Source organism: Rattus norvegicus, chromosome 11 (genome assembly GCF_021556685.1).
Source record: "Rattus norvegicus strain SHRSP/BbbUtx chromosome 11, alternate assembly SHRSP_T2T, whole genome shotgun sequence".
Lineage (NCBI taxonomy): Eukaryota > Metazoa > Chordata > Mammalia > Rodentia > Muridae > Rattus > Rattus norvegicus.
In genome coordinates, this window is record NC_141544.1 from 14,523,058 (window position 1) to 14,595,146 (window position 72,089).

Genomic DNA, 72,089 nt, shown 5'->3' on the forward strand with positions numbered 1-72,089 from the left:
CTGAGTTTTTGATGTTAGCCATTCTCACTGGTGTGAGGTGAAATCTCAGGGTTGTTTTGATTTGCATTTCCCTTATGACTAAAGATGTTGAACATTTCTTTAGGTGTTTCTCAGCCATTCGGCATTCCTCAGCTGTGAATTCTTTGTTTAGCTCTGAACCCCATTTTTTAATAGGGTTATTTGTTTCCCTGCGGTCTAACTTCTTGAGTTCTTTGTATATTTTGGATATAAGGCCTCTATCTGTTATAGGATTGGTAAAGATCTTTTCCCAATCTGTTGGTTGCCGTTTTGTCCTAACCACAGTGTCCTTTGCCTTACAGAAGCTTTGCAGTTTTATGAGATCCCATTTGTCGATTCTTGATCTTAGAGCATAAGCCATTGGTGTTTTGTTCAGGAAATTTTTTCCAGTGCCCATGTGTTCCAGATGCTTCCCTAGTTTTTCTTCTATTAGTTTGAGTGTGTCTGGTTTGATGTGGAGGTCCTTGATCCACTTGGACTTAAGCTTTGTACAGGGTGATAAGCATGGATCGATCTGCATTCTTCTACATGTTGCCCTCCAGTTGAACCAGCACCATTTGCTGAAAATGCTATCTTTTTTCCATTGGATGGTTTTGGCTCCTTTGTCAAAAATCAAGTGACCATAGGTGTGTGGGTTCATTTCTGGGTCTTCAATTCTATTCCATTGGTCTATCTGTCTGTCTCTGTACCAATACCATGCAGTTTTTATCACTATTGCTCTGTAATACTGCTTGAGTTCAGGGATAGTGATTCCCCCTGAAGTCCTCTTATTGTTGAGGATAGCTTTAGCTATCCTGGGTTTTTTGTTATTCCAGATGAATTTGCAAATTGTTCTGTCTAACTCTTTGAAGAATTGGATTGGTATTTTGATGGGAATTGCATTGAATCTGTAGATTGCTTTTGGTAAAATATATTGCCTTTTTTTTATATTTATTAACTTGAGTATTTCTTATTTACATTTCGATTGTTATTCCCTTTCCCGGTTTCCAGGCCAGCATCCCCCTAACCCCTCCCCCTCCCCTTCTGTATGGGTGTTCCCCTCCCCATCCTCCCCCCATTTACCGCCCTTCCCCCAACAACCACGTTCACTGGGATTCAGTCTTGGCAGGACCAAGGGCTTCCCCTTCCACTGGTGCTCTTACTAGGCTATTCATTGCTACCAATGAGGTTCGAGCCCAGGGTCAGTCCATGTGTAGTCTTTGGGTGTGGCTTATTTCCTGGAAGCTCTGGTTGGTTGGCATTGTTGTTCATATGGGGTCTCGAGCCCCTTCAAGCTCTTCCAGTCCTTTCTCTGATTCCTTCAACGGGGGTCCTGTTCTCAGTTCAGTGGTTTGCTGCTGGCATTCGCCTATGTATTTGCTGTATTCTGGCTGTGTCTCTCAGGAGACATCTACATCCGGTTCCTGTCGGCCTGCACTTCTTTGCTTCATCCATCTTATCTAGTTTCGTGGCTGTATATGTATGGGCCACATGTGGGGCAGGCTCTGAATGGGTGTTCCTACTGCCTCTGTTTTAAACTTTGCCTCCCTATTCCCTGCCAAGGGTATTCTTGTTCCCCTTTTAAAGAAGAAGTGAAGCACTCACATTTTGGGCCTTATTTTTATTTATGTCTTATTTACATTTAAAAACAATTAGAATGTATCATAAGCCATATTTTCATTAAGTCTGTGATGATTTATATATGCTTGACCCATGGAGTGGCACTATTAGACAGTGTGGCCCTGTTGGAGTGTGGCCTTTTTGGAGCTGGTTTGTCACTGTGGGTGTGGACTTTAAGACCCTCAACCTAGTTGCCTGGAGGTCAATCTTCCACTAGCAGCCCTAGATGGAGATGTAGACCTCTCAGCTCTGCCTGCACCATGCCTGTCTAGAGGCTGCCATACTCCAACTTGATGATACTGGACTGAACCTCTGAACCTATAATTCACCCCCTATTAAATGTTGTCCTTTATGAGACTTGCATAGGTCATGGTATTTGTTCACAATAGCAAGACCCTAAGACAGCATTCCCAATGGTTAAAACATGAGTCTTTGATGAATAAAACAATCTCTGCCCATAACAATATGTATCTGTTATGTAAAAATAAAGATATATCCAATGTAAGATTTTATTTTCCTAATTTATATAGTAGTCACCTAAGTTTTATGTATTATGTGTTTTATTCAGATATATTTGGCACTTCTTTCTACAAATTATTCATCATTACAAAAATTAATTTTGTCTCCCAACTAAATTAAAATTTTTATTTGGGTCAAAATATTCTGCTATATCTGATGATCTTGAAACAATGCATAAGATGTGTTTTCTATAATCAAATAAATCACAGGATACATGAATAATAGCGCAATTAAGAAAAATAATATTAAATATTTATCATGTTCAAAATAGCATGGAAAGATTTATTTCAAATTTCTTTTTACATTTACTGTGTGAGAGTTGATTAGAGAGTGAGTGTCTGAAGGTCAGAGGACAACTTGGAGACCTGAGTATCAGAATTCAATCCCCAGAACCCACATGGAAAGAATTTCCAGCTTTTGAAGGATGGATAAAGTTTCAGCTGCAAAGGTAAGGAAATGATGCAGCACATGGGTGAAACTGCAGAGAACCACAATAGAGGTAAGGGAATTGGGGACAAATTATAGGTGAAATGAATGTCTTATTTTGGCAAAAATAGAATGAAAATGAAGAAGCCTTGGCAAGAGGATTGGAAATGTAAGCAGGAGATGTGAATTTGAGCAGAAACAGCTCCCGAGAGGACACTTAGTAGAGAACAGAGAGTAATGGCAGTGCTACTAATTTGGCATTATTTTAGAGCAGGATCAATTTGTGACACTGTTATATAAGCAGTTCAACACACACATGATTCGATATGCAATTGAGGAAAAACTCTTCATAGAGACATTTTCGTAAATATAATACTATTTAATTTGTATGTGTAACTATGCTAATGCAATGGACACATACGTTTACAGGGAAACATTTTGTCAATAAAAATTCCTTTAAGGAGCTATACTCTATTTTATATAGTATGGATTTTGCATAGTGTATTTTAAACAAATTTCCTGCAATATTAAATCAGTTTTGCAGCTGCTTAACACTAGGTTTTCCAATCTTTTGTTTGTTTGTTTGTTTGTTTGTTTGTTTGTTTTGGAGCTAAGGATCGAACCCAGGGCCTTGTGCTTGTGCTCTACCACTGAGCTAAATCCCCAACCCAGGTTTTCCAATCTTAATTAGAGATGCAAAGGTGGTGGACTTTGATGTTCAAACAAGCTTTTCTCTTTTAAGATTTATATTTCTCAACAGTATGCAAGTATTTTTTCAGAATTAAGCACAAGATTGTTCTAGTTTGGGTTACTATTGCTGTGATGAAACACCATGGACAAAAGCAGCTTGGGGAGGAAAGGGTTTACTACATTACACTTCCTTATAAGAGTTCACTATCAAAAACTGTGAGGAGGGCAGGAAGTTAAGCAGGATAGGGACCTATAAGTAGGACCTGATATGAACATCATTGAAGAAAGTTGCTGTCTTTGCTCTTGTGCCTTGACCAGCCTGCTTCCTACAGAGCTCAATATCACCAGTCCAGGGAAGTAAGGTCCATACCGGACTTGGTCGTGCCCCATAAATCACTAATTAAGAAAATAAAATGTCTTACAGGCTTCCCTACAGCCCCATCTTATAGAGGTGTTTTGTCAACTGAGGCTCTTTCCTCCCTGATGACACTAACTTGTGTCAAGTTGACATAAAAACATCAGCATGGCATATATTCAAAAGCAGAGTTAGATAATAATGCCATACAAAACCTGAATGATAATGATATCAAATAATGAACTGAAACATTATTACATTTTATGAATGCCTGTTCAGTCTGTATGTGTGAGACCAGGAAGATTCAGATGAAATATAAAAAGCTAAACCACTATATTTCTCATTCATTTTTCATTAGAAAAATGGTAACCATGACAGGACTAAAAGAACAAGTAAAATAATACAGGTTTCACCTTCCTGACTAGAAGATGACTATACATGAAGATCCTCTTGCCCAGTCTATGCTGTCTTTCTAGATCATTAGGTTGTCACAAGGTGGCCATAAAGTAAATACTTTCATAGGAAAATGATCAAAATATTACTCATATTTTCTGTTTAGTATATGTAGATGGCATTTTCCAGCAAAGTAGAAGTTTCATACAAGTGAAATTATTAGATTTTAAAGTCATTGTCATTCTCTATGTTATACACACATAAACATTAGATAATTTTAAATTACATTGCATATGTATGTATGTATGAGTGTGTGTGTGTGTGTGTGTGTGTGTGTGTGAATATATGTATGTATTTATTTGTGTGTACAGCCATGTGAGCACAGCATGTGTGTGGAAGTCAGAGGACAACTTTCAGGAGTTGATTCTTTCCTTCTGTTTTGGGGATTCTCATGATTGACCTAAGGTCATCATGTTGCTCAGAAGAGGCATTTCCATCATTAATCCTTGCCCAATAATACTGATCTCTAAAAAGTACTTCATTCATGCCTCTTGACAATTTTCACTGTGGTTTTAGTTTAATTTGTAAAATTGGGCACTAAAGCTATAAATTTGCCTTTATCAATAGGTGGTTTCCTATTTGAAGTTTTTAAGTAGTTCAATAAGAAAAAAATAACAGTTCAATATTTACTCTATTTGGCCCAATTTTATTGGAACCTCTGTTTACAAAATATATTTAGCTAGAGTAGTGAAGTTCATTGTAGGAGAAGTATAAAATTGAAAAAAATGTGGAAACACACACAAAATAATATCTTCAAAATATTAACTACAAATCAAAATTTAGGATGCATTGTTTAACAATGAAAGTATCTTTCCATATGTTCTACAGAATTTATTATAAAAATTACTACATTATATATAAAATAATTATAAATTATTACTATCTATCATTTTGGTACAATGTTATCCATTATTAAGCGATGTACAGTCAATTTAATGACTACAAAGAATGCCAGAATTGTATATCTTTTATTCTCCCTAAACTTCTAAAATTGTGACTTTTCCCTCTTATAAATTTTCTCTGCTTCAAGTTATTTCTGTATAAACAAATTAGCACTTTTTTGCCAATTTTCTTTTTTTAGTTATTGGAAATACAATTGCTGAGCCAAAGATTATAAATATATCTGGATAAATAATATATTTTCTCAAAGAAAATTCCAAAATGTTGTATCAATTTACAGTACTTGGTCAGGAAATGAAAATAAGATCTAACTGATGCTGCTTCCGCATAATATTCATTTCAGCTGCAAAAAATAAATAATTGCTTTCATGACCCTCAACTTTCTATTTCATGATTCCAAAGGAAACGGAGGCTTTCGTACATATATAAGCCATTTGTTTTATTCCTTTATGAATTTCCTTTTGATATCTTTTGCACACATTTCTGGAAAGACATGTGTTTTCATCTTAAAGAATCATGAGTACTCATAAAGGAGTAATAGTGTAATTTGTCTACCACGTACATTGAATTCCTTTCCAGCTTGAGATTATTTTGATACTCTAAAGTTTCAACTGTATATAGTCATTTCTTCTTTTTTCATTTTGATTAATATCATTTGTTTATGTGCTTAAAAGGAGATTCTAGTTAAATGTTAGTTTTTGACAAAGAAACTTCCATTAAACATTTATTACATTGATTCTGCATTTCTATTGTAATAAAAAGAAATAATAATCAAGCAATAATTGAAATATGGACTCCAGGAAAATCATGTTCAATGCAGAAAGCAGAAAGTATGAGTGATTCCAGGATTATTTCAGGCTTCTGAACTGCAGACACTGCTTATGTAGTGCATGTGACAACATTGAACATTTATGCAAACTCAAATGTTCTGCTATTGCCAATGATTGTCAGGTCAACATCCTTTGTAACCAGGTGAAACCCTAAACTCCTGAGCTCAGTTAGATCCATAGACAAAGAAAGTTCCCATTGAGTTTTTAGAGCCTATGTGTCTTGCTTGTGTCTTGATTTGTATTTTATTCCTTGGTGAAGATGGGAGTCCCAAAATATACAAGATACATACCAATTTGAATGGAAATGCATGTTTAAGGATCAAAGTGACCATTATGTTTTCAGTGGACTCTAGAACAACACATATTAAAGAGAAAAGCCATTCAGCAAGCTGTAGCCATGATCTAGATAGGGGATTTTTGTAGTTTAAGAGAAATCAGTATGAACATAGTGGAGCATGTGTCCTTGTTATATGTTGGAGCCTCTTTTGCATAGATGCCCAGGAGTAACATAGCTGGAACCTCAGGTAGTACTATGTCCAATTTTCCAAGGAACTTACAGACTGATGCTCAGAGTGGTTGTACCAGCTTGCAATCCTACCAACAATGGAGGAGTGTTCTTCTTTCTCCACATTCTCGCCAGCATTGCTATCACCTGAATCTTTGATCTTAGACATTATGATTGGTGTGAGATGGGATCTCAGGGTTGTTTTGATTATGTTCATAGTATCCATATTTATAATAGCCAGAACCAGGAAACAACTCAGATGTCCCACAACAGAGAAATGGATACAGAAAATGTGGTACATTTTCACAATTGAGTACTACTCAGCTATTAAAAACAATGACTTCATGAAATTCTTAGGCAATGGATGGAACTGGAAAATATCATCCTGAGTGAGGTAACCCAGTCACAAACGAACACACATGGTATGCACTCACTGATAAGTGGATATTAGCTCAAATGCTTGGAATACCCAAGATACAATTCACAGACCACATGAAGTTGAAGACCAAAATGGGGATATTTCCATTCTTCTTAGAAGGGGAAACACAATAGTTATGGGAGGTAGAGGGTGAGAGGGGTTTGAGAAGAAGAGAAGGGGGGAAAGGCTGGGCACGACCAGGTATGAAAGGAGATAAGGATGATATACAGAGCTGAAGGGGTTTGCAACCCCATAAGAAGAATGACATCAACCAACCAGAGCCCCCAGAGTTCCCAAGGACAAAAGCACCAGCCAAAGAGTACATGGAGGGACCCATGGCTTCAGCCGCATATGTAGCAGAGAATGGCATTATTTGGTATCAATAGTAGAAGTCCTTGAGTCCTTGATTCTGTAAAGGTTGGATGCTCCACTCTAGGGGAATGCCAGGGAGGTGAGGTAGGTGGGAAGGGGAGCATCCTCATAGAAGCAGGGGTATGGGGCTTAGGAAAGGAGGGACCTGGTAAAGGAGATAACATTTGAAATCTAAATACATAAAATATCCATGAAAAAGATGAAAAAAAAGGAAACGAAAGATATGGGAGGGTAAACACTCCTCATGATAATTCATATGAAAAAGCTCTGGTTTTAACTTCTAAAATGGAATAAAAATACACAAGTTTTCTGTCCTCTCCTCTTAAAAAGAAAGGAATCACAATGCTCTTCATGTAATTGGAATGTGTTTATATTTTTTGTAGAACTAAAAGAATCCAAAATATGATAAAGATATCCTACCATCTCCAGGCTATTTAGTGTATAACTATCAAAGGATAAATTTGTCATTATTTTGATGGAATTGGTTGTAATGGAACAATTTCCATATGGAAAATGAGAAATTTAGGTTTTGAGATGATAAATTTTAAAAAGATCCATCAGCTCTAGATACTTATGGTGACATCTGATCACCAAGGTGATGTTATAGGAAGAGGGGCCTGTGAGGAGTGAATTTAGTATGTGAGGATGGTTATAAATAAAAAAAAAGTCTTTACAAGAATGACCATAGGGAGCCCTTATGGCCTACCTATCATTAGAGGACACAGCTAGAAGGAATGTCTGAGGTCAGAGAGTAGGCTATCACCAGACATTGGTTCTAAGATCTTCATTTCTTTTTGTCTAGAATTCACAGCTGTGAGAAATTATATTATTTCTGAACCACAGAATTTATGCTATTGTGTTACAACATAGTAACAAAACATTTAAATGAACTAAGGACAATAATTTATTGATGTTACGTTTTTGTATGTAAAACATCCCTTCAGGCTCATGTGTTTGACTCCTCTGTCACCAGTCTCATTTGGGGAGGTCCTAGAACCTGCAGTATTATGGTTACCCATGACATAGGTGATCCGGATGTGGTAGCTAGTGACAGAACTTGAAGGCGATATGTGCTTCTTGTCTCTGTTTCCAGATCCAATGAGATGTGGAGTATCTTGTTCCTTGCAACTGTGGACTGATACCCTCTATAACCATGAGCCACAACACTTTCATCCCTCAAACTGTGTTGTTTGGGCATTTATCTGTGTCCTGGGGTATTATGTCATGGCAATGACAATGTAAGTGACTACTGCAGAAAATGAGGTCATAATAAGAAACCTGATAATGTGTATTTTTAAGCCTTGAAAGTCTGAAGAATGTGATTGAAGCCTTGCAATGTTGCGAGGAAACCTTACTGGGCCATTCTAGTGGGTGTTCCACAAGTGGAACGCTCATATCAAAGACTATATTCATAAAGCTTTAGAATACTATAGTAATCCTCTTGTGAATTCAAAAGAGTCCATCCATATTATAGTGTGACCAAGAATTTGGCTAACTTCTGCCTGTGTCTGAAAATATTAGGGTAGGACTGAGTTAAAAAGTGCTGGGTTAATTTCCTTGATGGAGAAACTTTCAAGCAAACTAACATTGAGACTGTGGTATGGTTGTTACTAGCTCTTGTTCATCAAACTTACAGTGAGCACACAGACAGAGTGACGATTGCAGCAGACAGAGGTGAAGGATGCAAGGATGTCAAGGAAAGCCTGGGCTTCCAGGCAAGTGTGGGCAAAGTGCAACGGTCACAGTTACAGAGAACCCCGTTATTAAAGACAAACAGTAGCCTTTGCACAGAAACTGAATGGAATGTGCTCTAAAGACGCACATCTGTATCTATGCATTAAATGCTCTGGGGTGCAAATATGCAAAGCTTTATGCAAATATGAAGGACTTTTATTTACAGCTCTCCATTAGACTAAGCACAAGTCAAAGGCTTCATTTGGAAGAGAATTCCTGAGAAAAGAGTTGAAGGAGTGCACTATTCAAATAAAACATGGAAAAACATTTTTACCACTTGGAAAGTCAAAGACTTTTGCAGCTATGATGGTCAAAGCACATCTTTAAATAGAAGCAGAACCTACCTGGCATCATGCAGGCCATGCTAGGTTTTAGGCCTACAGATAAAACCGAGAGCTGTATCCCCGTTGGAGGAGTTGGAGAAAGGATTGAAGGAGTTTGCAATCCCATTAGAACAACAATATCAATCTCCAGAGCTCCCAGGACTAAACCACCATCCCAAGAGTACACATGGACAGACCCATGGCTCCAGCTGCATATGTAGCAGAGGATGGCCTTGTTAGGCACCAGTGGGAGGAGAAGCTCTTCGTCCTGCTAAAGTTCGACCTTCCAATGTAGGGAAATGTCAGGGCAGGGAGGTGGGAAGGGGTGGGTGGATAGGTGGGAGAACATCCTCATAGAAGAAGGATGGGATAGGGCGTTTATGGACGGGAAACAGGGAAAGGGGATAACATTTGAAATATAAACAAAAAATATCCAATAAAATATTATTTAACTGCAAAAAAGAGCTATGGGTTCATAGGAATATTCAAGGAAAAAAGCCATGTCATCAGACAGAGTGTATGGCCTTCCTGTATGGAATTGCTGATAAAATAATTGACCGAAGCTATAAAGGTAAAGCATAAGTTGTAGTAGAGAACCCATGTAGCTGAAACCTAGGAAAGCTGCAGGCGCCAAAAGGAGCTGGGCCCGAAGAAGAGGGCATTTGGCTGCAGTTGGAAGAGCCCCAGAGCCTGACTTTGAGTCTACATGATGACATCATGAGTCCCTGATGCTGGCTATGAAGCTACAAGGTCACCCTCACTTCTTTTGATTTCGTTTAAACCAGCTGTTTGTCATTCTTCAAACTTTTGCATTGGTTTCTTAACGGCCATGACTCCTTTTCTCAACTAGCACTAGTAAGCCTAATTACATAAAATATTCTCCTATTTTATCCATGTATTTGTACATTATGATGAGCATTGTTAAATAGAAACATGCAAGTGTTCTTTAAAAAAGAAGGCATGGTGACAGCATACATAAAATGAGCCTTTAGTGTGATCCGAACAACTTTGGTATAGTTATCTGTCTTAAATCAACCCCTGTACAAGAATATTATCTCATGTTTTGTCTTTTGGTCTCTAATCCAAAATAATTTGTTCCTCCATTTTCATTTTTCAGTTGCTGTTATTGTGTCTGATTTCTCTAAAATGTTACTTAAGCTCTGAAAGAAATAAAAAGATACAAAACATAAAGCTGTCACATGCTTTATCTGAATAGATTTTCCAACTTAACTCCACCAACATCTATGAAACCTGTTACATGTCGTTACAACAGAACTGATGTATGTACTGTATGTGTGCACTAGATTTCATTCCTCTTGCTTTCCTAATATACAAGTCCTTCAATATATGATGTTGTGCATTACTATTCACTCATTCAGTGATAACTTTCAGCATCAGAGTCATACCATGAATATTCAAGGACATTCTCAGGAATGTAAAATTAAGTAGGTATCAACCTAAAAAGTTGTGTAACTTTCTCTCTTAAAATTTATTTATAATATTCTTTCCTAAATTCATTCCAGTCAAACTCTGCAAGGAGATGTTTACTACAAAATGCATGTAGGGAATTCTGGGAAGAACAGACAGTGCCCCACTTCTAATTTCTCCCTCAATATCCCTACACAATTGTCAAAAAATGTTGCCCTTCGACCTTAAGATCTATGGTTTTATTGTCTGTAAAAGATAATGTGAAAACAGGAAAACCTCAAAGAAAGGGCCATTGTTCTTTGCCTAAAAAAAAAGCACATATGGGCATTATCACTCTAAACAGGAGAAGAGACAGATGTGCAAGAAAGTGTAAACCTGGATAAAGCCAACATGTGGCAGGCATAAAGCAATGATGAGTACAAGCCTATAATTTGTAGGTATGCTAATTTCCACCCTGCAATTTTGTCTTTCAGGGATTAATTATCTAGATTGGTGGATAAAGAGGGTAAAACATAACCATTTACTAGAGTAAAAACAAAACAAAACAAAACAACAACAACAAAAAAAACCGTGGGCAGTTAGGTAGGGGATGGGCCCAATGAAGTCCCTGAAATGATAGAACAGAAATAAAATATTCTACCTGTCCATGGAAAGCAGATGTACCAAGAGCTAAGATCCAGAATACTAGAAAGAAGAAACGTTAAGAACCAGGAAAGAGATTGTGAGGGCCAAGCTGTTCTCTATCAACATACAGGAAGAAATGAGCATTAGCAAAGGAATCTCAGACCCTGGCCATTCACCAGCTAAGTTACCTTGACAATATCAAATTTCACTTGCTGCAGGAAAGATATCTATGAGCTCATATTATTATGAGAGTGGCTAAAATGGTTATACTAAAATGCTCTTCTATTATATACCCACTTGGGAATTTCTGAAGGTATTTTTACAATATTTTACAATTCAATTTTGTGATTACAGTGTAATTATGACATTTTTCCTTATCCTTTTTCCCTCCAACCCCTCACACATATCCCTCACTGCTCTTTTTTCAAATTAGCAGTGTCTTTCTTGTTAATTGGTTTTGCATATATGTATGTATGTATACACATATAATTCCTAAGTACAATCTGCTCAGTGTGTATGATGTCACTTGTATGTAGGCTTTCTGGTTGGTTGTTTGGTATAGGATAATCAATTGGTATGCTTTTTCTTGGAGGGTAGGGGGAGATCTCCTCCACACTTCTCAGATTCCTTTGTTTCCTGGAGTTCTCTGTGCAGGGTTGAAGCCTTTGGGCTTTTCTTTGCTCACTATGACATGTCATCAGTGCCATCATTTTTCTTTCTTTCTATCTATCTATCTATCTATCTATCTATCTATCATCTATCTATCTATCTATCTATCTATCTACCTATCTATTGTGTGTGCGTGTGTGTGTGTGTGAGTATGTGTGTGTATGTGAATGTGGTATCTGCACATGTGTTTGTTTACAGATATGTATGCCTGTACATATGTCTGTGGAGGCCATAGATACTGGATATCCTGCTCTGGCACTCCCCACCATCTTTTAGAAGAGAGTCTTTTATTGAACAGGAAGCTAAGTCATTGACTAGCAAACCATAGCATTCTGCAGTCTCTACCCTACACAGTGCCAAGGTTCCAGGTAATATCTGGTCCCTCCAGCTTTCCCCTGGGTTCTGAGGTGCAAACTCAAAGATGCATGTTTTCACAGCCATTGCTCTTACCTATTCTCAGTCACATCTCTAGAGCTCCTTTTTGAGCTTTCAAAATATATTAGAAGATAAAGTTGATCACTCTACCAAACCAGTTAAAGGGTGAATTCATGATAAAAGGATCTCATGAGAATCCTTTTATCTTTAAGAGATTTGCACGAAAACTAGGGAAACCAATGGTTTTCATCCAAAGCAGCACTTCATTCAAAACAGCAGCCTCTCCTGAACAATAGCCTCAGAGCAGATGCTCACACAGTCAAAACTGTGCTTATTAGAAAAAAACACAATAACACACTGTATTAACTTGATGTTTTCTTTGATTAGCAAGCACTCACATAATATAAAAATTGCTCTGATGGTATTAGCAAAATATGTATATGACATTTTTTTCTCCATGAATAGGAGACAGGAAGTGGGAGAAGATTTAAGTTATTGGTGAAAAAGTAAACATTCAGCAGAGTGTTATTTCAGCTTTAGAACAATAATTTGTCTTATTATAATTTACATTATGTTAGTCCTCTTGTGAATCCAGCCTTTAAAAACAGTTAGCTTAATGATGGAACACATATTTTTTATTTTGATTGTCTATATGAAGGTGGCACACATTCGTCATGATTAAAATGCTTTTTACAGCTGTGTTTAAGAGCATTTGTTTTAATGGCACTCTTAAGAATCCTTCTATATTCCATTGTGTAGATGTACCACTGTACCCATTCCTCTGTTGAAGGGCATCTGGGTTCTTTCCAGCTTCTGGCTGTTATAAACAAGGCTGCAGGGAACAGCTGTAACATCTATTGTACAGATTATAAAATGGACAGGGTGATTTTGATTAAACTTTGATAGTAATGAAAAATCATAGTAAGTTCGGCAAATAGTCCTAGATATGTACCTGTACTTTACCCGGTTACGTTGTGTCTAAATATAATACTCTGGCAAAATCAGGGAGTCAATAACTGTCACAGTGGGTTAAGTCTTTGCTGGTTAATCTCTATGAAGAGCTCTCTCCGCCGCCCCCCGCCCCCCGCCCAACCATCAACGGAAACATGATTCAGAACTATACCATTGCCTCAACGATCTCTCTCGTTCCTATATGGTCACATTGATGACCTAACTCAGAGATGGTACGATTCTAAGACTTGCAGAAAACGAGTTCTGGGATGATCTCTGTTAACCAGCGTCTTCTGGATATTACAGGGTCGCTGTGCTCATGAGCTCAAGGCAGCTGTGGTTGACTGCATGATAACTACGCAAGATAAGTCAATCAGAATCCTAGCGTGCATGGGGGAGGAGATTCCAAAGGCAGCTGAGCAGTTAGACAATTGATAACTGCTGGGAGGAAGAGTCAGTTTTCTTCCGGGGAGTGGTATCTGGTTGGTTTTCCATTGTATACTTACTAGTCACACTCGCAGGGACAGCCTTAATTGGACTCTGAGTTTAATATAAGGGCATGATGTTAGAAGGGGGATGTGTCAGTGGGGATCTGGAAGAGTTGGATATCAAGGTTAACACTTTTCTTTTTCTATAAATGGACACGAAAAATCTGTAGTGCTTTATAAAAAAAAATTCATGTCCCCTTTCTTGTCTGCCTTGCCACTGGGGTGCCTGAACATCCAGGGAAAGCCACTCAGGGGGTCCTTAGTCTATGATTTCCCAGGTGGGATATGCACCAGGCAGGAAGGGAAAGACAGAGTCCTGGGACAGTGGCAGCTTCCAGTTTGGTTTCAAGTGAGCGCCTAGAGTACAAAGGAGCTGGGAGAGAGAAGCCTTTCTCCTGGAGACTGAGGCACTGCTCTTTATAATGAGCCCCCTCTCCCCGCTCAGCCTTAGGTATCCTTGGTGAAAGAGATGGTCCTTGCTTGTCCAAACTGTTTTATTTGATGGCAAATGTGAATGCATATACCTCACTCAGAGAAACCCAGGTATCAATTACCTTTTGTGGGAAGGAATGCCCAGAAAGTGAAGCTCATTGCCTGAGTGCTCGGGGACTGTCTAGATACCTCATTAGCACAGAGAACTTCAGGTTTTTATGCTATGTGACTAATTATCATTGTCCTCTTAGTGGGGTGTCATCATTACCTGTTCCAAATCAGGTAATTTTGGTAGGGAGCTGGCTCCACTCCTGCCCTTCTCAAGTCTGAGATTCCCCTGGGTCTGTGACTGCTCATCCTTACCAGTTTTTTCTGTCTGGTGACATGGTCACTTGCCCAACAGTTCCCAAATCATTGATTGATGGTCTTCCTCAGAGAGCCCACAGAGAGCCAGGTTTCCTGAGTGAGCCAGCTCAAAATTATTCCTACCTCCCAGGAAATAGCTAGTTTTGCTTGATTTACTAAATGGATAAATAGTAAACTCTGGTTTCATTCGGGTAAACATTTTTCTAGTATAAATTATTTCCTAGTTAGGCTGTAAGGCATAATTAATGCCGAAGTACTATTGTTAGCTGAAACTAAAAGGTAAGATTGCAAAGTATTTTACCATTCAGCATAATTTACAGCCTTATTTTAGATCCTCTGTGAAGTATTGTAATGAATCCACTCTTTTTTTTGCAGGTTAAGATCATATGGTATCATTGAACTTGTCTCTACCAGTGTCAGTTGCCAAGATCGTGGGTGAAAAGTGTTCTTAATACTTCCCCAATAAAACTTCATGTCTCTTTTCTTTGTTGTCTTTGTATAATTTTGAAAGCACCTTAAATCAGACAAAGTGATTTGAAAACCAAACTAACACATTTCTTCTTACTACTTTGACATATATATGGAACAAAATAATTGTCATAATTGTTATGCTAACACAATTCTAGATTTAATTTAGTTATCCCTAGGGGTCCTTTCATTTTAACGCCGGATGTTTAGACTCCCTCAGGATAAGCTACTGTGCAATTAACCAATTTCTTAAAATAAATACATGTGGTTTATAGCCTTGATATTTTGAAAATAATTAAATCTTTTTAAATTAATAGGTGTCCATAGTTTGAAATTGGAATATATATATGTATATATATGTATGTATATGTATATATATCAGTACATATGTATCTGTGTATTTTAAGACATGCCTTGTATTTATTTAGTTTCACTTGCCAGCAAGCTGGAATTGGGGTATAAATGTGCTATAATAAAAAGACAAAAACCTGTTAATGTGACATTTCTACTAGGCACACTCAGAGGAGTGCATTCTTATTTGAAAAATAAATGCCTCCAAATATGTGAAACACCCTCATCACGTGTCACACGCTCCTTCTGTACTGTTAGAATATTTTTCCACTAATATTAAAAATGAAGCATCTAGTTTCTTCTCTCTTAAGTTTTAAAGCACAGAATGAAACAGAACCCAAGTCTGATGAGCTTATGCCCCTCTCTGTTTTCTAGGTCTCAACCTTATGTGTCACCTATCTGTGATGTTCCTTACTCTCCTTTTATTTAAGCCTTATTATTTGATGTGAAGACTGAGAAATTAATTCCCTTTGATTGGAGTGAGTTTCAGTGTGGCTTAAATCATTTCTCTATGTGATGCACACAATCACATGTGTGTTCATATTGGTTGTCCTTGCTCACAGGCCACCGTATGTTTTGAGGCAAACTGTCACTGAACATAGAGAACTCTGTTGTAGCCAGATTGGCTGTCCTATGAGATGCAGGCATCCTAATGACACCATCTCCCTAGGCCCCAGATTATAGATCTATACCAGAGAGTCTTATTTTTTATATGGGTACTGGGTATATGAATTCATGGCCTCATGCTTACAAAGCAAGCAGTATACTTACTGAAACATTGTTCAAGTCCATGTACCACATCTTACAAGTTTGGTTTTATCATTAATGAAACACTATTTCTCTTTACTTCTTCATGCTGATTATAATTTTTTCTTTATTATTCTTCCTGAAAAAAAAACATCTACCTCCTTCTCCTCTTCCTTCTCCTCCTCTTCTTTCTCCCCCTTCTCCCCCTTCTCCTCCTCCTCCTCCTCCTCCTCCTTCTCCTCCTCCTCTTCCTCCTCCTCCTCCTCATTTTGTAGGCCAATATTACTTAGGAGTCACTAAGTAGTCTAGAATGATCCCAAACTTGTAATCTTTCTGCCTCCCCTCCCAAAAATTAGGATAGTATCTTTACACTACCATGCCGAACAACACTTCACTTTTATGCAACATAACTACATTAAGCTAAAATTAGCTAGTGAATTTGCTAAAAATGGTACATTTAATGGCATTATATAATGCAAGTGTGCATATATATATATATATATATATATATATATATATATATATATTAATCTATTATCTGTGACTTCCAGGATATGAGCATGAATCTGTCTTAGACTTTTCCATCTGGATCTGGGTATCAGAACAATATGTCCAAGACTGTACATATGAGCAAAGCTCTCTGATACAGTCCAGTCTTGTCAAAATACCAGAAGACAGCAGCACCATGAGTGTTCCCAGAAATGAGCCTCAACACCTGCCCAAATAACTAATCCCTAGTTATTCAACTCCAGAAGCATGAGATGTAAGGAATGCTTGTGTGTCTGTGGGCAATTTGAGAATGATTTATTAACATGGATAGAGAGGAGGTATGACAAACACTCTTTAAAAAGAATCGTACAGTTTTGATTTTCTTTTAACTGTTTTGATGTTCCTATTAGGTAACCTAAAGAATGTTTTATACACTAAATTGAGTTTGAATTTCAGTGTGAATTTCTGTTTGTTTATAACTAGATATATAATTTGTATAAGATACTTAATCAAGGTATTATATGTGCTTGTATATAATGCCAGTCATTGCCATCTATTTTAGAGCACTTTTCCTACCTGTTTATTATAGAGCAAACAATTGAGGAACAAATGGTCAGAGTTAACATATTTCTTTGATAAGCCAGGGAATAAAATTAATTTCATGAATATAATTTCAAAATTGATATTTTATCTATAGGTGTCTAATAACAAAGAGTATCAAGTTTTTAATTGAAAAATACATTTAATACTAGAGACCTGAGAATTATGATGTGAAGAATAAAAATAATTTAAAATTTTAAGCTATTAGAAGTGAGTTATTTTTATGATAAAAATATATCCATAAATTTCATGATCATGGAATAGAGGGTCTTGGTTTTTATGGTCATTTTCAAAAGCTAGTTTTGGTAAAAAGTTAAAGGAGGGGGCCTTCTGTATTAACCAGCTTAACCATTCTGTCTAGTCACAATTTTGTGCTTTTTGTACAAATATTTCCTGAATCCAAGTATCTTCTAAACTTGCACCCTAAGCAACAATTGGATTTATTCCGAGCCATAAAATCATTATTAAATTTAATTCATTTTGACTATAAAATATAAATGGATTTGGGAAAGTGCCTTATAAAATGAAACATAAAGTTATTAGTTAATAGTCACAGGGTTTATTGTCCTCCAAATAAATGTATCTAACAGATTGTTCAAGAAATAAATGAAGTCATGTAGTGCTTTAGCAAATTCTACTAAACTCTTGGGGAATGGGAAAGAATGCATGGTTTATGACTAATCAGACCCATAGGAACTGATGACTTCATGTTGTTCCTATGCTGAGGTTGTACCACACATGTTACTTTAAGACATCTTGTGGCTCCTGTCCTAGCTTGCACTTCATACTAACAGATGTTTAAGGAGTCAATTATTTGTTCCATTTGTTCATGAGTCAGAGGATTTTTGCCTGAACATAATTACACAAGGAGACCACAATTTATAAATGGATTGTATTCCAGAAGTCCATTTGCCAGTCAGTTGTTTGGGATGAAGAATATATATTTTATGTATAAACTAGTTTAAATGTTAGTGTTTCCCAGGAAGACCACAAACAGTTGCTTTAATCCAGTTCTTGGCTGACAGAGTATGTAGCTCGGTCCCGAGTCCCTGGAGAAAGAATTTGGAGAGAGATGCATCACTCCTTACTTGGTCAATTTGTTTGCTTTGAATCTAAGTAAGATAGACATTTCTGTTCCTAGTGTGGCTTTTGGCATCATTTTTTTTCAAAAACACCTTAAATGACAAGTCAAGTCTGACCCGTCCATGACAAACCATATGCTGTTCTAAAATCATGAGCATCTCCTCATCCTAAAACAATGAATAATGTTTTAAAACCCTAATGAAGTTAATAACTATTCCAAGAGTAGAATATTTATTTATGTAAATTCCTGTATTAGGTGGATTTTGTGATTTAAAAAGGGAAAAAATTCCAGATGTTGTAGAGCAATGGCATTCTCTGTTCAAGGCTAACCATGCAGGGTTTCTGTCCCCTGAAATTTTGCCTGAGCCATTTTCTCTAATAAACTTTGCTACTTAACTTTTTTCTTCTTTTTACCTTGTATAAACTAACATATTTTCTAAAATTTCTACCCTTCCATTTCTATTTTACAATCAAAATTATAGGTAGAAGAAAATGATCAAGAATGATTTTATTGATTCATAAATAGCAATTTCTTTGGCTATACTTTCTTTATTCTGAAAAACCAGTAGATAACTAATATTTAATTATTTTGTTTGTTTGCTGTTTAGACTAAGTAGTATATTCCCATAGTCAGTCTAGAACTTGGGCTGAACCCTAGTTAAACCTCAAAAAGTACTTGAGAAACAAACTTTTGAAATTAGCTCATATTTCAACAATGTCATAATAGAGACAAAAAAGTACTTGAGTTAAAAATGTGCCCCTTAGACTTGCCATATATTTGGGAAAAGGAACAACATGGTCCTTTGACCAATTCTCCCCAGGCCATTCTTGTTCCTTTTGATAGACATAAAATTAACTTTAGGTTTTATTTCTTTTCTTTTTTTCTTTTTTTTCCTTTATTAACTTGAGTATTTCTTATTTACATTTCGATTGTTATTCCCTTTCCCGGTTTCCAGGCCAACATCCCCCTAACGCATCACACTCCCCTTCTATACGGGTGTTCCCTTCCAAATCCTCCCCCCATTATTGCCCTCCCCCCAACAATCAAGTTCACTGGGGGTTCAGTCTTAGCAGAACCAAGGGCTTGCTCTTCCACTGGTGCTCTCACAAGGCTGTTCATTGCTACCTATGAGGTGGGAGCCCCGGGTCAATCCATCTATAGTCTTTGGGTAGTGGCTTAGTCCCTGGATGCTCTGGTTGGTTGGCATTGTTGTTCATATGGGGGCTCCAGCCCCTTCAAACTCTTCCAGTCCTTCCTCTGATTCCTTCAACGGGGGTCCCGTTCTCAGTTCAGTGGTTTGCTGCTGGCATTCACCTATGTATTTGCTGTATTCTGGCTGTGTCTCTCAGGAGACATCTACATACAGTTCCTGTCACCCTGCACTTCCTTGCTTCATCCATCTTATCTAATTGTGTGGCTGTATATGTATGGGCCACATGTGGGGCAGGCTCTGAATGGGGGTTCCTTCTGTCTCTGTTTTAATCTTTGCCTCCCTATTCCCTGCCAAGGGTATTATTGTTCCCTTTTAAAGAAGGAGAGAAGCATTCGCATTCTGATTATCCCTCTTGAGTTTCATGTGTTCTGTGCCTCTAGGGCAATTCAAGCATTTAGGCTAATAGCCACTTATCAATGAGTGCATACCATGTGTCTTTTTCTGTGATTGGGTTACCTCTCTCAGGATGATATTTTCCAGTTCCCTCCATTTGCCTATAAATTTCATAAAGTCATTGTTTTTGATAGCTGAATAATATTCCATTGTGTAGATTTACCACATAGCCTGTATCCATTAATCTGTTGAATGGCATCTGGGTTCTTTCCACCTTCTGGCTATTATAAATAAGGCTGCTATGAATATAGTGGAGCATGTGTTTTTGTTATATGTTGGGGCATCTTTTGGGTATATGCCCAAGAGAGGTATAGCTGGGTCCTCAATGTCCAATTTTCTGAGGAACCTCCAGGCTGATTTCCAGAATGGTTGTACCAGTCTGCAATCCCACCAACAATGGAGGAGTGTTACTCTTTCTCCACATCCTTGCCAGCATTTGCTGTCACCTGAGTTTTTGATCTTAGTCAGTCTCACTGGTGTGAGGTGAAATCTCAGGGTTGTTTTGATTTGTAATCACTTATGACTAAAGATGTTGACCATTTCTTTAGGTGTTTCTCAGCCATTCGGCATTCCTCAGCTGTGAATTCTTTGTTTACCTCTGAACTCCATTTTCAATAGGGTTATTTGTCTCCCTGATGTCTAACTTCTTGAGTTCTTTGTATATTTTGGATATAAGGCCTCTATCTGTTGTAGGATTGGTAAAGATCTTTTCCCAATCTGTTGGTTGCCGTTTATTCCTAACCACAGTGTGCTTTGCCTTACAGAAGCTTTGCAGTTTTATGAGATCCCATTTGTCGATTCTTTATCATAGAGCATAAGCCACTGGTGTTTTGTTCAAGAAATTTTCTCCAGTACCCAGGTGTTCGAGATGCTTTCCCACTTTTTCTTCCATTAGTTTGAGTGTATCTGGTTTGATGTGGAGGTCCTTGATCCACTTGGACTTAAGCTTTTTTCAGGGTGATGAGCATGGATCAATCTGCATTCTTCTACATGTTGACCTCCAGTTGAACCAGCACCATTTGCTGAAAATGCTATCTTTTTTCCATTGGATGGTTTTGGCTCCTTTGTCAAAAATCAAGTGACCATAGGTGTGTGGGTTCATTTCTGGGTCTTCGATTCTATTCCATTGGTCTATCTGTCTGTCTCTGTACAAATACCATGCAGTTTTAACACTATTGCACTGTAATACTGCTTGAGTTCAGGGATAGTTATTCCCCCAGAAGTCCTTTTATTGTTGAGTACAGTTTTAGCTCTCCTGGGTTTTTTGTTATTCCAGATGAATTTGCAAATTGTTCTGTCTAACTCTTTGAAGAATTGCATTGGTATTTTGATGAAATTGCATTGAATCTGTAGATTGCTTTTGGAAAAATGGCCATTTTTACTATATTAATCCTGCCAATCCAAGAGCATGGGAGATCTTTCTGTCTTCTGAGGTGTTCTTCAATTTCTTTCTTCAGAGGCTTGCAGTTCTTATTTTACAGATCTTTTACTTGCTTGGCTAAAGTCACTCCGAGGTATTTTATATTTATTTGGGACTATTATGAAGGGTGTCGTTTCCCTAATTTCTTTCTCAGCTGGTTTCTCTTTTGTGTAGAGGAAGGTTACTGATTCATTTGAGTTAATTCTAAACACAGCCAATTTACTTAAGTTGTTTATCAGCTTTAGTAGCTCTCTGGTGGAACTTTTGGGATCACTTAAATATACTATCATATCGTTTGCAAATAATAATATTTTGACTTCTTCTTTTCCAATCTGTATCCGTTTGATCTCCTTTTGTTGCCTGAATGCTCTGGCTAGAACTTCAAGAACTATATTGAATAAGTAGGGAGAGAGTGTGCAGCCTTGTTTAGTCCCTGATTTTAGTGGGATTGCTTCAAGTTTTTCTCCATTTAGTTTAATGTTAGAAACTGGTTTGCTGTATATGGCTTTTACGATGTTTATGTATGGGCCTTGAATTCCTATTCTTTTCAGGATTTTTATTATGAAGGGGTGTTGAATTTTGTCAAATGCTTTCTCAGCATCTAATGAAATGATCATGTGGCTTTGTTCTTTCAGTTTGTTTATATGATGGATTACATTGATGATTTTCCATATATTAAACCATCCCTGCATGCCTGGGATGAAGCCTACTTGATCATGGTAGATGATTGTTTTGATGTGCTCTTGGATTCGGTGTGCCAGAATTTTATTGAGTATTTTTGCATCGATATTCATAAGGGAAATTGGCCCGAATTCTCTTTCTTTGTTGTGTCTTTGTGTGGTTTATGTATAAGGGTAATTTTGGCTTCATAGAAAAAATTCGGTAGTGCTCCATCTGTTTCAATTTTGTGGAATAGTTTGGATAGTATTGGTATGAGATCTTCTATGAAGGTCTGATAGAATTCTGCACTAAACCTGTCTGAACTTGGGCTCCTTTTGTTTGGGAGGCCTTTAATGACTGCTTCTATTTTGTTAGGAGTTATGGGGTTGTTTAAATGGTTTATCTGTTCCTGATTTAACTTTGGTACCTGGTATCTGTCTGGAAATTGTCCATTTCCTGCAGATTTCCAAGTTTTGTTGAATATAGGCTTTTGTAGTAGGATCTGATGATTTTTTGAATTTCCTCTGATTCTGTAGTTATGTGTCCCTTCTTATTTCTGATTTTGTTAATTTGTACACACTCTCTGTGTCCTCTCGGTAGTTTGGGTAAGGGTTTATCTATTTTGTTGATTTTCTCAAGGAACCAACTTTTGGTCCTGTTGATACTTTCTATGGTCCTTTTTGTTGCTACTGGTTGATTTCAGCTCTGAGTTTGATTATTTCCTTCCTTCTACTCCTCCTGTGTGTGTTTGCTACTTTTTGCTCTAGAGCTTTTAGGTGTGCTGTCAAGCTGCTGACATATGCTCTCCTCTGTTTTTATCTGCAGACACTCAGAGCTATGAGTTTTCCTCTTAGCACAGCTTTCATTTTGTCCCATATGTTGGGGTATGTTGGACTTTCATTTTCATTAAATTCTAAGAAGTCTTTAATTTCTTTCTTTATTTCTTCCTTGACCAGGTTATCATTGAGTAGAGCATTGTTCAACTTCCATGTATATGTGGGCTTTCTTCCCTTATTGTTAGTGAACACCAGATTAGCCCATGGTGGTCTGATAGAAGGCATGGGATTATTTCTCTCTTTCTGTATCTGTTGAGGCCTATTTGATGACCAATTATATGGCAATATTGGAGAAAGAAGCACGAGATGCTGAGAAGAATGTATATTCTTTTGCTTTAGGATAGAATGTTATATATATATATATATATATATATATATATATATATATATATATATATATATATATATAAAGTCCATTTGGTTCATGACTTCTCTTAGTCTGTCTATGTTTCTGTTTAATTTCTGTTTCCATGAGCTGCCCATTGCTGTGAGTGGGGTGTTGAAATCTCCTACTATTATTGTGTGAAGTGCAATGTGTATTTTGAGCTTTAGTAAGGTTTCTTTCATGTATATAGGTGCCCTTGTATTTGGAGCATAGATATTTAGGATTGAGAGTTCATCTTGGTGGATTTTTCCTTTGATGAATATGAAGTGTCCTCCCTTATCTTTTTTGATGACTTTTAGTTGAAAATTGATTTTATTCGATATTAGAATGGCTACTCCAGTTTGTTTCTTCTGACCATTTGCTTGGAAAGTTGTTTTCTAGCCTTCCATTCTGAGGTAGTGTCTGTCTTTGTCTCTGAGGTGTGTTTCCTGTAGGCAGCAGAATGCAGGGTCCTCATCGCATATCCAGTTTGTTGATCTATGTCTTTTTATTGGGGAGTTGAGACCATTGATGTTGAGAAGTATTACGGAATAGTGATTAATGCTTCCTGTTATATTCATATTTAGATGTGATGTTATGTTTGTGTGCTTTTCTTCTCTTTGTTTTGCTGCCAAGATGATTAGTTTCTTGCTTTTCCTAGGGTGTAGCTTGCCGCCTTATGTTGGGCTTTACTATTTATTATCCTTTGTAGTGCTGGATTTGTAGAAAGATATTCTATAAATTTGGTTTTCTCATGGAATATCTTGGCTTCTCCATCTATGTTAATTAAGAGTTTAGCACGATACAGTAACCTGGGCTGGCATTTGTGTTCTCTTAGGGTTTGTATGACATCTGTCAACGATCTTCTGGCTTTCATAGTCCCTGGCTAGATTCTGATATATCTGCCTTTATATGTTACTTGACCTTTTTCCCTTACTGCTTTTAATATTCTTTCTTTGTTTTGTGATTTGTTGTTTCTTTTCTGGTCCAATCTATTTGGAGTTCTATAGGCTTCTTTTATGTTATAGGCATCTCTTTCTTTAGGTTATGGAAGTTTTCTTCTATGATTTTGTTGAAGATATTTACTGGTCCTTTGAGCTGGGAGTCTTCACTCTCTTCTATACCTATTATCCTTAGGTTTGATCTTCTCATTGAGTCCTGAATTTCCTGTATGTTTTGGACCAGTAGCTTTTTCCGTTTTACATTATTTTTGACAGTTGTGTCTATGATATCTATGGAATAATCTGCTCCTGAGATTCTCTCTTCTATTTCTTGTATTCTTTTGGTGATGCTTGTATCTATGGCTCCTTGTCTCTTCCTTTCGTTTTCTATATCCAGGGTTGTTTCCCTGTGTTCTTTCTTGATTGCTTCTATTTCCATTTTTAATTCCTTCAACTGTTTGATTGTGTTTTCCTGGAATTCTTTCAGGGATTTTTGTGATTCCTCTCTATAGGCTTCTACTTGTTTATTTATGTTTTCCTGTGTTTCTCTAAGGGAGTTCTTCATGTCTTTCTTGAAGTCCTCCGGCATCATGATCAAATATGATTTTAAATCTACATCTTGCTTTTCTGGTGTGTTTGGATATTCAGTGTTTGCTTTGGTGGGAGAATTGGGGTCCGATGATGCCATGTAGTCTTGGTTTCTGTTGCTTGGATTCCTGTGTTTGCCTCTTGCCATCAGATTATCTCTGGTGTTACTTTGTTCTGTTATTTCTGACAGTGGCTAGACTGTCCCATAGGCCTGTGTGTCAGGAGTGCTGTAGACCTGTTTTCCTGTTTTCTTTCAGCCAGTTATGGGAACATTGTGTTCTGCTTTCAGCATGTAGTCTTTCCTGTCTATTGGTCTTCAGCTGTTCCTGTGTCCTGAGTTCACCAGGCAGCTTGCTTGTAGCAGAAAAGTTGGTCTTACCTCTGGTCCTGTGGCTCAAGTTTGCTCGTGGGGTGTTGCTTTTGAGCTCTCCATGAGAGTGGCAACCAGGAGGGCGTGAGCCACCTTTTCTCGGAACCCCCGTGCACCAGGGTCCCAGATGGTGTTAGGTGTTTTCCTCTGGAGTTAGAAATGTGGGCAGAGTGTAGTCTCTTCTGGCTTCCCAGGCGTGTTTGCCTCTCTGAAGGTTTAGCTCTCCCTCCCATGAGATTTGGGTGCAGAAAACTGTTGATCCGGTCCCTTCAGGTCCCGGGGGTGTCTGGAGCACCTAATTTTTATTTCAAATAAATAAGCCACTACCAAAGGACTATACATGGACTGACCCTGGACTCTGACCTCATAGGTAGCAATGAATATTCTAGTAAAATCACCAGTGGAAGGGGAAGCCCTTGGTCCTGCTAAGACTGAACCCCCAGTGAACTAGATTGTTGGGGGGAGGGCGGCAATGGGGGGAGGATGGGGAGGGGAACAGCCATAAAGAAGGGGAGGGGGAGGGATTAGGGGATGTTTGCCCGGAAACCGGGAAAGGGAATAACACTCGAAATGTATATAAGAAATACTCAAGTTAATAAAAAAAAAGAAAAAAAATAATAACAACTCACTGTTTCTGTGCATAAAGTCGTCTCGGTTTACTTCTGTAACATCAGAAAGTAGTGAAAAGTTAAGAAATGAAAGTACTATTGCTTCCTGGGCAAATCCAATATGAATTTGAGAAAATTTGGCAAGCTAGTAAGGAAGACTAATTTAAATAAGGAGAAATACATGGAGTTGTAGCTCCAAGCTTGCTTCCCACATGTTAGCAAAACAAAAACACATGAAGTATGGTTACAAGTAATCTGAATTCACAAACACCACCTGCCTTCAGGGGAGCATGAAGCTCAATCTAGTGAGCTAATACCACACAGTGGGATTGGGATGCACTCATAATTTGTACAGACAATCGCAGTGAATCTGCTTTTACAATTTGAACAGCTCTATCATTTGCTGAGTATCTGGGTGGCCCTTTCTAATTCACAAAGGAATATTGACATACAAAGCACTGGTATGTGATGTCTGGAGAGAACAGACAACACACAGCAGATGGAGCTGCTTGTGTGTTAGCAGGTATCGATTAACTTACAGCTATGCAAAACCTTACTCTCTATTTGACTCTCTCAAGACTGTTTTATATTATTAGTTCAGAATTAGAAGTCTATGCTACATGTCAATATCTGGTGTATCGTTTTCTAATGGATTATCTGCTCTGTATTTTCAATCATTGTTAAATTAATTCTTTAAATGCTGTTTTTGGCAGCGCATGCTGTTTAAAGAATCCATCAGGATTAAATTCATTGTAACAATCAATAGCTTATTTGTCTCAAAACTTGCATAAAATTGCAATCTTACACAATATATTACCTGTAAACTAAATATTCCAAATTAAAAGCTGATCAGTCCACATATTTTTTATAGTAAACACATAGACATTTGGTATGAAAAGTGGAGTCATTCTGGATTGGTTACTCTAACACAGCATACAAATGGAAATTTCTTACTGAAATATTTCTGCACACTAAATGCAAGTGTTCACGTGTGTGTGTGTGTGTGTGTGTGTGTGTGTGTGTGTGTGTGTGTGTGTAGATATAAACATGTGGAGATCAGAGGTAAGAGACTGACTTTTAGGAATGAGGTCTGCTATCTACTTAATTTCTGTTATGTATTTACTGTGCTCCAGACTTTGCCTCCCCCCCCCAAAAAAAACCCTTAGTCTCACCTCCCATATTGAACTAAGAATATAGAGATTATACAAATGTGCACATCTGGTTTCCTATGTGGCCTCTGGGTAGCAAACTCAGATTATAAAGTTTGCGGCTAGCATGTTTACTCACTGGGACATTTCACCAAACCACTGAGTGCCAGTTTTAAACAAAATTGCGATAATTCTTTGGGTTTTAGAATTTGTAATTCTTTATGCATTCTATGTATTAAGAAGTAATCAAAGTTGTTGATCTGGATATCAATATGATCAGGTAAAAGTATTTATCAACATCTACACTTAATTATTTGTAAAGATATTTCACAGGAAAATTGAGCATACACATATTAATTTCCTAGTAATATCTGAATATTTTGGCAAGATGGCCTAGCATCCTTGTGTGGCTTGTGTTACCACAGTTTAGGTCAGTAGGAATGACTGTGCTGTCTAGTTCATGGATGGCAGCATATGGGAGTTAGTGAGTAAAATAGCCCAAAGTCATAGTAGTCCTCAATGAATTTGTATGGAATGAAATGAGGAACTCCTTTGTCCCTCATGGTTGCTTGTCTATAAAAATTTGTGGTTTGATTTGCAGATCTGACAATATAAAACTTACCTTGAATTCTAAGATGACTTTGTATTGAAACCTCTAACCAAGTACTCCTACACCCCCTACTTCTGTTTTCTGTTTCCTTCAAGCTGTCTGCAAAGCTTACTCCTATTTTGTTTTGTTTTTGGTTTTTTTATTTGGGGGGGGTGGTTGCATATGTTTCTACCACTTCTTAGGCCTTATTTCTGAGGGGGTTTTTTTGTTTGTTTGTTTGTTTTAATCTCACAAAAGATGATTTCCTCATGTATTGACATTGACTTAATTGTGCAGTCTCATAAAACAGCCATTTCTCTTGATAGTTGTGTAAGATGTTAGGCAACCATGATCAACAGAAAGAATGGTGGGAATGGTTAAGACCTTGTTTTGTTGAGTATCCTTTCAGTCTTGAAAAGGAAGAAAAAATGCGATTCTCTTGAGTTTTATATTTTCAGTTATTGTGAGTATAATCATTATTCATGAAATGAAACCACCATATGTTACTGACCCTAAGCTGCATTTGTTTGTTAGTTAGCCAATCTGAAGACATACCCCAGAATGCCTTTGTGTGAATTGACAAATGATAGATTAAAATCTGGTTCCTCAGGCTGTGTGTGGATGGGTCTATGCAGCGTGCATGTGCATTGCTTAGCAAATGGTCAATAGATGCTCTGTGATTGGTTGGTATTTTAGTGCTATGGTTTTTGGATATCTAATAAATTATTGCCACTTGGGGGAATTTGTATATATCATCCTTTCCTTGGTTCACAATAGTGACTAATTATTGAAGAAGTAAAATAAATTGTTAGCATCAAAGAAATTAACTTAAAAGAGTTTCACTATAGACAAAGGAAATGTCAAATGAATAACTAAAGAGAAGTTTACATCGGTTGTTTATTACAGAATGCTGCAAGTCATTATAGGATCTACATAATAAAAGATGCATGTTTTCCTGGGATTTTGGTTCAAATTGTAACATATGTTTCCATACAGAATGTTGAAAATTTTCTGATTGAACAAAGCATTTATGGTGATCACCAAACACGTTTACAGGAGAGAGAAAAAAAAAAAAAGCTTCGAGAACTAATCAAAACAAGATGGCCCTGATTTGCTGTATTGGCTTCTTCCAAATGCCAAGTGGAGTTCGCCCCCTGGACTCTGGGGGGAAGAATGAAAAAAAGTGCCCCATATTTGTAGCTCTAGCAGATCTTGACAGATTGTTGTGTACAACATGATTGATTAGTGGTATGAAAATAGAATAGAGAACCAGGATGATTCTCCCCAACCTGTGGGAAATGGAAGCCCTATTCATCTCATAATTAGGTTTTGTATACAATGAGCTGATTTTTACTTTTTCTGTTTGTTCATCACTTTGATAAATTTCAACTATTCAGCGAAAAAGACAAAAATTAGTCAAAGACAAATCATTAAGTCTTTCCCAATGCAATTTCCCAAGAAATTGCATTTTTCTTTGAGGATATTGTCCTAACATTTTGAAAAAAAAATTACTACTTTTCACTATTAGCAAGATGACATTGGAGAAGTTAAGTTCCTTAAGTTATATTTATCTTATTTGCAAAATGGGATAATGTTCCCTACATGTGAGCATAATTATTTTTAAATTCTCTTTAATAATTAATAAAAGAAGCATTGAAGTACTGTTTGGCTTCCTCTGTTATTTTAAAAAAATTAGATTGTTTTTCTTAGATATGCATTGAATAAATTTGTAAATAAAAAATTATTTAGAAAAATAGTAACAGACTAGAGCTACCTCCTGCACACCAGGCCTCAACTTTGGTTAGAATCCTGGTCAACCCACATGACTAGAGAAGGCACAGGGCCAAAAAGGTTACTTATTCTGGTTGTGTTGCTAACTGTATACTTTGTTACAAAGTGCCTTGTAAACATCCATATTTATACCCATAAATTAGTGTTGTTTTCACCCCTGGTCAGGTAAACATCATTTACTGTGGGATGCACAAATGCAGAGATCATATCTGATCAATGTGCTTACAATAGTAATTGTTGATAGCCAAGCCCTAAATGGGATGTCTGCATCCCATGGCTCAGAGATCATCACAGAAAAGTTGTAGAAAGAATGTGATAGCCAGAGGAAAAGGAGCAGTACTGGTAAGCACTATCAATACGCTTATGAACTTACTTAGAGAGAGAAGTAAATTTAGCTCTGAATGAATGTGTATTATTAACATGAACGTAGCCATGTCAAAGATCCTAATGCCATATACCCATGAAAAATGACAAAGACTTCCCTTCATGAGGCTCAGAGGGTTGGCAAAGCTTTCTCCTGGAACAAGGACACAAATGGTGGGGCTTTACCTAAACCAGTGTATGCAATGAGTAAAGGAAGAGAAACATCCTCCCTGATAAACACAATCTGAGACTGTTCCCCTACACAGGCCTATCACTGAGGTTAGCTAGCCTGCTCCCATTAGTTTTTGATAAATACTATAAAAGCCAAGAGTTCCATGTTGGTGCTGGTACAGCTCCGTCAGACCACATGGCTCATCTAGTTACCAGGTTTTCTAGTCATGCATCTCTGTGTCTGTCTTCTCTCATCGCACCAGTCAGGTCATGCCAACTCTTTGAGCCAGTAAGTACCTATACAAGACTTGTGCAAATTTGAACTTGTCAATATTCTGTCATGTGCAGGACAGTGGCACATGAGATCCCATTTCTCTCTAAGGGTCCATGGGCAGTAATTGTTTCTGGAGGAGAGGGTTGTCATTTTCTTCAATGATGTAGCCACTGATTTCTTGCCTGTACTCTAGAAAATAACCTGCAGCTCATCTGAAATCTTATTGTGTTAATACTGTTCTAGTTTACTGTCTATTGCTGTGATAAAATATTAACAAAATAACAGCTTGGAAAAAGGAAGGGCTTGTTTCCTTTTGTAGCTGACAACCCACTCTCAAGAGAAGACAGGGCATTAGCTCAAGGCAGGAATGTAGAGGTAGAAACTGAAGAAGAGCACATGAAGCAATAATAGCTTTCTGACTGACTCACTGCTTCTCACATATTTCTATAGTATAAGCTCACTGTCACTGCCCACAGGGCGGATGCCCCTCCTATATTAAATAGCAATTAGTGAAATGCCTGAGAGGCAATCCCGCAGGCCAATCTTGTATTGGGAGTAATTCCTTATTTGAAGTTCTCTTTTGCCAGATGTGTACAGTAGGTATACACACACACACACACACACACACACACACACACACACACACACACTCTCACACACACACACACACACACAAAATGTTAAGTTCAATGTACAGCTCACTATGGTTCTTTAGTGAGTGCTGGCATTCCTTATACCAGTTTATATAATTATAAGACTTTTTGCTGAATCAAGTTTTGCTACTGGTTTTTCACATTCACTGAGAGTGGAAGTTTTGCACTGCATCCTCTCTCTCCTTTTGCACACAGTAGCACTGTGTGTTCAAAGCTGATCTCAAACTTACTTTCCATGATACTAGAGTTGCAGTCATGTACCACCCACTTACCTTGCCTTCTTTATTTATGTTGTATGTTATGGCTAAAATGAAATTTACAATTATTTTTCAAACAAATTAACAAACTGATAATTTTTAGTTTTTAAGATTATTTGATCGATTTCTCCAATGCAATTACATTTATATTGTCTTGGGTTGAATAGATAACTGTTAGCATGGCATTCTTTCACTTTTTTATTGATCATAGTGTCCTTAAATCATTATTTTTAATCCCTTTGAACTGCCAGGAGCTACATGATAACATTTATTTTTTTAAAAAAGGATATGTGACTATAGTAAATAACTTAGAAGGATAGGTCCAGCACTGCATACGTGACTATCATTTTTCTTACACTCTTCATATCACCAGCTGTTTTTTTTTCACATGTGTTGATTCTCATTTGTAAAATTTACTTATGGGGGTTTTATTTCCTCCTCATCCATGGAAGGTATATTTCTTTGGGATCCAGTATACCTAACTATACATTTATCAAAAGACAATGAAATGACAGCTCTTCTCTTTAAATAACAATTTAGCAATTTTATACATTTGTATAGTGAATGTGCATACCTTCCAGCCCATTCCTATTACCCTATTATCCTCCACACTCACAGCCTTTCCAAGTAAAACCCTTCTTTCCAAGTCCCCCTTATACTTCAATGTCTTTGAGTGTGTGACTGTGTGTGTGTGAGACTGTGTGTGTGTGTGTGTGTGTGTGTGTATGAGATAGAAGTGGGGTACTTGTGTGTCTGTGTATGTGTGTATATGTGAGAGAGAGGGTATGTGTGAGAGAGGGTATGTGTGAAAAAGTGTACATGTGTGTGAGTGTGTGTGTGGCTTTGTATGTATAAAGAAAGTTTGTGTGTGTGTATGCTGATTGTACTACTACTTTGGATAATTGCATACATAAACAATGCTTCTAATTAGAAATTTGAATAGAAACAATTTTAAGTAAATATTTGGCAAAATGATAATAATTATACCATTGGTACTGAAATACAAACAAATGTTTAAAAATATTAATAAAATTTAACATATGCTGTTAAACTTAAAGGTAATTTTCAACAGTTATTGTATAATGTACTAATAACAAAATTCTCCCTTTCAAATTGTCTATTTATCAAAACTCTTACACAAAGAAAACTAATCTAATTGTTTTTATTCCTCTGGCCAAGACTATGGCTGGATAATTTGTTACAATGAATTTGTGATTAAAAGGAATGAACAGTTTGTTCAATTTAATAACCAAATAGACTATATTGTTGACTACATATCTCAACCCATTCTATCTTGAATGATTTATTAAGTGGCAGTGATAGACAAGGAGGGAAAACAGTTGCAATGTTCAAGACTCATGTGTGGGAGGAATCCTCAGAGTTTCTCTATGTTTCCTCCAATCCTTTCTTATAAATCACACTTTACCTGTACTATATCATCATCATTGTCATCCAAAGACAGCCAGAATCTTCCAAGTATAAGTTACTGCTCAAGAGAACGTTAGTCACACTGAAAACTCTCTTCATATTTCTGAGCTTCTGATAAAATTTAACCAGCTAGCACATGGTTTGAATATTTATTAGACAGTAGAGTGAATGGATATCGATCTTCTATCTTCATTTCTAAATGTAGATAAATAATTACTTGATAGGTGCTTCCTACACTTAAGGAAAATTATTGAGAAAACAATTCTATATGCCCTCAATATGAATTGTGGGAATGATTATGTCTACAATCTTAAAAGGACATTGAAGAACAAATCAAAACAAAGCAACAATGACATAAATCTTTAACTTTTTCAATAAATTACAATCTAGTGATTGTTTAAGAGGAAAATGTTGTTTGATCTTCAAACTTCCATAGTAGTATCTACCCTTGGTGAGCTTTTAAGTTCAATGTAACGATGGTGTGTTCACTGTACTTAGCGGAGAGTGCCATGAACATGTACATTGCTCATTACTATATGCCAATACTTAAGACGTGAGAAATGCCTTTAGATTTTGAACTTCAGACTCAAGACAATGGCTATCTGGATTCTAGCCAATTGTTAAGAAATACAACAAAACATATATGAACAATATTGACATTTTGATTCACCCTGAACATATTTATGATTCATTTAATGAAATATTTGTTTCAACAAATTTTAAATATTCAATAGACCTTGCTATTTAATTTTAATTTGAAAATATGCAGCAGATATCAGTGTAGCCATGGCCTTTATTAAACATATTCATGTTATGAATTCATTGGATAATTTGCAAGAAGCTAATGGAAACACACTGGTTCAAAATAAAACACTATCTTCCTTTTGTCATTCTTATCCTGACAATTCTACACATACTTTAGTGGATTAACAGGCAATAATCAGGACATGTATGGTGACGTATATTTGCAATCCTGTTCCTAGGGAGGTTGTAGAACGAATGAGAGTTCAAGGCCTGCCTTGATCATAAACACCAATAAGAGATAATAACAAAAGTTAGGGCACTAGAAATGAGAGTAGATATGTAAACTAATGAAAAGGGGAAAGAATCTACTAGAATCACCTACACTGTAAAGAGCATAACAATGCACTGGGATAAGCTAGCTGTTTCACTAAATAGCCCTGGAAAACTTAACATATGATAGCTTACTTGATATGAATCATGAGCTCAGATGAAAAACTGAAGAATATAGCTTGAGAAGTCAAAAAGAAGAAAAATCAAAAGCTGAATTTGCATTAAGTAATTTTTTATTATTAATCATCTTATTTGTTTACATTTCAAAGATTATCCCCCTTTCTTCTAAGAACCCCTCACCCCTCATCACTTTCCTCTTTGCCTTTAAGAAGGTTCTCCCCCTCCCTTTGCCTCTAAGAGACCCACCCCCCCATGCACACACACACTCCTGTCTAACCCTTCTAGCATCCCTCTTCTCTGGGGTATCAAGCCTTCACAAAACCAAGCACTGCTCTTCCCACTGATGCCAGGTGAGGCAGTCCTTTGTTACATATGCAGGAGGAACCATGGACCTATCCATGTATACATTTTGTTTGGTGCTTTAGTCCCTGAGAGCTCTGAAGAGTCTGGTTAATTGATACTGTTGTTCTTCCTATAGGGTTTCAATCTCCTGAGTATTTCTTAAACGGAAATCCCACTCAGATGCAAATTATGTGAGAAAATGAATTAATTCTTTACCAGTGCAAAAGAACTTTGATGTTAAAGTAATGGAAGATAAATGAGAAAGACAAGTCTCAGACCAGAAACCAACAGTTGCAGGACATATACACCTGATGCCAGATTTACATATGAAGCATATGCAAAATTATTACAACTCAAAAGGCAGCATGTCCACTTAACCATGAAGTGGCAAAACGTCTAACAGTCATTTCCACCAAAGAAGCAAGCCCATGACTAAAATCATTTAGAAACCCACTTAACAAATGTAGGTAAGCTCCATGTGTGACATCATCATGCAGGCATTAGGATGGCTAATACTTTTAAATGACAATTCTCAATGCTGTTTGCAATTAGAGACATCTAAAAATAGAATATCTTAAGAATACTATTTTTTTCTACATGTAGGTGACTCCCTTTATTTAACAACATGATTATTTTTTATAATCAATTATGTTTTCATATCTTTATAGTATTTCCTGTCCTTATACAATTTACAATTGATTTTGCTAGATTAATTTTAAAGAAATAACATGATCACTGTTTAAAACATAGTACATACAAATCGATATAGTAAACTTTAAAAATACATGTTTTAAATAAAATTTTGTCCTTAATCAGTTTTTTATTGTTGTTATAAAAATATAAAAATAAAGATGTAAGTCTTTTACCCCACTAGGCCCACTTCATGGTGTCCCAAGATATCTGCTACATATCTTGGTGGAAACAGCCCAGGCGCACACTTTCTTACACTCAAACCCTCACATAAAAGAACACACAACACAATAATCTTAGATCCAATTGGTAAGATATAATTGCCCACTTAAACACAAAATGCCCGGTACTATCCATCCCTTGAGAACATTAATAACAACCTGTAAATACACATCTTAACATCACCTGCCATCTTGTCCTGTCACAGCTTCTCCCCCTTCTCCATCTCCTCTTCTCTCTCCCCTAGTCTCCTCCTCTTCCTTCAAACTTCTCTCCCACCCATCCTTCCTTCTCCTCCAATAACAGGCCTCCTTCTATCCTGTACCTGCCCCTCACCAGTACTTTACAAATTCAATGGAGAGGTGGCTCTGGTGAAGTCACCTGAGTTCTGAGTCCTTGACTAGGCAGCTGTCCTTGGGGCAGTGGAATTAGCATCAAAATACAGTAACTTCAGGGCAAACCACAACATTATATCTTTATTAGCTTGATTATTTCTTATTTACATTTCGATTGTTATTCCCTTTCCCGGTTTCCGGGTCAACATCCCCCTGACCCCTTCCCCTCCCCTTCTATTTTGGTGTTCCACTCCCTATCCTCACCCCAATACTGCCCTCCCCCCAACAATCACGTTCACTGGGTGTTCAGTCTTGGCAGAACCAAGGGCTTCCCCTTCCACTGGTGATCTTACTAGAATATTCATTGCTACCTATGAGGTCAGAGTCCAGGGTCAGTCCATGTATAGTCTTTGGGTAGTGACTTGTCCCTGGAAACACTGGTTGGTTGGCATTGTTGTTCATATGGGGTCTCGAACACCGTCAAGCTATTCCAGTCCTTTCTCTGATTCCTTCAATGGGTGTCCCATTCTCAGTTCCATGGTTTGCTGCTGGCATTTGCCAATGTATTTGATGTATTCTGGCTGTGTCTCTCAGGAGAGATCTATATCCGGTTCCTGTTGATCTGCACTTCTATGCTTCATCCATCATATCCAATTGGGTGGCTGTATAAGTATGGGCCACATGTAGGGCAGGCTCTGAATGGGTGTTCCTTCTGCTTCTGTTTTAAACTTTGCCTACCTATTCCCTGCCAAGGATATTCTTGATCCCCTTTTCAAGAAGGAGTGCAGCATTCCCATTTTGGTCATCCCTCTTGAGTTTCATGTGTTCTGTGCCTCTAGGGCAATTCAAGCATTTGGCCTAATAGCCACTTATGAATGAGTACATACCACATGTGTTTTTCTGTGATTGGGTTACCTCACTCAGGATGATATTTCCAGTTCCACCAATTTGCCTATAAATTTCATGAAGTCATTGTTTTTCATAGCTGAGTAATATTATAGGGTGTAGATGTACCACATTTTCTGTATCCATTCCTCAGTTGAAGGGCATCTGGGTTCTTTCCACCTTCTGGCTATTATAAATAAGGCTGCTATGAACATAGTGGAGCATGCGTTTTTGTTATATGTTGGGGCATCTTTTGGGTATATGCCGAAGAGAGGTATAGCTGGGTACTCAGGTAGTTCAATGTCCAATTTTCTGAGGAATCTCCAGACTGATTTCCAGAATGGTTGTACCAGGCTGCAATCCCACCAACAATGGAGGAGTGTTCCTCTTTCTCCACATTCTCGCCAGCATTTGCTGTTACCTGAGTTTATCATCTTAGCCATTCTCACTGATGTGATGTGAAATCTCAGGGTTGTTTTGATTTGCATTTCCATTATGACTAAAGATGTTGAACATTTCTTTAGGTGTTTCTCAGCCATTCCGCATTCCTTACCTGTGAATTCTTTGTTTAGCACTGAACCCCATTTTTAATAGGGTTATTTGTCTCCCTGTGGTCTAACTTCTTGAGTTCTTTGTATACTTTGGATATAAGCCCTCTATCTCTTATAGGATTGATAAAGCTCTTTTCCCAATCTGTTGATTATCATTTTGTCCTAACCACAGTGTCCTTTGCCTTACAGAAGCTTTGCATTTTCATGAGATCCCATTTGTCGATTCTTGATCTTAGAGCATAAGCCATTGGTGTTTTGTTCAGAAAATTTTCTCCAGTGCCCATATGAAGATGCATCCCTAGTTTTTCTTCTATTAGTTTGAGTGTATCTGGTTTGATGTGGAGGTCCTTGATTCACTTGGACTTAAGCTTTGTATAGAGTGATAAGCATAGGTTAATCTGCATTCTTCTACATCTTGACCTCCAGTTGAACCAACACCATTTGCTGAAAATGCTATCTTTTTTCCATTGGATGGTTTTGGCTCCTTTGTCAAAAATCAAGTGCCCATAGGTGTGTGGGTTCATTTCTGGGTCTTCAATTCTATTCCACTAGTCTATCTGTCTGTATCTGTACAAATACAATGCAGTTTTTAACACTATTGCTCTGTAATACTGCTTGAGTTCAGGGATAGTGATTCCTTCAGAAGTCCTTTTATTGTTGAGGATAGTTTTAGCTATCCTGAGTTTTTCATTATTCCAGATGAATTTGCAAATTGTTCTGTCTAACTCTTTGAAGAATTGGATTGGTATTTTGATGAGGATTGCATTGAATCTGTAGATTGCTTTTGGTAAAATGGCCATTTTTACTATATTAATCCTGCCAATCCATGAGCATTGGAGATCTTTACATGTTCTGAGGTCTTCTTCAATTTCTTTCTTCAGAGGCTTGAAGTTCTTTGCTTGGTTAAAGAATTTAACTGAGGTATTTTATATTATTTGGGACTATTATGAAGGGTGTCATTTCCCTAATTTCTTTCTCGGCTTGTTTCCCTTTTGTGTAGAGGAAGGTTACTGATTTATTTGAGTTAATTTTATACACAGCTAATTTGCTGAAGTTGTTTATCAGCTTTAGTAGCTCTCTGGTGGAACTTTTGGGATCACTTAAATATACTATCATATCATCTGCAAATAGTGACATTTTGACTTCTTCTTTTCCAATCTGTATCCCCTTGATTTCCTTTTGTTGTCTGATTGCTCTAGCTAGAACTTCAAGAACTGTATTGAATAAGTAGGGAGAGAGTGGGCAGCCTTGTCTAGTCCCTAATTTTAATGGGATTGCTTCAAGTTTCTCTCCATTTAGTTTAATGTTAGCAACTGGTTTGCTGTATATGGCTTTTACTATGTTTGGGTATGGGCCTTGAATTCCTATTCTTTCCAGGACTTTTATCATGAAGGGGTGTTGAATTTTGTCAAATGCTTTCTCAGCATCTAATGAAATGATCATGTGGTTTTGTTCTTTCAGTTTGTTTATATGATGGATCACGTTGATGGTTTTCCATATATTAAACCATCCCTGCATGCCTGGGATGAAGCCTACTTGATCATGGTGTATGATTGTTTTGATGTGGTCTTGGATTCCGTGTGCCAGAATTTTATTGAGTATTTTTGTGTCGATATTCATAAGGGATATTGGTCTGAAGTTCTCTTTCTTTGTTGGGTCTTTGTGTGGTTTAGGTATAGGAGTAATTGTGGCTTCATAGAAGGAATTTGGTAGCACTCCATCTGTTTCAATTTTCTGTAATAGTTTGGATAGTATTGGTATTAAGTCTTTTATGAAGTTCTGATAGAATTCTGCAATAAACCCATCTCTACTTGTGCTCTTTTAGGTTAGGCTCTTTAATGACTGCTTCTATTTCATTAGGAGTTATGGGGTTGTTTAAAGGTTTATCTGTTTTTGATTTAAATTTGGTACCTGGTATCTGTCTAGGAAATTGTCCATTTCCAGCAGATTTTCAACTTTTGTTGAATATAGGCTTTTGTAGCAGGATCTAATGATTTTTTTGACTTTCCTCTGATTCTGCAGTTATATCTCCCTTTTCATTTCTGATTTTGTTAATTTGGACACACTCTCTGTGTCCTCTCAGTAGTCTGGCTAAGGGTTTATCTATCTTGTCGATTTTCTCAAAGAACCAACTTTTATTTCTGTTTATTCTTTCTATGGTCTTTTTGTTTCTACTTGGTTGATTTCAGCTCTGAGTTTGATTATTTCCTGCCTTCTACTCCTACAGGGTGCATTTGCTTCTTTTTGTTGTAGAGCTTTTAGGTGTGCTGTCAAGCTGCTGACATATGCTCTCTTATGTTTCTTTCTGCAGGCACTCAGAGGTATTCGTTTTCCTCTTAGCACAGTTTTAATTGTGTCCCATAATTTTGGCTAGGTTGTACCTTCATTTTCATTAAATTCTAAGAAGTCTTTAATTTCTTTCTTTATTTCTTCCTTGACCAGGTTTCCATAGAGTAGTGCATTGTTCAAATGCTATGTATATGTGGGCATTCTTCCCTTATTGTTATTGAAGACCAGCTTTAGGCCATGGTGGTCTGATAGGACGCATGGGATGATTTCTCTATTTCTGTATCTGTTGAGGCCTATTTGATGACCAATTATATGGTCAATTTTGGAGAAAGTACCATGAGGTGCTGAGAAGAATGTATATCTTTTTGCTTTAGGATAGAATGTTCTATAAATATCTGTTAAGTCCATTTGCTTCATGACTTCTCTTTGTCTATCTCTCTGTTTAATTTCTGTTTCCATGACCTGTCCATTGATGAGGGTGGGGTGTTGAAATCTCCTACTATTATTGTGTGAGTTGCAATGTGTGTTTTGAGCTTTAGTAAGGTTTCTTTTATGTATGTTGGTGCCTTTGTATTTGGAGCATAGATATTTAGGATTGAGAGTTCAAGTTGGTGGATTTTTCCTTTGATGAGTATGAAGTGTCATTCCTTATCTTTTTTGATGACTTTTAGTTGAAAATCGATTTTATTTGATATTAGAATGGCTACTACAGCATTCTTTGCCGACCACTTGCTTGGAAAGTTTTTTTTTCCAACCTTTCACTCTGAGATAGTGAGTGTTTTTCCCCTGAGGTGTGTTTCCTGTAGGCAGCAGAATGTAGGGTCTTCATTGAGTATCCAGTTCGTTAATCTATGTCTTTTTATTGGGTATTTGAGACCATTGATGTTGAGAGATATTAAGGAATAGTGATAATTGCTTCCTGTTATATTCATACTCAGATGTGAGGTTATGTTTCTGTACTTTTATTCTCCTTGTTTTGTTGCCAGGATGATTAGTTTCTTGCTTTTTCTAGGGTGTAGCGTGCCTCCTTATGTTGAGCTTTACCATTCATTATCCTTTGTAGGGCTGGATTTGTAGAAAGGTATTTTGTAAATTTGGTCTTTTCATGGAATATCTTGGTTTCTTCATCTATGCTAATTGAGAGTTTTGCAGGATACAGTAACCTGGGATGGCATTTGTGTTCTCTTAGGGTCTCTATGACATATGTACTGGAACTTCTGGCTTTCATAGTCTCTGGTGAGAAGTCTGGTGTGATTTTGATAGGTCTGCCTTTATATGTTACTTGACCTTTTTCCCTTACTGCTTTTAATATTCTTTCTTTGTTTTGTGATTTGGTGTTTTGACTATTATGTGATGGGAGGAGTTTCTTTTCTGGTCCAATCTATTTGGAGTTCTATAGGCTTCTTTACACTTGATCTTAGCCAAAAGGCCGTGAAGCGATCTATAGGCTTCTTTTATGTTATAAGCATCTCTTTCTTTAGGTTATGGAAGTTTTCTCCTATGATTTTGTTGAAGACATTTACTGGTCCTTTGAGCTGGGAGTCTTCACTCTCTTCTATACCTATTATCCTTAGGTTTGATCTTCTCATTGAGTCCTGAATTTCCTGTATGTTTTGGACCAGTAGCTTTTTCCATTTTACATTATCTTTGACAGTTGAGTTGATGATTTCTATGGAATCTTCTGCTCCTGAGATTCTCTCTTCTATCTCTTGTATTCTTTTGGTGATGCTTGTATCTATGGCTCCTTGTCTCTTCCTTTGGTTTTCTATATCCAGGGTTGTTTCCCTGTGTTCTTTCTTGATTGCTTCTATTTCCATTTTTAATTCCTTCAACTGTTTGATTGTGATTTCCTGGAATTCTTCAGGGATTTTTGTGATTCCTCTCTATAGGCTTCTACTTGTTTATTTATGTTTTCCTGCGTATCTCTAAGGGAGTTCTTCATGTCTTTCTTGAAGTCCTCCAGCATCATATTCAAATCTGATTTTAAATCTAGATCTTGCTTTTCTGGTGTGTTTGGATATTCAGTGTTTGCTTTGGTGGGAGAATTGGGCTCCGTTGATGCCATGTAGTCTTGGTTTCTGTTGCTTGGATTCCTGTGCTTGCCTCTCGCCATCAGATTATCTCTGGTGTTACTTTGTTCTGGTATTTCTCACAGTGGCTAGTCTGTCCTATAGGCCTGTGTGTCAGGCGTTCTGTAGACCTGTTTTCTTTCTGTCAGTTATGGGAACAGAGCGTTCTGCTTTCAGCATGTAGTCTTTCCTGTCTATTGGTTTTCAGCTGTTCCTGTGGGCCTGTTTCCTGAGTCGACCAGGCAGGTGGCTTGGAGTAGGAAAGTTGGTCTTACCTCTGGTCCTGCGACTCAACTTTGCTTGTGGGGTGTTGCTTTTGAGCTCTCCATGATGGTGGCAACCAGGAGGGCCTGTGCCACCTTTTCTAGGAGCCCCCATGCACCGGGGTCCCAGATGGCATTAGGTGTTTTCCTCTGGAGTTAGAAATGTGAGCAGAGTGTAGTCTCTTCTGGCTTCCCAGGCATGTCTGGCCCTCTGAAGGTTTAGCTCTCCCTCCCAGGGGATTTGGGTACAGAGATGTGTTGATCCAGTCCCCTCAGGTCCTGGCGGTGTCTGGAGCACGGGGTACCTGTAGCTCCAGTGCCCCTATCTTTCGATTCCCAGAGGCCGTATACATTTTCCTCTTGGCCCAGGGATGTGGGCAGGGTTGGACTGTATTGGTGGTCTCTCCCATCTGCAATCTCATTAGTGCCCACTTGTTCTGGCGGTGAGCTCTCTCCCCCAAGGGGTTTGGGAGCAGTTAGCTGGTGGCTGGGACCAGCAAGGTTGGGGCTCCAGCTAAAAACCGGAAGTCAAGAATACTTAAAGCAGGAGAAATAGTCTTTTCCAGAGAAAAACATCCTAATTACTTATCCAATACCAAATGGTCAGCCCCAAAAACAAACATACAAATGATATTATACATACTGAGCAGGTTATATTTAAGAATGTATATGTATATGCATATGTGTATATGTACACATATATATATATATATATGTGTGTATATATATATATATGTAACATATTTTTCGTGAGAAAATGAGGCCATGAATATGAAAAGGGGCCAGAGGACAATATGGGAAGCTTTGAAAGGCAGAAAGTGAAGAGAAAAATGACAAAATTATGTTATAGTCTCAAAACTAAAATAATAAAGAGTAGTTTATAACCCTTCCATACTACACTTAATTCTTCTATTGTATAAGAAAAAACAATGGAAATTTATGTTGACAAAGACCTGAATGTAGACGTTCTTACCAGATTTATTGGTATTAGTAAAAAATATAAAAATATGCAATAGATAGTGAATAGAAAATCAAACTTTGGTATATTTATTTAATCAAATATATCAAATAGGATCCATCTGAAACAAAGATTGTTTTATATTAAAGAAATATCATTTCATAAGTCTGTACTCCTGGTATTGACGAGCTGGAAGCAGGAGGATTGGGAGTCCAAGATAATTTTTGGCTATTAGATATTCAAGAAATGAAAATTAAAAATAGTACCTTATTAATAAACCACTAGCAAAATGAATCTCAAAACTGCTAAGTAGAAGAAAGTGAAACATTATATGATAATGAGTATTCATTCTGGCAAAGGCAAACTTTATAAAGACAGACTATGTAAGTGTGTTTGTCAAAAATTTCGGGTGGGACCAAGAGATTGACTGAAAAATACAAAAGAAAATTGTGTAAGATAGTTCTACATCCTATGTAATTTGTCAAAACTTGAAACTGTAAAAATACATGATCAGACACACCATACTATCTTTAGTAGTATATCCTTAGGTGTGGTAATAAACTGTGTCAAGCTACATTACGGAAGTGAGATACATCCCCCACCCTGATTCCCCCTTATCTGATTTTACTTTTCATTAATTTCAGAGCACTTACAAGTTTATACTATTAATTTGCTCATTTATTTGATTTATACTCCATGTTGTCTGCTACAATTTAACATTTATCACAAGTACAGGAAGGTGTAACCTAGCTTCCCAATATAGGATGGATTGACTATCCCAAAAAGAGCTTTTCTCTATGACTTTACCTAAAACCCAGGAGAACATTGAGGTTCGAGTTCACAGCTGATTCCTGAGGGAAATGAACAGTTATTGACTCTTTTCACATAAATAAAATATAGCTGATAGAACAAATCTGGTCTGAAAATCCTATTTACAGGACACCAGATGTAAAAGTACCTGGATTACATTTTTAATTATCAAAATAAATAAAGGGGACACCAAGGACAAGTAATAGAATATGTGACAGAAAAATATATGAGATATACAAATCCTAAAATATTTCTTGTTTCCTTATAGAAACAAACAAACCAATATGACAACTCCCAACCAAATGACTTCCAAGGGCTAAGGGACCTTGGACATCACAGATATCCAAATAATATATGACTCTATTGACATGAGGTGCACAAAGAGACAGTAGGATGGTGCTTGCTCCAGGCTGAAGGAGAAGAAAAATTGGTCTAAGTTTAGAGTTTTGATTTTGTAAGCTGAAAAGAATTCTGAAAGTCGGTGGTGTTGATAGTTGCCCAGCAATAGAAGTGTCTTTACAGTCATTGAATGGTATACTAACAATGGTTCAGGGAATATATTTTGCTAAAATATATGCTTAGCCATAAAAGCTTGTGAAAAAATATTTCAATCTAGCATGGCTACTATGACAATAAAGAGAAGAGGAAACATGAGATCATAAATGTCCACATGAATTACATTTCTACAAAGAAACATCCGGTAGCATGATATCTGATAATGGCCTTGAGCGAAAGTTGCTTATTAGTGACTTAAAGGGAGCCATGACATCTCTTGAATAACTAGAATTGTATCCTCTTGCACCTGGGTTTTCTTTGGAGGTAGCTTTCCCTAACATTATCCAGAGTTGACCCTTCTGAGCTCCAGAGCTCTGATGAGCTCATAGCCTAAGGCTGTGTAGTTTTTACAGACTACATTTTAGTAGAGTAGAGCTGTCACAGAAGAAAGTGCAGGAGTGTATTTATGTCTTTATGTAATCCATACGTTTCTACTTTATGAACCTAAATTTCTCCAGGGAGTGACACAAATTCACATAATGTTCCTATGTGTTACAATTTGTATTTTGATCTCTGCTGTAGCTGACAGAGGTTTTAATAATAGCCAGAATACTGCCCAGTTATGTACAAATATAGATACTAAAAATTAGCATCGTAATTCAAGTCAAGGTATACAGTTTCTTGTCCGGAAGCTTTTGAATTTCATTTGAATTTCCTCTTTTTTCAATTTTTAAGTGTATTAGCTCTGGCATTCTTGTAGGTTATTTCAAGAAATAACCTCGAATAGCCTTGACTAATTCTCCACAGGCATGAACAATGCCAAAGATTTTCTTTTAATACACTACTGGTTATGAAAATGAAAAATAGAATGTACAATAATAATTTGTATAACAGTAGAATACTTCTGGTCTCATTTTTGCAGAGAAGAAAGTATCTTAGCCCAAATCAAATTAATGGGGGTGTTTGTAAACAAGTGGAGCACCATTCTAAGAACAACAGGAAGTGTTCCAAATATGTCCAATGAGTTCAGCAGATTATGTGGAATGGAAATGCACTGGGGAGAGGGGTGCTCTGAGAATCAAAGCTCTCATTAGGAGGGTGGTGAAAGCCATTCCAAAGCTTTGTATCAGCATCACAAGTTTCTCCATGCTCTGCATTGGCACCACAGATTCCTCCAGAATCTACATCATAATCCTTGGGTCCTCCAGGCTCTGCCTTACCATCACATGGAAACTCCAACACATACCATGTTTAATAAAATAGGGGATTTTAAAGGCAGCTATGTGATTATTGGATGTGACAGCACTTTAGATGGCTTCAGCTGCATAGGTAGCAGAAGATGGCCTTTTTGGGCACCAATAGGAGGAAAAGCCCTTGGTTCTGCCAAGGCTGGACCCCCCCCAACTCCCAGTGTAGGGGAATGTCAGGGCAAGGAAGCAGGAAGGGATGGGTGATTGGGTCGGGGAACACCCTCATACAAAAGGGGGAGATGGGATAGGGGCATTTATAAACAGGAAAGCAGGAAAGAGGATAACATTTGAAATGTAAATAAAAAATATCCAATTAATAAAAAGAACTCTTGAAAGGGATGAATAGTCTTTTCTGGGATGAATAGTCCCATTAATGTTCAGAATTATTCCTGTGCATAACATCAATATCAACCTAGCGTTTTTCACATCTCTTGATGTAAATCAAGTTTCGGCTAGTACCTTAGATACTTGCGTTCTAGCTCAGCTCCTTCTCTTCTCCAGGATTTGTCTATATTTGTCAAGATTATATTTAGAGTTCCTAGTGATTAGATCATATATTTTGCCTGTTTCAAGAAAGTGAGTTGATTCAGTTCAGTTCTCTTTCTGATCTAACTTATTCTGGCTAGCTTTGTCACTGTTCATGACTCAGAATAAAAATAAGATGCAATTTTTCCTATAGGTAGAAGATGACCTCTTATTAAAATAAACCTTAAAATAGTCCACTGAAATGGGAAAATAAACTTTCCAGATACTAAAATTATTTTAAAATAATTAAAATATTTAATTCCTACAAAATTTTTAAGCCAGAAAAAAATTAAAGGCAAGATGCAAATACTCATGTATTGTTAATGAAAAAATGGTTCACAAGTATCTCTGTGAATAGTAAACCTTTGATATTGTCTGAGTCAGGGTTTCCATTCCTGCACAAACATTATGACCAAGAAGCAAGTTGGGGAGGAAAGGGTTTATTCAGCTTACTTCTGTGTTACTGTTGCTGTTTCATCACCCAAGGAAGTCAGGACTGGAACTCAAGCAGGTAGGGAAGCAGGAGCTGATGCAGAGGTCATGGAGGGATGTTTCTTACTGGCTTGCTTCCCCTGGTTTTCTCAGTTTGCTTTCTTATAGAACCCATGACCTCCAGCCCAGGGATGGCACCGTCCACAGTGGGCTGAGTCCACCTTGAACACCAGTTGAGAAAATGCCCTACAACTGAGTCTCATGAAGGCATTTCCACAACTGAGTCTTCTTTTCTGTGATAACTTCAGTTTGTGTCAAGTTGACACACAAAACTAACCAGTACAGGTTTTCACAGAAAAGTGGAAAAATCCCCCAAATCAAAGAAAGAATAAAATAGAACAAAACCATGTTGAAGAATACACAACAATCTAATATTAGAACATAGATGACTTTGAAAAGGTAGATTTGTGGCAAGACTCTTTAGAATAATATAAAACTTTATGGATTTTATTTTGGTGTAGGTTTATGGGAATCTTAAAAATGGGATCAAGTTGACCTGATACCTTAAATATTTAAACACCAGTGATATGTGGCTTATGTTTAACAACATGTTGTTGGGGGTTGGTCTCATGTACTGTGTATTCATTTAGATATTGATTTCCATGCCCATATATCTGGTTTTAGGCCAGAAGATGGCATTGTCAAGTATCTCTGGCCTCAATGTTATGTAAATATTGTTCCCTGTCATTAGTGATTTGTTAAATAAAGAGCTTATCAGCCAATTAGCTGGCAGGAATTCTGATCCTAGTAAAGGAGTTCCAGAGAAACCAGAGTTGAGAAAAGGAGAGGAGGTGTGGAGATAGCATGTGAATGATGTGGAAGGATTCACCATGAGATCACTCTGAGAGAGCAGCCACTAAAACACTCTGAATCAGAGTGAGCCAGAGAAAGACCAGCTGACAAGTAAGAATGTGTGGCTGACCAGTAGGCAGCCTAATCTTGTTAGAATAGCTAACAAGAAAAGTTAGAAACTGCCCAGCTCAGTGCTTGAAACTTGTTAATAAAACTACCAGGTCTTCATATCAGTTATTCAGCAGCTAAAATTAGCTAGAGTAGGTGTAAAGACACCCTGCAATCGTTTGGGAGCAAAGGGTTGTACAATCAACCCCCCACCCCAGAAAACTGCCTTTACACTTGGCGCCCCACACTGGGCACCAACCATAACCTCTTGTTTTTCCACCTACTCCCCCTTTCCCTCAGTTCTAGGACACTGACTCAGAATCTTACTTTTATTTTCAGTGCTTAGGTTTTAAGCTTGGGCTTGTTCCCAACTAGCTCATGTCTGATATACTATTCTGAGTCAGCCAAATGACTGACTACCTTTCCTAGTTTCCTATGTCTGATTTCCTCTGAGTTCTGTACAAATCCCCTGTGCTTGACTAACTTCCAGGATTCCACTATCCCTACCAGAACTCCCTCCTCTTATATCCCACTTTTTGCTAGTAGGCCATCAGGTTTTTTATTGACAGGTGATACTTCCTCATAGTATACAAGGAGTCTGTCTATCATATTCTACCAGGGAGATGGGAAGAGGGTCAGGAGAGACTAATCCATGGTGAAAGTGGACTCTTTAAGGCCAAGTTCAAGCTACCAGTGTAGTCATAGGGTTACAGTGTTGGGAAGTCATATGCCATTTCGGTGTTGACAACTATAAGAAATGGAAAGTCTCTTTGGGAATTTTTACTGTTAAAAGATTTTAAAGGTTCTCATCCTTATTGAGTGATTTACTGAGGCATAGTGCCTCTGTTCTCCCTTGTTCGAAGTTTTATCCTTCAGATTGATGCGTGTTAAGCTAGCAGCCAGCCACTATTTTTGCTTCTTAACCACTATGCCAGTGATCTGTATATTTAATTTTGTTTAACTTTAATTCATTGAATTTTAAATGCTTATTTATTATGTGTATATATGTGTGTAGGTGTTTTGGTGTACACCACAGTAAATGTACAGAGATCAGAGCAAAATTCCATGGAATCACTTATTCCTTTTATCTTGTCAGATCTGGGATTGATTCCCAGCTATCTGCTACTCATGAGCCACCTTGGTGGCACTTCATGAAGTTTTAAAACATGAAATTTGACAATTCTTAAAAAAAATGGAGTTGGTAGAAATCGAATCAGCTAGGCAAATGCTTTTCAACTGAAATTTTTATGAACTGCAAAAATGAAATATTTTCAGAAAAAAATGCAGAATAGAAACTGAAATATGTTGCACATACAAAAGCCAGGCTAGATGAATAACATTCGGTGTGAACAAAAGAAGGCACAATACCTGGAAACCAGTGTTTCAAGAAGATGGTAAAAAGGTTGAAATGTTAAATCAAATATGTATTTTTAAATACATTAGATACTAGATTAATATGAATTTTCAGCAACTTATTCTTTTAAGATTCAGCTGCTGAATACACTTAATTAGACAAATCGACTTTTGCTCTTATTTTGTGTATGAATGTTGGGCCTACATGTACACATATATACCATGTGCCAACCAAAGGCCAAAAAGTGCCCTTGAACTGAAGTTACAGAGGGTTATGAACTGCTAAGTGAGAAGTAGGAATTAAACTCAGGTTCTCTGCAAGAGTAAATAGCTCTTAACTGTTGAGACCTCTCTCCTGTTTTGGATAGTATTTCTATAGTGATGATCTTGGACTGCCCTTCAATGCATGATCCATTGACCACCAGCCTTGGCATTACTTTATAGCTTGTCAAAAATGCAGGGTCTGAGGATAATTTACAATATTATAAACATAAACTTAAGTTTTAAGAGGTTCTCTGTTAGCACATTAATCCTTAAAGCATTAATTTTGATGAGGTGTGGTTGCTATTTGCCACATCCCCCTTCCAGCTGTCTTCCTCATCGCTGTCTACCTATAATATACCCAGGTTGACTAAGGACGTATAAGTCTTCCTCTTCTTTCTCAGACATGTACAAGGCTTTGTTGTGGAACCTGCACATGTTCCATCAGCATTTCATACTTTATATAGTTATTCCTAATTTGTTTGCAAGCACTTCTTCACTTCTTCTGCCTTCTTTTCCTTTGTTTCTTCCTACTCTACACAAGAACATATTCTTGGTTAGAACCATTACTCATAACGTTTACATAGTACAAAGGGAAAACTACAAGTCTTTTCATTATCATTTTGAAGTCCTTTATTAGAGCCACAGAATGATTGCTTAGATATTTGCGTTATTTTTAAAGATATTTACCCTATTGGTAGGCTGCATTATTATTTAGTAATTAATGTCTCAGTCCCTCTGATATTACCTATCAATATGCATATTTATAACTAGTAATTATGGCAGAGCTTTTATGTAATGAAAAGGTAATTCTAATGTTTGTATGTATCTACATGGAGAATATTACCTTTTCATTTATTGATATAGTCTGTCTAGTGAGATATCACTGTCATATTTTTCTTTCCTCAGTTAAACAGGCTTCGTTTCAGTCTTCTTCCTTTAGACAGCCTCACTTCACTTCATTACTTTCTTGTAGATATTAAATTACCAATTGTATATTTGAAATAATTGAGTATGGGTGTTTGAAAGCTTGACTCTAAACTCAGAGTAAGCAAAAATACCAGGCAATAACCTGTACAGTCTATAAGACAATATTTTGTGCTGAATAACTATACCAGTTAAGTTCAGAATTCAGTCCGGCTGTTGTGTACATTGTTTGGTTCTATTGGTTCTTATAAGTATGTGTCTTAGAATAGAAACATTTTTAAGGCCTTCTTTATTTTTTTCATTCATTCATTCATTCATTCATTCATTCATTCATTGTCATTCTTGGAGAAAAGGAGATATGTGTTTAAGTAATCTAAAGAAAGATCACTTTCTGATGGTCTCCATAAAACTTCATTTTCTTCAATAACTAGAGAAGACCTTGGCCTTTAGAAACGTTCTCTCATTTACAATTAAAAAAACTATTTGATACATTTGTTCTTTATGTTTAACAGATTAATAGAAGGCCATGTTTTAGTATTATGATAAAGAATGCAAAAATTTCCATTGTTTTCTGTTAGGTTTTAATTATTATTTAGGATTTAATTTTTCTTGTCAAAATGTGAGTCACATGAACTTTTTCTTTATTATGGGTAGCATTTCAGATCTATATTCTTTTTATTTATTTATTTATTAACTTGAGTATTATATACATTTCGAGTGTTATTCCCTTTCCTGGTTTCCGGGCAAACATCCCCCTCCCCCTCACCTTCCTTATGGGTGTTCCCCTCCCAACCCTCCCCACATTGTCACCCTCCCCCCAACAGTCTAGTTCACTGGAGGTTCACTCTTAGCAGGACCCAGGGCTTCCCCTTCCACTGGTGCTCTACTAGGATATTCATTGCTACCTATGAGGTCAGAGTCCAGGGACAGTCCATGTATAATCTTTAGGTAGTGGCTTAGTCCCTGGAAGCTCTGGTTGCTTGGAATTGTTGTACATATGGGGTCTCGAGCCCCTTCAAGCTCTTCCAGTTCTTTCTCTGATTCTTTCAACGGGGGTCCTATTCTCAGTTCAGTGGTTTGCTGCTGGCATTCGCCTCTGTTTATGCTGTATTCTGGCTCTGTCTCTCAGGAGCGATCTACATCCGGCTCCTGTCGGTCTGCACTTCTTTGCTTCATCCATCTTGTCTAATTGGGTGGCTGTATATGTATGGGCCACATGTGGGGCAGGCTCTGAATGGGTGTTCCTTCAGTCTCTGTTTTAATCTTTGCCTCTCTATTCCCTGCCAAGGGTATTCTTGTTCCCCTTTTAAAGAAGGAGTGAAGCATTCACATTTTGATCATCCGTCTTGAGTTTCATTTGTTCTAGGCATCTAGGGTAATTCAAGCATTTGGGCTAATAGCCACTTATCAATGAGTGCATACCATGTATGTCTTTCTGTGATTGGGTTAGCTCACTCAGGATGATATTTTCCAGTTCCAACCATTTGCCTACGAATTTCATAAAGTCATTGTTTTTGATAGCTGAGTAATATTCCATTGTGTAGATGTACCACATTTTCTGTATCCATTCCTCTGTTGAAGGGCATCTGGGTTCTTTCCAGGTTCTGGCTATTAGAAATGAGGCTGCTATGAACATAGTGGAGCACGTGTCTTTTTTATATATTGGGGCATCTTTTGGGTATACGCCCAAGAGAGGTATAGCTGGATCCTCAGGCAGTTCAATGTCCAACATTCTGAGGAATCTCCAGACTGATTTCCAGAATGGTTGCACCAGTCTGCAATCCCACGAACAATGGAGGAGTTTTCCTCTTTCTCCGCATCCTCGCCAGCATCTGCTGTCACCTGAGTTTTTGATCTTAGCCATTCTCACTGGTGTGAGGTGAAATCTCAGGGTTGTTTTGATTTGCATTTTCCTTATGACTAAAGATGTTGAACATTTCTTTAGGTGTTTCTCAGCCATTCGGCATTCCTCAGCTTTGAATTGTTTGTTTAGCTCTGAACCCCATTTTTTAATAGGGTAATTTGTCTCCCTGTGGTCTAACTTCTTGAGTTCTTTGTATATTTTGGATATAAGGCCTCTATCTTGTAGGATTGGAAAAGATCTTTTCCCAATCTGTTGGTTGCCGTTTTGTCCTAACCACAGTGTACTTTGCCTTACAGAAGCTTTGCAGTTTTATGAGATCGCGTTTCTCGATTCTTGATCTTAGAGCATAAGCCATTGGTGTTTTGTTCAGGAAATTTTTTCCAGTGCCCATGTGTTCCAGATGCTTCCCTAGTTTTTCTTCTATTAGTTTGAGTGTGTCTGGTTTGATGTGGAGGTCCTTGATTCACTTGGACTTAAGCTTTGTACAGGGTGATAAGTATGGATCAATCTGCATTCTTCTACATGTTGACCTCCAGTTGAACCAGCACCATTTGCTGAAAATGCTATCTTTTTTCCATTGGATGGTTTTGGCTCCTTTGTCAAAAATCAAGTGCCCATAGGTGTGTGGGTTCATTTCTGGGTCTTCAATTCTATTCCACTGGTTTATCTGTCTGTCTCTGTAACAATACCATGCAGTTTTTATCACTATTGCTCTGTAATACTGCTTGAGTTCAGGGATAGTGATTCCCCCTGAAGTCCTTTTATTGTTGAGGATAGTTTTAGCTATCCTGGGTTTTTTGTTATTCTAGATGAATTTGCAAATTGTTCTGTCTAACTCTTTGAAGAATTGGATTGGTATTTTGATGGGGATTGCAATGAATTTGTAGATCGCTTTTGGTAAAATGGCCATTTTTAGTATATTAATCCTGCCAATCCATGAGCATGGGAGATCTTTCCATCTTCTGAGGTCTTCTTCAAATTCTTTCTTCAGAGTCTTGAAGTTCTTATTGTACACATCTTTTACTTGCTTGGTTAAAGTCACACCGAGGTACTTTATATTATTTGGGTCTATTATGAAGGGTGTCGTTTCCCTAATTTCTTTCTCAGCTTGTTTCTCTTTTGTGTAGAGGAAGGCTACTGATTTATTTGAGTTAATTTTATACCCAGCTACTTTGCTGAAGGTGTTTACCAGCTTTAGTAGTTCTCTGGTGGAACTTTGGGGATCACTTAAATATACTATCATATCATCTGCAAATAGTAATATTTTGACTTCTTCTTTTCCAATCTGTATCCCCTTGACCTCCTTTTGTTGTCTGATTGCTCTGGCTAGAACTTCAAGAACTATATTGAATAAGTAGGGAGAGAGTGGGCAGCCTTGTCTAGTCCATGATTTTAGTGGAATTGCTTCAAGTTTCTCTCCATTTAGTTTAATGTTAGCAACTGGTTTGCTGTATATGGCTTTTACTATGTTTAGGTATGGGCCTTGAATTCCTATTGTTTCCAGGACTTTTATCATGAAGGGGTGTTGAATTTTGTCAAATGCTTTCTCAGCATCTAATGAAATGATCATGTGGTTTTGTTCTTTCAGTTTGTTTATATGAGGGATCACGTTGATGGTTTTCCTATATATTAAACCATCCCTGCATGCCTGGGATGAAGCCTACTTGATCAGGTTGGATGATTGTTTTGATGTGCTCTTGGATTCGGTTTGCCAGAATTTTATTGAGTATTTTTGCGTCGATATTCATAAGGGAAATTGGTCTGAAGTTCTCTTTCTTTGTTGGGTCTCTGTGTGGTTTAGGTATAAGAGTAAATGGGGCTTCATAGAAGGAATTCGGTAGTCCTCCATCTGTTTCAATTTTGTGGAATAGTTTGGATAATATTGGTATGAGGTCTTCTATGAAGGTCTGATAGAATTCTGCACTAAACCCATCTAGACCTGGGCTCTTTTTGGTTGGGAGACCTTTAATGACTGCTTCTATTTCCTTAGGAGTTATGGGGTTGTTTAACTGGCTTTTCTGTTCCTGATTTAACTTCGGTACCTGGTATCTGTCTAGCAAATTGTCCATTTCCTGTAGATTTTCAAATTTTGTTGAATATAGGCTTTTATAGTAAGATCTGATGATTTTTCGAATTTCCTCTGAACCTGTAGTTATGTCTCCCTTTTCATTTCTTATTTTGTTAATTTGGAAACACTCTTTGTGTCCTCTCATTAGTCTGGCTAAGAGTTTATGTATCTTGTTGATTTTCTCAAAGAACCAACTTTTGGTTCTGTTGATTCTTTCTATGGTCCTTTTTTTTCTACTTGGTTGATTTCAGCTCTGAGTTTGATTATTTCCTGCCTTCTACTCCTTCTGGGTGTATTGGCTTCTATGTGTTCTAGAGCTTTTAGGTGTCCTGTCAAGCTGCTGACATATGCTCTTTCCTGTTTCTTTCTGCAGGCACTCAGCGCTATGAGTTTTCCTCTTAGCAGAGCTTTCATTGTGTCCCATAATTTTGGGTATGTTGTACCTTCATTTTCATTAAATTCTAAAAAGTCTTTAATTTCTTCTTTCATTTCTTCCTTGATCAGGTTATCATTGAGTAGAGCATTGTTCAATTTCCACGTATATGTGGGCATTCTTCCCTTATTGTTATTGAAGAACAGTTTTAGGCCGTGGTGGTCTGATAGCATGCATGGTATTATTTCTACCTTTCTGTACATGGTGACGCCTGTTTTTTGATCAATTATATGGTCAATTTTGGAGAAAGTACCATGAGGAGCTGAGAAGAAGGTATATCCTTTTCGTTTAGGATAGAATGTTCTATAAATATCTGTTAAGTCCATTTGGCTCATGACTTCTCTTAGTCTGTCTACGTCTCTGTTTAATTTCTGTTTCCATGATCTGTCCCTTGATGAGAGTGGGGTGCTGAAATCTCCTACTATTATTGTGTGAGGTGCAATGTGTGTTTTGGGCTTTAGTAGGGTTTCATTTACATATGTAGGTGCACTTGTATTTGGGGCATAGATATTTAGGATTGAGAGTTTATCTTGGTGGATTTTTCCTTTGATGAATATGAAGTGTCCTTCCTTATCTTTTTTGATGACTTTTAGTTGAAAATTGATTTTATTTGATACTAGAATGGCTACTCCAGCTTGCTTCTTCCGACCATTTGCTTGGAAAGTTGTTTTCCAGCCTTTCACTCTGAGGTAGTGTCTGTCTTTGTCTCTGAGGTGTGTTTCCTGTAGGCAGCAGAATGCAGGGTCCTCATTGCGTATCCAGTTTGTTAATCTATGTCTTTTTATTGGGGAGTTGAGGCCATTGTTGTTGAGAGATATTAAGGAATAGTGATTATTGCTTCCTGTTATATTCATATTTGGATGTGAGGTTATGTTTGTGTGCTTTTCTTCTCTTTGTTTTGTTGCCAAGACGATTAGTTTCTTGCTTCTTCTAGGGTATAGCTTGCCTCCTTATGTTGGGCTTTACCATTTATTATCCTTTGTCGTGCTGGATTTGTAGAAAGATATTGTGTAAATTTGGTTTTGTCATGGAATATCTTAGTTTATCCATTTATGTTAATTGAGAGTTTTGCAGGATACAGTAACCTGGGCTGGCATTTGTGTTCTCTTAGGGTCTGTATGACATCAGTCCAGGATCTTCTGGCCTTCCTAGTTTCTGGTGAAAAGTCTGGTGTGATTCTGATAGGTCTGCCTTTATATGTTACTTGACCTTTTACCCTTAAAAATAATATATAAAATCATCTGGAGAGGATTTAATGGAATAAAAATTGTGGGATATCTTCTGTGTCCTTTTGGTCCTTTTGCTCAGCATGATTCTTTCTTTTTACTATTCTCTCAGGAGGAGATAATGAGTTTGGGCTCAAGGTCTCTAGAGAGATTAAGTAGATAGAAAACAACCCACAAACAAGGAGAACAGCAATACCTGTCTGAATCTCTGGATTTATTTCCAAAATGCTAAACCCTTTGTTCTATATGAAAGTCAGATGCATGTAGGGAACTCTGTAGGTCATGTGAAGAGAAAACAGTTAAAATATTTGAGAAATATATGGGAAAGGTTACAAGTCAGTGACATATAACTGTTCTCAAATTTAAGGAGTATTAAGGAAAAAAAGAGAAGAAAATAGTCTGCCCCTCCCAACTTGTGATCCATCCCATGGGCAGGCACCAAACTCTGACATTATTATTGATACTATGTTGTGCTTGCAGACAGGAACCTAGATTAGCTGTCCTCTGAGAGGTTCTACTAGGAACTGAGTGAGACAGATTCAGATACTTACAGCCAATCATTGGACTGAGGTTGGGGACACCTTTGGAAAATTTAAAGGAAGGACTGAAGGAGCAGAAGGGGATAGGAACCCCATAGAAACACCAATGATATCAGCTAACTTGGACCCTTGGGAGCTCCCAGAGAATAAGCCACCAACCAAAGAGTATATATAGGCTGGTCCAAGGTCCCCAGCACATACACAGCAGAATACTGCCTTGTCTGTCCTCAGTGGGAGACTATGTGCTTAATCCTGTACAGAAACATGTTGCCCCAGGTTGGTGGGGGAGCACCCTCTCTGAGATAAAGCAGTGGTGGGAAGGAGTGAAGGACTCTGGAAGGGGAGCAGGAAGAGAACGGCCTTTTGAATGTAAATAAATAAAATAATTAATTAAAAATTGTCTGCTCTTTAGATGAGCAATTTCAATTTGGTACCTCTTTTGATTTTCTTTTATTGTTTAGAACGTAGTCAGAAAAGCCTTTTTAAAACAAGCTTCAAACCAGAAGAGAAATTCCTCCAGACAAATAATAGTCAAAACACTAAATGCACAAAATAAAGAAAGATTATTAAAAGCAGTAAGGGAAAAAGATCAAATGACATATAAAGGAATACCTATAAGAATTACATCAGACTTCTTACCAGAGACTATGAAAGCTATAAGATCCTGGGCAGATGTCATACAGACCCTAAGAGAACACAAATGCCAGCACAGGCGACTACATCTAGCAAAACTCTAAATTTACATAGATGGAGAAACCAAGATATTCCATGACTAAACCAAATTTACAGAATATCTTTCTACAAATCTAGCCATATAAATAATAATAGATGGAAAACTCCAAAAAGGAAGGAAACTACCCCATAGAAGAAGCAAGAAAGTAATCTCCTTGCAACAAAACCAAAAGAGAGACACATAAACATAATTCCACCTCTAACAACAAAAATATCAGGAAGCAATAATTACTATTCCTTAATATCTCTCAACATCAATGGACACAATTCCCCAATAAAAAGACATAGAATAACAGACTAGATGTGTAAAGAAGACTTAGCATTTTGCTGCCTACATGAAACACATCTCAGAAACAAAGACAGACACTACCTCAGAGTAAAAGGCTGGAAAGCAACTTTCCAAGCTAATGGTCCGAAGAAACAAGCTGGAGTAGCCATTCTAATATCAAATAAAATCAACTTTCAACAAAAAAGTCATCAAAAAAGATAAGGAAGGACACTTCATATTCATCAAAGGAAAAAATCCACAAATATGAACTATCAATCCTAAATACCTATGCTCCAAATACAAGGGAACTTACATTCATAAAAGAAACCTTATTAAAGCTCAACTCACACATTGCAACTCACACAATAGTAGTAGGAGATTTCAACACCCCACTCTCATCAATGGATAGGTCATGGAAACAGAAATTAAACAGAGACATAGACAGACAAAGAGAAGTCATGAAGCAAATGGACTTAACAGATATTTATAGAACATTCTATCCTAAAGCAAAAGGATATACATTCTTCTCAGCACCTCATGGTACTTTCTCCAAAATTGACCATATAATTCGTCATCAAATAGGCTTCAACAGATGCAGAAAGATAGAAATCATCCCATGCGTCCTATCAGACCACCATGACCTAAAGCTGGTCTTCAATAACAATAAGGGAAGAACGCCCACATATACATGGAAGTTGTACAATGCTCTACTCAATGATAACCTGGTCAAGGAAGAAATAAAGAAAGAAATTAAAGACTTCTTAGAATTTAATGAAAATGAAGGTCCAACATACCCAAACTTATGGGACACAATGAAAACTGTGCTAAGAGGAAAACTCACAGCTCTGAGTGCCTGCAGAAAGAAACAGAGGAGAGCATATGTCAGCACCTTGACAGCACACCTAAAAGCTCTACAACAAAAAGAACCAAATCCACCTAGGAGGTGTAGAAAGCAGGAAATAATCAAACTCAGAGCTGAAATCAACCCAGTAGAAACAAAAAAGACTATACAGAGAATCAACGGAACCAAAAGCTGGTCCTTTGAAAAAATCAACACGATAGATAAACCCTTAGCCAGACTAACCAGAAGGCACAGAGAGTGTGTCCAAATTAACAAAATCAGAAATGAAAAGGAAGACATAGCAACAGAGTCAGAGGAAATTCAAAAAATCATCAGATCCTACTGCAAAAGACTATATTCAACAAAACTTGAAAATCTGGAGGAAATGGACAAATTTCTAAACAAATATAAGGTACCAAAGTTAAATCTGGAACAGACAAACCATCTAAACAACCTCATAACTCCTAAAGCAATAGAAGCAGTCATTAAAAGTTTCTCAACCAAAAAGAGGCCAGGACCAAATGGGTTTAGTGCAGAATTCTAGGAGATCCTCAAAGAGACCTAATATTAATACTCTTCAAACTATTTCAGTAAATAGAAACAGAGAGAACACTACCAAACTCATTATATGAAGACACTATAATGCTTATACCTAAACCACACAAAGACCCAAAAGAGAGAGAGAACATCTGACCAATTTCCCTAATAAATATCGATGCAAAAATACTCAATAAAATTCTCCCAAACTGAATCCAAGAACACATCAAAATGATCATCCATCATGACCAAGTAGGCTTGATCCCAGGAATGCACAGATGTTTCAATATACAGAAATCCATCAACATAATCCATTATATAAACAAACTCAAAGAAAAGAAGCAACACCATCGTCTCATTAGATGTTGAGAAATCATTTGACAAAATTCAACACCCCTTCTTGATAAAAGTCGTAGAATGGTAAGAAATTCAAGGCCCATACCTAAACATAGTAAAATCAATATACAAGAAACCAGTAGGTAACATTAAACTAAATGGAGAGAAACTTGAAGCAATCCCACTAAGAGCAGGGACTGGACATGGCTGCCAACTCTCTCCCTCCTTATTCAATATTGTACTCGAAGTCCTAGACAGAGCAATCAGACAACAAAAGGAGTTCCAAGGGATACAAATTGGAAAGGAAGAAATCCAAGTATCACTATTTGCAAGTGCAATGATTGTATATTTAAGCGATCCCAAAAATTCCACCAGAGAACTACTAAACCTGATAAACACCTTCAGCAAAGTGGCTGGGTATAAAATTAACTCAAATACATCAGTAGCCTTCCTCTACACAAAAAAGAAACAAGCCGAAAAAGAAATTAGGGAAACGACACCCTTCATAATAGTCCCAAATAATATAAAATACCTCGGTGTGACTTTAACCAAGCAAGTGAAAGATCTGTATGATAAGAAATTCATACTCTGAAGAAAGAAATTGAAGACCTCAGAAGATGGAAAGATCTTCCATGCTCATGGATTGGAAGGATTAATATAGTAAAAAATGGCCATTTTACCAAAAGTGATGTACAGATTCAATGCAATCCCCATCAAAATACCAATCCAATCCTTCAGAGAGTTATATAGAACAATTTGCAAATTCATCTGGAATAACAAAAAACCCAGGATAGCTAAAACTATCCTCAACAATAAAAGGACTTCTGAAGGAATCACTATCCCTGAACTCAAGCAGTATTACAGAGCAATAGTGATAAAAACTGCATGGTATTGGTACAGAGACAGACAGATAGACCAGTGGATTAGAACTGAAGACCCAGAAATGAACACACACACCTATGGTAACTTGATTTTGGACAAAGGATCCAAAACCATCCAATGGAAAAAAAGCATTTTCAGCAATGGTGCTGGTTCAATGGAGGTCAGCATGTAGAAGAATGCAGATTGATCCACTCTTATCACCCTGTACAACGCTTAAGTCCAAGTGGATCAAGGACCTCCACATCAAATCAGATATACTCAAACTAATAGACGAAAAAGTGGAGGAGAATATCGAACACATGGGCACTGGAGAAAACTTCCTGAATAAAACACCAATGGCTCATGCTCTAAGATCAAGAATTGACAAATGGGATCTCATAAAATTGCAAACTTCTGTAAGTCAAAGGACACTGTCATTAGGACAAAATGGTAACCAACAGTTTGGGAAAAGATCTTTATCAATCCTTCATCTGATAGAGGGCTAATATCCAAAATATACAAAGAACTCACGTAGTCAGACCCCAGAGAGCCAAATAACCCTATTAAAAATGGGACACAGAAGTAAACAAGGAATTCTCAACTGAGGAATATCACATATCTGAGAATCACCTAAAGAAATGCTTAACATCCTTAGTCATCAGGGAAATGCAAATCAAAACAACCCTGAGATTCCACCTCACACCAGTGAGAATGACTAAGATCAAAAACTCAGGTGACAGCAGATGCTGGCGAGGATGCAGAGAAAGAGGAACACTCCTCCATTGTTGTTGGGATTGCAAACTGGTCCATCCACTCTGGAAATCAGTCTGGAGGTTCCTCAGAAAATTGTACATTGCACTCCCTTAGGACCCAGTTATACTTCTCCTGGGCATATACCCAAAAGATGCCCCAACATATAAAAAGATACATGCTCCACTATGTTCATAGCAGCCTTATTCCTAATAGCCAGATGCTGGAAAGAACCCAGATGCCCTTCAAAAGAGGAATGGATACAGAAAATGTGGTACATCTGAACAATGGTGTACTACTCAGCTATCAAACATAATGACTTCATGAAATTCATAGGCAAATGGATACAACTAGAAAATATCATCCTGAGCTAGTTAACCCATTCACAGAAAAACACACATGGTATGCACTCACTGATAAATGGATATTAGCCCAAATGCTCAAATTACCCAAGATGCAATCCACAGACCACATGAAGCTCAAGAAGAAGGATGACCCAAAATGCAAATCCTTCAGTCCTTCTTAAAAGGGAGAACAAAAGTATCCATAGGAGGGGATATGGAGGCAAAGTTTAGAGCAGTAACTAAGGGAACGGTCATTCAGAGCCTGCCCCACATGTGGCCAATATATATATTCAGCCACCAAACTAGATAAGATGGATGAAACTAAGAAGTGCAGGTTGACAGGAACCAGATAGTTGTCTCCTGAGAGACAGAGCCAGAGCATGTCAAATACAGAGGCGAATGCTGACAACAAACCACTGAACAGAACAGGTCCCCCACTGGAGAAATTAGAGAAAGGATGGAAAGAACTAAAGGGACTTGCAAACTCATAAGAACAACAATGCCACCCAACTAGAGCTTCCAGGGACTAAACCACTACCCAATGACTAGACATGGACTGACCCATGGCTTCAACTGCATCTGTAGCAAAGGATGGCCTTGTTAGGGACCAGAGGAAAGAAAAGCCCTTGGTCTTGCAAAGATTGGACCCCCAGTGCAAGGGAATATAGGGAGGGTAAGGGGGAGTTGATGGGGAAGGGAATTGGAGGGGGAGGGAATAGATGTCTTATGGACAGGAAAGAGGGAAAGGGAACAACATTTGAAAAGTAAATAAAAAATATAACCTATTAAATAAAATTGAAGCTGATAATAATTTAGTGCTGATAGGTAGGGTATTGCATTCCCAAAGCCCTTGATTAGTTTCCCTGCATGACATAAAGCTAGGCACAGTGGCATACATGGGTAATGCTAGCACAATGGAGGTGGAGATAGGAGAATCAGAAGTTTACAGTCATGGGTATGGCTTATATACAGAGGACACCACCTCATAGAGGAAATCATAGTCTTCTGGTGCTTACGATCTTTCCACACACAGCCCTTTCCAATATGCTGTCTGAACTTTAGGTGTCATGTTTCTGTGTGTATGAACTTCATTGGACTCACCAAGGTCAGCTATACTTACATAAATGTATTTAGAATGTATTTATAAGAATTTGGAATGCAATTGAGAATTTTTCTAGTTTGGGAAAGTGTTCATAGTAGGTTCTCCTCAAGGGCCCACCATCTCTCCAGGCTAGTTGGCTACATTTATAGTGACAGGCATGAATTTCCTTATGTTGAGTGTGTCTGAAGTCAAACTAGACATCTTTTGACTACCGTAAGTTTTAAGCTTCACTATTGTATCCTGTTCTGGTCACTGCTGTGGTTTGGAGGTTGGCAGATGGTTAGAATTAATAACTGCTTCCTCATTGACAGCCTGTTTGCAGCATCAGATAGTATGAGAGCTAGTCTTCATGAAGGACACTTCTAGGTTAGTTTGAGTTTGATTCATCAAATACTGTATTAAAAAGTGCAAAATGTCTTCTTCAACAGTGTCACATCACCATATTTTTGGAGCAACCAAGGACAATGATGAGAGTCTACATTATTTTGGGAGTCTCCTCTCTTTTTCATTTATCTTATTCATATACATTATCAATTTTAATGAGAATACTAAAGATATATATATATATATATATATATGTTAACTGGGATTAGGTCTTGATACAATAGAATCTATGGTAAATTTAATATATTTTTCTTAATGCTAAAATTCTCTATATAAGGTGTTCATAATTTGTTGCTTTTGTATTTTGTTCTTATTTTTCTTTTCCTACTTAAAGAATAACTCTGGTAATCTGTTCAATCTAAGAATATATTCTTTTAAGTTAATTTTAAAGTTCATGTACTGAGGGAAAGAAAAAATAACCTTATAGGTACATAATATGCTTTTTAAAATGTCAGTTCAAAAGTAAAACTTTTGTGTGAGGCATGATTAAAGTTGCAGAAATTAACACAAGGAATATATCTGATAGAAAACCACATGCTACACCAGAGGAACTTTACCTGAAAGCTAAAAGAGGAAAGAACTCATGAAAGAAAACAAAAATACAAGAGTAAAAGCTTTATAACAATTACTTTCTTTCTATATTTACACACAAACACACATACACAAACACACACACAGTGTTTGATGATTCTGAGAAGTTCTGGATTCTTCATATAATTTCCAGTTAGCGTATAGATTTTTATTAAGTATTTTTAAATTATCTCTAATTTTCCTACAGAAGTTTCTAAGAGTGTTTTGGCTACCATTGTACTTTGATTTTTTGTAAGGATGTTAATGAACAATGTGGCTTTTACAAACCCTAATCTATGAGCTAAGTACTTTACTGGATGTTTTTGGAAATAATGATTTTTCATGCATAGAATCTTCCCTAAATAAATATATGTTCATGGATTTGGGTACAGTTCAGTGATAGAATACTTGCAGTGCATATGTGAAACTATGGTTTCAGTTACAGCACCATGAGCAAAACTACAAAAAAATGTGCACTTGTATCTTTATAATAGTAGCTAGGACATATGCGTTTACCCAAGCATGAACTAACAAATCCTGCTGAGCAGTGATAGACGTTAACGGAATCCTGTGTTACTTAAGAATGAACAATGTCTGGACCAGTCATATTTATTAAGATACATACAAGGTAATAGTCATTCGATGATTCTTTTCGCTTGACCAATTTATCTCAATTTAATACCTGGTTATTCATTCATTTCACATTGGGTTTTTTTGACATGTCTTTCTCAGTCATAAATTACTATATGTACATGCATTCCTTCTATAGGATAGTAAAACCTATTTTTATTTCACGATCCTTTTTATTTGCACAAGGTGTTATTTTAATTTTTGTTGACATTTTAAAATTATCTGCTCGTTTTCTTTGTGGGTCAAATTGTTACTTTACGTTATAACAGTATTAGGCACCCTTTACATGACTACCTAAAGTAAATTTAGCTATTCTGCAGATTTCTGCATAGTAAACACCTGAAACTTAACTTTGATCACACTATGTCACTAGCTACAAGGAGACAATGGATGGAAGAGCTGCGAGATGCAAAAGTGCAGAGTCTTATGCCCGTCTGTGTGAAACATGTGCACTCCAGTAACTGTGTACGTGTGTGGTCAGCCAAGTGCCATTTAATAATATGTGTTTACAGGATACTAAATTTTAGTGCATCCACAGAGTTACTAAAACTTTCTTCTTACCATGAATTGATGTTTGAGTCGCCAAGTCCTCAAATTTACTCTGTTCCAACTACAGGAAATGCATCCAGCTGGAGCCTGAGGCCGAGTGAAAACCAATGTTCCACATGGCGGCAAGACCAAGCGTGGAGCCTGGGCTTCCTGCTTGGTTACTCAGGAACTTGCAGCCAAGACACAATTTGGCTTCTTTCATAAAAACTAAACCTCTGTACAATGTCTTGAAAAGGAGGTCCACCTTGCTAAAATCAACTTCAGGTGGATGTTTCAAAGATTAGATTGTTGATAGATATTTCCTTTAGTGGGGTAGAAATGCATTCATTTTCTTACTAAATGTAAGGTTCGGAGAATGGAGTCATGGATTTTACAACACTTTAATGTTTATAACCAGTCTGGCAAGACCTTAAAACTCTCAGAGCAATAGTGGACCAAACCTAGGCAAGGTGAGTGGTTATTTTCCCTCTGAGGTAATTTGGTTGATAGATGAATGTACTCAAAATGACAGACTTAATGTACCCTCTACTACCTGCCATTAAAGAAGAAAAAGAAAGATGATCACTAGATTTCTGCAATAAAAGTCCACTAGTTTTCCCACAAAGTAACACAGTCCTCAATTTGCTTGCCCACTTTGCTTAAAAGATTCCTCTTCTCTTTGATGGTGAACTTTGAATTCAAGCTTTTTGAGTAGGATAACAAGTATCTGACTCAGTGATCTAATTAATTAATACAGTTGTACTTATGGCAGAGTTACTTCATTTAAATCACTTAAACACATCATTTTATTAACATGTTCAAATTTTGAGTTTAAATGTGAGGATACCGAACGTGCTCCTGATACAGGATGTCCATTGCACTTGAACTCACTGTAGCTCCAATTATCTGCACAAGACTTGCATAACATTGTGCCTGTCATTAATTCAGCACAGATGGATGAGGACTCACCATTTTCTTCAGTGGAGTAGCCACCTTTGTTCCAGTAAATAAACATTCACCAATTCTCAGGCAAGAAAATAATTAAGCCAGTGGTCACACACATATACACAAAGGCATAAAAGTGAGAGAGGGCTATGATAGGAAATTTGGGAGAGGGAGAGAGAGAGAGGACACAAGGGAGTGGGAATATACATGATTAAAGCATATCATATAAACATATGGCACTCTTAAACATTAACACAAAATTTAAATAAATGACAGCATTCCTGAAATTTATTCAGGAAAAGAAAGTTATCAATTGGATTATTCCAGTGGTCATAGCCTTAAATTATTTTAGGGTGAATCTTCTCATTTTAACTAGATTCTTTCAGTTTTGTGTTATCTCTTGCATTTTTAAGATTGAAAAGAGAAACTTTAAAGTGTATGAATTGTACAGTTTTACTCAGCTTTCTAAGGAGATGTAGAAGGAAATTACCTAGACACACAGACATTGGCGAACGATTTTTGGAAAATTCATTTTGGGTTGTTTATAAAATTATTTAAAACACTATATCTTTAATCATCTATGACTAACTAGTATAAGTAAAGAACAGTAGATTTAATCATTATTAGTTTTGATAATTTTGTCCATTTTTAAAATTCGTTTTTCTTTCATTTTTGACTTTTTACTGGCTTTTAATGACAAATTTTCAAATGTGATTTCTGATAAAATTTCATTATAAGAATAATTATAGAATAATTATAGAAATAATAAAAAGATTATTTTTCTCCCATTATCATAAATATTTAAAACATTAAGAAAAATATTAAAAATTTGAATTAAACAAGAGAAAGAAATTTGGAATATAGAAAAATTAGGTAAAATGCTATAATACATAGAAATAATGAAAGCTTAGTTGGATTTTTCTTATAGTGTTAAATGTCTTTATTTTGAATAACATCATTAAACCCAGAAAATATATTACTATGTCAGCATACATGCATTAACACGTAAGAAGTTTAATCTTATTGAATAGTTCATGTAGTATGAGTTTTACACATTAAATACACTGTCCTGTTATGGTTTGGGTATGATGGTACTGAAAGTTCTTACAGTGGATACTTGACTCTCAATAGAATACATGTAGAGATGGTGGAACCTTTCATAGGTGAGCCTATTGTGAGATGTCTTAAATGGAATGTTTCTGTTCAGAAAAATTAATGTCTGTATGAAGGGACTAGATTGAATCAGGAGAGTGTAGAGTAGATAACATTGCCACATGCTGCTATAAAACCAGAGTATCTATCACCTGTCCCTTCTCTCATACAGTGATTCAACTGAAGACTCTTGCCTAGAAGCAACACAAACTTGATCTTCGATCTCCAAAACTAAATAAGTGCTCATCTCTTATAAAATCTCTAGTGTAATTATTTTATCATCACAAGAGAAGATGAATAGGACATTCCCTCGTTGTCTTACAGGTTGTAAGTGCATAGGCCCATGGAAATGTATAGTGCAAAACAATAAATTCTGAGAGGAAAGCTTTTTTTAAATTAATCATTTTATTTGCTTACATTTCAAATGATATCCCCCCTTCCCTTTACTCCTATACAACCACCCCAACGAATCTTCCCTCTATCCCCTCTCCTTTGTCTGTATGAGGGTGGTCCTCTACCCCCTCAACCCTTCCTGCCTCATGCCTCTAGCATCCCCCTATGCTGGGGCATCAAACCTCCACAGGACCAAGGGCCTCCCCTCCCATTGACATCATATAAGGCCAACCTCTGCTATATATGTATCTGGAGCCATGGATCCCTCCATGTGTACTCTTTGGTTGGTGGGTTTTTTTCTCTAGGAGCTCTGAGTTGTTCTGTTAGTTGAAATTGCCTTCCAAATGGGGTTGAAAGCCCCTTCAGCTCGTTCAGTCCTTCCCCTAGTTCTTCCATTGGGGTCCATGGACTTAGTTTGATGGTTGGCTATAATAGAGGAAAGATGGATATCTTCATTACTACAGGGAATGTAAGTCCGTTATGACAAGGATATTGGAAGTAGAGTTTCTTTGTTGTTGATATCAAAGTTCATTAGGATTTAAAGAGACTAAGAAGGCCACTAAGAAGGCCACTAAGAAGACCACAGTGACCCACTGCTAGAGACACCCCACATTAAGCTTGAGATGCCTGGGACCCTGATGACAGGAAAGAAAAACCTGCGAGGAGTACCGTGTGGGTCCCATTATAAATACCGAGGGGCCCCATAGCCTGCTTCTTGCACCTCATGATATCATTTCTGCAATTATGCTTAGTACTTATCATTCTCCTTATCTATTTACTCTTCCTTCTCTATCTTCCTTCCTTGATTAAATGGGTATTTAGTGACTTGGCAAGACTTTGTAGGAGACCACTTGATATCCAGAAACTAGATGTTACCAATAATATTACAGTGAAGGCCATTCATGAATTCAAGAGGAATGTATGTTACAGTCACTCGCTCGAGATGGAAATGAAAGGAACCTAGACCTCGGGCAGAGATGAATAAATACGCAGCTGTTTTCCCAGTCCTAGTTTCAATTCTGCATAATAAAAACAGGACTTTTTATTATAAAACTAAGGATGGAATAACATATGGATATTTCCCAGAAATTCAGCAATGGGTTCCTTGGGTTCAGGGAAAATGGTGGCAGCCACCTAGGAAATCTCCATACAGGTTAAATGAGGATGTTTTTGTAGACAGACAGATGGGGTCCAAAAATTGTAAAGACTGCAGGGTTAGCAGTATGACCTCATGTTTGTCCTTTTATGAAACCATACTGTCTCACACATGTCTGAAAGATACTGACTTGTAACCAAAATACTGCTGCCCGCGACCTCACCGGAGACTGGTGGTTGGAAATTGTGCTTACTATAAAACTTTTATGTTTGAGATTGTGTGGTCTTCCCCCAACCCTTTTTTTCTGTTCTAAATCTGTACTACCCTGTGTCACAAGAAAATATTGGCAAAGGAAAACACAGAAGCATTTATCCATCCCCCTATGAACTTTGTAACCCAACACCTTTATATTAGTACCCAGACTCCCCAGTTCATGCGCAAAACAAACAAACAAAAAACCCCAGCCTATCAGTATTTTATCTCAATGTTGTGTTTTCTTATTTGCCAACCAGGTATCTCTAGTTCTTGATGATCCCCAACTCCTGTTGAGGTTGGGCCCCAGCAAACCACGTTTGCTAAGCTTGCTTCCCACCCTAATAAAACCTTGCCATTTACTAAGAAACTAATATTCAAAACAACTAGTCCTGGAGGGAACATTTCACATTCACACCACAGCATTCTCAAACAGTTGCATTCAGAATATACTGTTCAAATTCTAAGCAGAACAGGCTATAAAGTAATTACCAGCACTGTGAAGAAATATATGCCACCCCATAACAAATAAAAAATACAACATGAAATATATCAGGAGAAATTTTAAGGTATCAAAGAAAGCTCAGGAAAATAAAAAAGTTACCATTCTGTCTTGTCAGAACAAACTATTATCATATGTCGATGGGTTGATAATCTAAGGAATACACACAATGATCTATTTTTTAACATATATGTTTTATAACTAATAAATGTTTTCATACTCAAGATATAGCTATTGATCCCATTTTCTTAATAATGAAACTAAGTTTTGGAAGTTAAAGTTTTCTTGTAAGAATAAATTACCAAATGATAGATCCAGAATCCACAGCCATTTTTAATTTGGATTAGAAAAAATATAAATTTAACATTTTCATTAATTAATTTTTTCCCTCCACCTTTATTAAATTGGGTATTTATTACTTACATTTCAACTGTTATTCCCTTTCCCAGTTTCCAGGCCAACATCCCCCTAACCCCTCCCCTTACCCTTGTATATGCCTGTTCCCCTCCCCAGATTACTGCCCTTCCCACAACAATCACCTTCACTGGGTGTTCATTCTTGGCAAGACCAAGGGCTTCTCCTTCCACTGGTGCTCTTACTAGGGTATTCATTGCTACCTATGCAGTTGGAGACCAGGGTCAGTCCATGTATAGACTTTGGGTAGTGGTAATCCCTGGAAGCTCTGGTTGGTTGGCATTGTTCTTCATATGGGCCTCAAGCCACTTCAAGCTCTTTCAGGCCTTTCTCTGAATCCTTCAACGGGGGTCCTGTTCTCAGTTCAGTGGTTTGCTGCTGGCATTCACCTATGTATTTGCCTTATTCTGGCTGTGTCTCTCAGGAGAGATCTACATCCAATTCCTGTCAGTCTGCACTTCTTTGCTTCATCTATCTTATCTAGTTGGTAGTTGTATTATGTATGGTCCACATGTGGGGTAGGTTCTGAGTGGGCATTCCTTCAGCTTCTGTTCTAAACTTTGCCTCCCTATTCCTGAAGGAATGAAGCATTCGCATTTTGGTCATTCTTCTTGAGTTTCATGTGTTCTGTGCATTTAGGTTAATTCAAGCATTTGGGCTAATAGCCACTTATCAGTGGGTGCATACCATGTGTGTTTTTCTGTGATTGGGTTACCTCACTCAGGATTGCATCTTCCAGATCCACCCATTTGCCTATGAATTTCATAAAGTCATTGTTTTGGATAGCTGAGTAATATACCGTTGTGTAGATGTACCACATTTCCTGTATCCATTAGTCTGTTGAAGGACATCTGGGTTCTTTCCAGCTTATGGCTATTATAAATAAGGCTGCTATGAACATAGTGGAGCACGTGTCTTTGTTATAAGTTGGGACATCTTTTGGGTATATGGCTAAGAGAGGTACAGCTGGGTCCTCAGGCAGTTCAATGTCTAATTTTCTGAGGAACCTCCAGACTGATTTCCAGAATGGTTGTACCAGTCTGCAACCCCACCAACAATAGAGGAGTGTTCCTCTTTCTCCGCATCCTCGCCAGCATCTGCTGTCACCTGAGTTTTTGATCTTAGCCATTCTGACAAGTGTGAGGTGAAATCTCAGGGTTGTTTTGATTTGCATTTCCCTTATGACTAAAGATGTTGAACATTTCTTTAGGTGCTTCTCAGCCATTTGGCATTCCTCAGTTATGAATTCTTTGTTTAGCTCTGAACCCCATTTTTAATAGGGTTATTTTTCTCCCTGCAGTCTAACTTCGAGAGTTCTTTGTATATTTTGGATATAAACCCTCTATCAATTGTAAGATTGACAAATACCTTTTCCCAATCTGTTGGTTGCTGTTTTGTCCTAACAACAGTGTCCTTTCCCTTATAGAAGCTTTGCAGTTTTATGAGATCCCATTTGTCAATTCTTGATCTTAGAGCATAAGCCATTGGTGCTTCGTTCAGGAAATTTTCTCCAGTGCCCATGTGTTCGAGATTTGTCCCCACTAAAACAAAAGGATATACCTTCTTCTCATCACCTCATGGTACTTTCTCCAAAATTGACCATATAATCAGTCATAAAACAGGCCTCAACAGATACAGAAAGGTAGAAATAATCCCATGCGTCCTATCAGTCCATCATGGGCTAAAGCTGGTCTTCAATAAAAATAAGGAAAGAATGTCCACATATGCATGGAAGTTGAACAATGCTCTACTCAATGATAACCTGGTCAAGGCAGAAATAAAGAAAGAAATTAAAGAGTTCTTGAAATTTAATGAAAATGAAGGTCCAACATACCCAAACTTATGCGACATAATGAAAGGTGTGCTAAATGGAAAACTCACAGCTCTGAGTGCCTGCAGAAAGAAACAGAAGAGAGCATATACCAGCAGCTTGACAGCACATCTAAAACCTCTAGAACAAAAAGAAGCAAATACACCCAGGAGGAGTAGAAGGCAGGAAATAATCAAACTCAGAGCTGAAATCAACCAAGTAGAAACAAAAAGGACCATAAAAAGAATCAATAGAACCAAAAGCTGGTTCTTTGAGAAAATCAACAAGATAAATAAACCCTTAGCCAGACTAACCAGAGGACACAGAGAGTGTGTCCAAATTAACAAAATCAGACATGAAAAGGGAGACATTACAACAGAATCAGAGGAAATTCAAAAAATCATCAGATCCTACTATAAAAGCCTATATTCAACAAAACTTGAAAATCTGGAGGAAATGGACAATTAATTAATTTATTAGTTTGAAAAGTGCGTATATGCATGTTTTGGTGTACCATGTGCATGCCTGGTGTCTATGGAAGCCAGAAGAGGGCCTCAGATCCCTTGGAACTGGAATTGTAGATGGTTGTGTGCCATAGCATGTGTTTCTTGGTAAAGCAGACAGTGTGCCTAATGGCTAGACCATAATCCCTGCTCCAATATTATATATTTTTAAATGATATAAAATTTAGCAGTCCTTCATGTTTTCATTATTTGTGGGGAACAAAATTTTGAAAATGTTAAATAGAGAACTATAATAATCAGTAATTCACTAGTTTTAAATAGTTTTACTATACTATCGCTACTATCATTCTGTATTATTAGTTTGTGTTGCTAAGTGTTTATTGAACACAACTTTAATTTATAAATTCATTTTTTCAGAGGTATATATGCACTGAAGGAAATATGGTGTGTTTAGGCTTTGATACACTGATGTTTCAAACCTGTACGATTGTCTAAGAACAGATCCTAAATGAATGAGGATGTCTAGGGAACAATTACAATGTTTCCCAAAGTCTGGGGCCTTGGAAATTCAGAGTATTGTATGTATTCCATTATATGAGGCAGAGATGCTTTGTTTCTGAATTATTCTTATGTCTTACATGTAAAGCACCATTATCTACTTTTCAGAAATAGTTTGAAGCTTTAAGCTTATTTTGATTTTTCATATATCTTAGCAGGAGATATGCTCAGCTTCTCCTCTCCCTGCCAAGAAGTTTAAATTAATTTAGCAACCTTATTTTAAATAAAGAGATGATGATTTTTACAAGGTAGGGAATCCTCAAAATGTCAGCAACATGTCTTAAGAAAGGATATTTTTAGAGAGAATGTATCATATGTTCCCTTTATGTAGATATATTTTTGTCCTCATCACTTTCTGCTTAAGAACTACTGCACTATTTTTTTATTCCATTGAACATTAGAATTATTGGTAAGAGGATGAATTTATGGAACTTAGTTTGTTTATGAAATCAAACTATGCATGCCGGTCAAGACTTGTAAGTTGAACTTTCCTTACTTATATTTGATGTTGCTAGTCTGTGAACTCAAGATATTTTCTGAACCAGGGATTGTTTAAAAATAAAAATTATTTTTCCCTAACTAGAACACCCAAATTTGATAACCTTTTCCCAATCATGTTCTTACTCAATATTTCAGCACTCATGAGAACTGAGTGCATCTCTTCAAATCTTCCTGTTGAGTGATTTCTCATTCGTCACATGGGCTCAGCAACACCCCTATATCAGAATTCTATGATCTCATGTGACAACCATTATTAAATGTTTACCAGAACATTTCTGACTTTCAGGTCCCCTTCTCTTTGATCTTTGTGTGATGGGCATCAAAGTTTAGACCCAGAGATGCATCCCAGGAAGAGTCAAGAAAACAACTTGAAGACTCTTGGGAGTCAGTTACTTGTCATTTTCCCATTAGATCTACCTCCAGCCAAATTCAACGGCAATTCATCTTTACCGGGTTCACTGAAACAATGCCATAAATAAATATTCAGAAATAATGCTTCACCAGCAAGCTGGATATGCCTTAGTCTGGTTTTCCAGTAAATATTTGCCATCAAAATCTCTATTTTGATTCATATTTTGAGTTCAAGTAAGCAAACAACAACAGCAAAATTCCTCCGTTTTGAATGCTATCTTAAATAGGAAACAGAATAATACTTTACAAATAACTGAATATGAGAGAGTCTTCTTCTAAGAATGAGACTGTAAAACAGAAGATCATATAACCCAGACACTGGGTGAAGAGTAGAGACCCTCTGCTTAGAATTATGATGTAAAGTCAAGAACAGTCTAGTGTGTTGCCTGAAATGCAATGTGTTATGTTTCCCTTCTTGGCCTTGTCAGGCATCAATGGGAGGAGAGGCCCTTGGTCCTGTGAAGGCTCAATGCCCCAGTCAGTGTAGGG